The sequence below is a fragment of the Adiantum capillus-veneris genome, chromosome 2 (genome assembly GCF_014529385.1).
Source record: "Adiantum capillus-veneris isolate H3 chromosome 2, ASM1452938v2, whole genome shotgun sequence".
In the NCBI taxonomy this organism is placed as follows: Eukaryota; Viridiplantae; Streptophyta; class Polypodiopsida; order Polypodiales; family Pteridaceae; genus Adiantum; species Adiantum capillus-veneris.
The window spans coordinates 110,912,304-110,984,392 of record NC_140932.1 but is presented as its reverse complement, the minus strand read 5'-3'; the positions used below and the strand labels follow the sequence as shown (position 1 = coordinate 110,984,392).

General features: G+C 42.9%; 1 protein-coding gene across 1 annotated transcript; it reads left to right on the top strand.

Moving 5' to 3' along the window:
• Positions 1-34,189: 34,189 nt before the first annotated feature.
• LOC147463395 (uncharacterized) lies at positions 34,190-65,688 on the top strand. The gene is made up of 5 exons (XM_086528711.1): positions 34,190-35,225; positions 35,410-35,530; positions 35,963-36,462; positions 37,210-37,420; positions 63,794-65,688. The coding sequence occupies exons 1-5, from the start codon at positions 35,158-35,160 to the stop codon at positions 65,279-65,281; spliced, it is 2,388 nt and encodes a 795-aa protein (XP_086384837.1). The 5' UTR covers positions 34,190-35,157; the 3' UTR covers positions 65,282-65,688.
• The last annotated feature ends 6,401 nt before the right edge of the window (positions 65,689-72,089 follow it).

Here is a 72,089-nt window from a genome sequence, read left to right as displayed (position 1 = left end):
GGACTCGACATCGTATCAACCTCCAAGACTTTCCTCTTGGACATGGTATGGCTCCATACAACCTGTTGGAAGACATGAGAGGTAAGGGCCTTGATATCTCATGGCCTCAGTTTCTTGCATTATGTCCACAAGTTAGGCTGGATTTAACAAAGGCAGCTAGCACTAGGAGAAAGGTAAAAGACAGTGTGCATGTTGTAAAAATTGCACAAGCTGAAATGAATGAGGATATTACACCTGTGCTAGATTGTTAATCAAAGGAAGATTGGTTAGGAAAGGTCTAGTGGATGGGGGTGCACAAATTTGCATCATGACAGAGGGAGTCATGCAAAGACTAGGCATGCACATCCATGAGACACCTGAAATTAAAGAGGAAATGGCAAACAATAGCAAGGCTAGGTGCGTAGGCATTTGTAAAAAGTATTCTTGTGGAGGCCTTTGGCATTAAGAAGGTAGTGGATTTCTATGTTATATCTACCAAAGGAAATGGTTACCCATTTATCCTAAAAAGACCATGGCTAATGAAAATGCGAGCTTTGCAGGATTGGGAGAGTGGAAAATTAATTTGAAAGAATGACAATCATAAGAAGGTTGTCTTTGACATGAAGGAGCAACACCAAGAGCAACTCCATAAAGAATCATCTTAAAGTGAGACGGAAGAAGAGTGGACCGATAACACTTCAGAAGAAGAAAGTAGCGGTAGCCTTATTAAAGAGGAGTCTTCCATTGAATTCATGGAGGTAAGGTTTAATCCAACCAACCAGGAGACCTCTTGCCCAGGTTTGGAAGAGGTAGGTTCTCAAGAGAACCAAGGTAGGTTCTCAAGAGAACCAAAATGTGCAAGATGAAGGAATGTTAGAAGGTATGTTGTCTACAACACTTACAAAGGATGAAAGAGAGAAGTTCAAATGTGTGCTAAGGACGTTTCCTAGGCTTTTTGCTAAAGACTACATCGACGTACGTGGAGTAGATGCTGTTCAATCAACACAAGATCGAGTTAAAGCCTGAGGCCATATGTTGAGCTGAAGGACAACACAACCACACTTTTGCAACTATTCATTGTAATAAATGTCTTGTCGACATTATTTTTCATTGAGCCAATCATTTGTAATTAGCGGGACTTGATTGAGTTTCCAGATTGTATTCCATTCAAGTAGGCAAGATAGTTGTGCCCGCATTTGTAAGTAGAGATGATTTCACACCTCCAAGGCTGAGGTATAAAAGCCAACTTTTGTAAACCTAAGGAAGACTTATCATTAATCAAAAGTTGAGTTTTTGAGCGCCGTGACTATGTCTGAGAGAGTGAGAGAGAGAGAGTCTTATCCTCTTGCTACGCGAGCTACAGAGCCGCCATTTGAGAAGCGACACCGCCATTGCGATAGCGACGGCGAGGGCTACGCACCAATACCAAGCGTGCGTGCATTCGGCTTCTACGCGAGGCGAGCTCCCACGAGCTTCTTTGTGAGTTTTCTCTTGATCAGTGTGTCGGAATTCAACGTGCTATATATCGATAGAACCGCAGCGAGTAGAACTACACATTAGAACCATCGAAATCGAGATTCGGTGACCTATAATTTTTGGCCTGTCTTCATACGCGATTACCGCACGGAGTGTTTGCAGGTTGAGATTAGAGTGTAAATTCATAGGGTACTGTGGAGTTTGAGTTTGAGGCTGATTCAATGACTTTTGATCATGTTTCGGATAACGTTTGCTCGTAGGATGGATTTCAGTCATTTGCGTTTTTAGAACTTAGATTTGATTTCCTTGGTAGTGATTGTCTCTAGAAGGTCGAGTAGGTGATTGACACCCATCTATTTGTTTCCATGTGCCTGCGGGTCAAGCTCCGTCCTCGTCTGACATTCTTGTTTGATGGTTGAGTTCTCGCTATTACAGCATTCGCTAGTGGCGTAATCGCCCAACATTTGGCACCGCTGCCGGGGACGAGGGCCCTAATTAGGTGACCTTAGACTAATCCTACGAGGTGATTCGTTCATTTACTTTGTATATTTTAGTTAGAAAGGTCTAGGAGTGGTGGACTCCAAGGATCTTTGAGAGGTACTAGGAAACTCGTGGTATTCCTGGGTCTTTCGTGATAGACAGTTTAGTTTAGATTAGATTGGTTTTGTTGGAGTTTGAGTGGTTGTTGACATAAAAAGCATTTGCTCCTCCGTGTGTGGCAGTAAATATCTTTATATTTTCAATTGCAAAAAAACCCATTTTATGATTAGAAGTAGCTTAGGTAGGATCTGATTTGATCCTAATCTAGAGCTATCAATTGGTGTTCTATTTGCTTGATGCGTTTGATTGCATGTTAGATCACTAAAAACATGATTTGGTAGTGAAATATGCAATAAACAAAGTTCAAAGAAATTTTCTATGAAACTGAGTGTTGCTGAGCACTTAGGAGAGCTCTTGGAAGAGTTCTGTGTTGAAAAACTGGAATTCTACAACTTTAGACATCTTACGCGTATGATGTCTTAGGGGCTAAACATAGACCAAAACAGAAAATTTAACATTACCAGAGTGTTCAGAAGGGGGGTTTTACCCTAAGATCAACATAAAACAAGGGCTTTAACACTTCTAGAAACTCAAAATACCAAGTTAGAGTGCAAAAAACGCAAAGAAAAGGGAAAATTGATTCAGAGCTCATTTTTGAATTCAGACTTGATAAAAACACTTGAAACTCAAAGAGAAACACTTGGAGAAGCTTAAAATTGAAAACTGGCAAAATCTGGGACAAAAGACATCATACGCGTATAATGTCTTTTGGCACTTGCTGAAGTGATTTTTCAAATTTGACTTGACAACATTGTTACAAAACACTTTGAAAAGCTTAAATATTGAATCTTGACCAAAATTGAATCTTGACCAAAATTGAGCAAAAAGACATCATATAGGTATGATGTCTCTAACCTAATTCTGGGCATATTTTGATATTTTGCTAACACAGATCCTTTGTACTAGTTGTCTAGAGCTTGTATTTCAAGTTTCATGTCATTTGGATCACATTTGACCCCAAGTAAGTCAAAAATCGGAAAATTGCCAAGAAAAGACTAATCTGGCCATAACTTGCACAAACAGAGTTCAAATTGAATTTTGTAAGTGGACAGAGGATAAGGGTGATACTGAGAGTAAGCAAAGCAAAAATCTCCAATTTTTGTGAAAAAAGACATCATACACGTATGATGTCTTGAGGGCTAAACAGAGACCCAAACTGAAAATTTGACATTACCAGAGTGTTCGGAAGGGGGGTTTTACCCTAAGAATGACTTGAGATAAGGGCTATAACACACCTTGAAACCTAAAAGACCAAGTCAGAGAGGAGAAAAAACGCTAAGAATACGCGTATGATGACCACTTGAGTATTTGTGAGCAAATTTTGACTTTTGACCTTGCAAGCTGATACAACATACTAAGTAGTTTACTATCGTACTACCAATACTTGCCATGAAGGTGCAGGGGATTTCTCTCTGCAACCATGGGCGGCTTCACTGTTGCGTAATGGAGTTGGTACACTCATGGAGATTCTGCTCATGACTAACTCCAACCTCTTAGAAATGGTGCCAAAAATCTCTAAGGTTTTTCCTTTCTTACCTGTTAGACAGATTGAAATCGAGTCCTTTGGTGTAGACCATCAGCTTTGGGTTCTTCCCAACAAAGCTTTCTTGGCACCCATTCTGAGTGAAACCTGGGTTTACCTTGCCAATCTCCTTGCCTCTACTGTCGAAGACTGTAGACTCAAAATCTTAAAAGGCGGACAATTTCTTGACAAAGGAGAGCTCATCAAAGCACCCTTCAACCTCAATTTCATTGACCATTCTAAATGCGCTTCCAATACTGGCCTCTACATCATTACTAAAGGGAACATGGAGTTTCCTAAAAGTAACCCAGACTTCTACATTGAATCCATCTGGAATGTTTTTTGGCCCTATGTTAAATGTGTCTGCAAGTTTCTTGACCCTAAAGCCTCTTGCAAATCCAGCATCATGTGGTTTGATCATGCCATTTGGTTCATTCTCAACCATCTTGAACTACTCTTCCCGGAAAAACTGGTGGATTTTCACCTCTCACTTATTTGTTCTTGGCTGGGGGGCCAAGCTAAACAAATTGTAAATGCTCAGATTGCCTTTAACATCTTTCATGGTTTAATGCTGGACATCTTGAAAGAGCTAAAATATGATGAGCCAGGAATATACCTAACTACCTATGCTAACTACAAAGGTGTTAAGATCATCACTAGCTTACTTAAACCATGTATTGATGAGGATGATTCCCTTGCTCTGAAAAGACCCAATTCTCTTACTTTTTTCAACTCTTTTACATCTTTTTTAACTCGTAGATCTTCTTCCAGCCGGGGGAAGGTTCGAAGCTACACTAGGGGAAGAGGAGAAAACTCTCCCATCATGAATTTTCTTGAATTATAATCCTTGGTGATTTGCAAGTTATTACATGCCCTTGCGGATGGAGGTCCCTCATCAAAGTTGCTCCTAAACATGACTCTATCTACGTACACTGTCTCTTTCACAATGTACTTCTCGATTGGATACAACCTAAAGCTCTTTTTTGTGAGTGCTTTGACTTAATTTTTGGCAATCACAAATTACTCGATAATGTTCTCATTGGTTGGATATATCAACCACCTGTTAAAAATTGGTGTATAATAATGATTTCCTTAGACATAAATCAGTTCCCAATTGTTCTTGCTATCATTTTACCACATTCTGCAGGACCTTTGATTCATATGGAATACACGTTTGTACTTGTGATCTTAGCATCATTGAGAATATAAAGATACGAAAGGTCTTGACCAATGGGCTCAATCACATACCTAACTCTCCTAAAAACCCTTATCTTTCTCTGTCAGATGTACTATGTTGCCTAACTGATCTTGTCAGTTCTCTCCAACTAGAGAAGACAGTTCTACTGGACTTAACTAAATTAGTGGAAGTATGTTTCATTCAGAAAGTATCACAGATTCCTAGAAAATGGTTATCCACTAATAACTCTTGGCTAACATAAGAGCTTGCTCTTGATTTTCAAAAAATCTCTCACAAATGGTTCATAGTTGGGCTTGATAAAAGCTCTAAATGTCCCACTCTTATTTTTAAAAACCTGGCATGGAATGCTGCCCATGATCGAGTCTCTGGGAAAGAATTCATTAGGATTAACTCCTCATTACAAACAGTTACCAATAGGATCTCTAAACACTTAGGTAATTTGGGCTATTGTATACATGACACTAAATTACCGGTACTATTTTCCACCTATAACTTACATGAGCATAAGTTCAGATGGATTTCTGACGCTTCAAATGGTATCTTTACTGATATCACCAAAGATATCACACTTTGCCTTGGATTAGTTCTAGTTGAGTTTGAACTTATCTGTGCCATTAAACAGAAAACCCGCCATGACTTCCTACAAATTCAGTACAACGCCTTCTGGTTAACAAAAAGTTCCACTGAAGTTTCTCTTAACCTCCCAAAACAAAATTTTCACATTTTTTCAGCAGATATCACACAATGCTATGAAAATATTCTACCTGATGGTGATCTTGGCCTTAAGAATGTCTTAGCCAAAGTGATTAATATGGCCTTCTCTAATGCTAGAAATAATTTCTATTTCTACATTTCACTTTACAATAAACCCAGGTAAATAAAAAAATCTTACCCTGTACACCCCTTACACTTCAATGAAGAGAAGCTTTGTCTTTACATCTCATGGCTGCTTAATAACTATACCATCACCTAAGGTGTGTATGTTTTAACCAATGCTTGGGCATCCCCATGGGGTTCTCATGTTCTCCACTTATGTGTAATATTTACCTTGTGTTTTGACATTGAAGCATGGAGCTCACTACTACTGGCACACAGGTCAACTTCCTTGCCCATGTGTTTTTCCTTGCAGGTTTTTTTATAAAAAAGAAAAGGGGAGCATTGTTTTGAAATAACTGCTGTTGGGGGTGTTTTTTATTAAGCATGTTGCTCTTGATCTAATACTTGGTTGTGATACTCCATGATGGGAGGCATATATGGCTAATCATGCTATGTCATGGCGATTGTGGTAAGTTGCGCGCACTGTAAAAGATGTTGGGCCAATTTTACCATGGCCGCACTAAGGACTATATTGAATTGAGTTTGGATATTTATACTTGAGTTAATGATGCTCCTCTCATAAACTTTGAGTACCAAGGTAAGTATAGACATGGTAAATTACATGAAATATGGGGTATATTTTTTCAGTGAATGAGAAAAGATGGTTATATGGTTACGGTTTTTTCAGAGATCATTCTACCATAATGGACTTCTGACCGGTTTTTTTTAATAAAGTTTGAGAACTTGGAATAATTTTGAGAGAAACTTCTCATTTGTATTACACTTGATTAGGTTTTTAGGAACTATATAACTTCAATATGATGGTGGATTGAGACACTTGCATTAGAAGGGGTGATTGCCTTCTAATCAAAATGATATTAAAAAAAAAAAACTCTGGTTTTTTTGGTTAAAAATGGGGGATAGTAATTAACATTTTTTCTAAAAATCTATGGACTTAGCTTGGTAAGGTTCTAAAAAAAGGTTGTAAGATGGACATGGATAACAACTGGTATGGTCCATTGATACCTGTAAAACACATCCAAGGCTAACTGAATTGTTGTCTTGTTTGGATGGATGCAGGTAAGGACTATATCTTAGCTTGGAAGGGTTTCTTTTAGCTTTGGCAAGCTGTCCTACACTGGATTACACTTTCACTTACTGCTTGGGAATTTCTTCTGTTACTTTGTATAACTGGAATGAGCTTCATTCTTACAAACATTGTCCAAAATAATTCTAAGACTAAATTGCTTTTGTACTTATCATTTCATTTCTTCCAAAGCCAGCTGTCTTTTGAATTTAAAAGTTCAATTATGTCATATTATTTATGGTAAAATAGCTACACACACACACACACACACACACACAAATCATACACACATCCCCCATAGCACACACTTTGCAAAAATTGGGGTTTAGTGTATTTTTATCCAATTTTGAGCTTGCCTTGAAGAAATTGGCAAAATTTTACAAGTTTTAGTGTAAATAATAGCGAATGCTTCAAATATTGACCGATAAACTAGAAGGTTTTTAAGTGTGCCCTTATTTTATTTTCTTGGGTTTGTATAACAAATGAAACACAAGAAATTGCAATGTTGGATAGGGGGAAAGGGGAACACTCCCGGCACACAATCAACAAGCCTCTCTATAGGATACTCACTGCACCCCAATCCAATAGAGTTCACCTTCCAAACTAACATGATTCACATGCAAAACCATCGTTTGCACACAAACAATATTCACCTTGCGCAACAAAACCACCATTGAACCTGAATGTACCACAGCGACTAAACACACCTCTTGCGACTCACACCACACTCCAATTCTGCACTATTTGCACCACACAATGGTCCACGGGCACACATATTCCGAGGCACCAACATGCGCACAAAGAGCAAGAGAAAAGGAAGTGGAAGGGGGGAAACAACACCAAGAAGTGGGGCAATGGCTTAGTATTTCTTGGCAAAGAGATAATACAACAATCAATACGCCAAAATGACGAGCTTCAACACAAAACAACTCCACAATTGGATTCTATAGGTTTCCACAATGCAAAAAAGCCCCAAAACTGGACCATCTTTGGTTATTTATAAGCAAAATCATCTTCATTTAGTAAATTGGTGAGCATCGGATACTTGTACACTTCCTAATTATAATGCTTGCATGGAGGTTTCTTTTCCCTTTGGGAGCTTGGGGGGTACTGCTCCTCTCTACTCTTGAACTTTGAGGGCGGAGGGGGGGCACTAGCGATCTCTCTTGTGCCCTTCTTGGATTTTAATTTAAATTTTATTGTTTTTCCTTACTCTCTACCTTTTTCTTCAACCTTTGGCCGTCCTTTAGCACATCCTGTCTGGCCACTTGGTCTTGGGATGCCCCCTGGATTCCACTTTGTCCGGCTTCTTATCTTCACTTTTGACCTCTGTGTGTGTGTGTGTGTGTGTGTGTGTGTGTGTGTGTGTGTTTGTGTGTGTGTGTGTGTGTGTGTGTGTGTGTGTTTGTGTGTGTGTATGTGTGTGTGTGTGTGTGTGTGTGATGAGAAACCGATGTCGTGATGCTTTGCGTTCATTGGGAGAAAAACACAAAATGAATAGGATTTCTTTTAGTTTTCTTTGGCAAAAGAATTTCAGTTTTTGTGCGGTGTTTTAAAGTACCAGTGATTGTAGCATTGTGCTCAGTGAAGCCATGGCCGATATGTATGTCTCCTGCCGTGCGATTCAAAAGGCACAATAAGTGACTGGGCAAGCTTTGGTCGCAATGTACGCTAAAAGTGATAAATTTAAGAGAGCCTAGTAAGATCTTGCAAAGCTTCTCATTTGGATTGCAATCTCTGATGTGTTCTTAGTAAAGCTTTGACAGATGTTATGCTAAAAGTGATGCTCTTACGGAAAACGTTAAAAGTTTTCAAAGGGAATTCTCTTTGGATGGGAAAGGAGGGTCTTTCTTTGATGCAAATACCTCAGTTTATGTCCAAGAGGTTAAACAGGCATTCAAATGAATCACTTGAGCTTGCGACAAGAGGGCCCAATGTGAATGGACGCATGTTGTTAATAATAGAGAAAGGCAAAGATACTTTAATCAAATTAAATAAGGTGATCCCTGTTTTAAAAGCGTAGCATCGACAACTGCAAATAGGGAGGAGCCGCCGTCAAAAAAAGGCAAGGGGAGCAGCGTCAATGGCAGGTTGATCGTGATCATCAGGGGCCAACACGAGGACGACATGGTTTGGCAAGCGATTGAGATGAGCAAGAAGTAAGCTTTTGGCCATCGAGAAAGTTGGGGAAAAAGGCTCTCAGAGGGGGCGCCATTGGTGAAGGAGAGGGAGGTCGAGAGGTGTAGCTCAAGGGCTTGCATGAGGCACTTAAGAGGAGGATGACTTGTTGTAGATTGAGGAGGCTTCCATATCAAAAGGAGAGCAGTGCTATAGGGTTCCAAAAGCAACCAAAATGGAAGCTAGCTGTGAGTTGAAGTTTGTGAGAGGGTGTTACGTGTTTGGGCGATGCTATCATGAGGTGGAGGTGATGAGCAGTTGAAGGGCCAAAGACAACACAACAGGAGGACTCGCTACATAGGAAAGTAGTAAGCCGAGAGCTATACATTATGTTGGTGGGCGGCCGACAATAGAAAAAAAAGAAGGAATCGTCGTCAGAATAATACAGGGAGAGCAAGAGGCCGATAAAGGGTGGTACAATGTGTCAAGACAAGGGTCCTGTACCCTAAGAACTAGGATAGTCATGGACTACGGCCAAGGGTCGGGCTAGGCAGTGTGGACAGGGGATCCGTCTAGGGCAAGGGGCTAGGAGCCCGCCTATATAAAGGGAGGTTGGGAGGAGGATCTCAAGGTCTAGTTCCCTAGTTCTTACACTGGTATCAGAGCTTAGGATCTAGGCGTGGTCTCTTTAGGTCCCTAAAAGCAAGGTCTTTAGGTGAGAACCGTGGCTTTTTTGGGGCCTTTCCAAAAATAGCCTATTTTCTTGCCAATTCGGGCCGTCTTTCCCGTTTTGGAATGGTGTGTGTGGTGCATGTTTTCGCAAGGAGTTTGGCTTGATTGCAGCGCCATGGGGAGGTAGGAGGGTTGCCAAAAGCTCTCGATCGTAACCGGCCCCAGCAAGCCTTACTCTCCAGTCTTCGACTTCGCGCTACTGTAGCACGCTGCCTGCTCGTTGTTTTGCTTCACAAACTCGTTACTTTCACATTGAGAGGCCTTTTGGCCATTAGCCTTAAGCCTTGGCCATTGGTAGTGACTTTTCCCACAAGCAAGGAGGAAATTCACGACAACACAAGCAAGGCGAAGCAAACACTCGGCTTTCCATAGAATCTCACAAAGTCCGGGTACGCTCAGTAATTGCAGGAAATTCCAGAACCTGCATATGTTTCCGATTGCGACAAAGTCAAGTGGCGTTCAAGCAACAATGTAGCCGAAGCTTTCAATAATTGAGCTTCCTTTCAAAGGTGAAGCTTCAACCATCTACACGGCACGCGTTCAGTCATCTTTTGAACCATGGGCGATAGTGCGGAGTTCGATTTGTACGCCGCCGGTGCAAATTCTTGTTTATTTGATGGTTAAGTGCTACGATGCGCAAAGGGGAGTTAGCTATACTTGGCAAGTGCTACCAAAATGAGGTACTTTTTAATGAGTACTTCTTTCACTACAGTGTGTAGCCATGGACTCGGATATCAACATGACATTCGATTTTGAGCAAAGTACTCCCGATCCGCCAATGACGGCTCGTGGCCGGATCCTCTCAAGGAAAGTACCCGCGACGCTACGGTAGGAGAAGATACTTATGAATTGCTCGATATTCAAGAATTTCGTGCACTTCAGACATGCACGACAGTCATGGATGAAAATTTTAAGGCTTTAAATGAAAATGTTACTAAACTTTCCACATTAGTCATTCAATTGATGCAACAACAGACTAAGAGTACTGCTGACACCCACATGCATGAGCATGTTGGAACACAGGGGCAAGGCCCAATTAATGAATAACTGCATACTCTCACTGCCAAAGAGGTAGATGATTTGTTGAAGAATTTTAAACCACCAGTTTTCAAGGCAAAGACTGGAACCGCAATAAGGATGCAGTGAACATCTTTCTCAGTAAATGGGATGGAATCCACGCCTTACGGCGAACTACGGATGCATTAAGAGCTCTGCAAACGAGCTTAACTCTAGAAGGCAAGGCCTACAAATGGTGGATGTCTCTCAAGGAGAAGAACATCATACCACAAAGTTGGGCAGCCTTTGAATCCATGTTTAGCAAGGAATTTTTGCCTACAAACGAGGCCGATCGGAATTGGACCGCTTGGGACACGTGTTCCATGTGCCAATATCCATCACTCCTTGAATATATCTCTAACTATAGGGACGTCATCCTCAAGTTGGAAGGCTTGGATACCTTTCAACAAGTACGAGGGTTCATACGAGGTTTGACTCTAGAACTTAAGAAGTATGTCAAATCCCAGGACCCTAAAACACTTGAGGAAGCCATAGTGAAAGCACATATTCATGATGACCCTGATGATAAGAAAACACATAATAGTAACGTGCCTGCTAGTACACATAGTAACACACGCACTCAGTATGGGCACGATAAAAGAAAATTTATAGTTGCTAATTTCGATGCATCTAAAAAACCCAAGGGGTCCAGGGGTCCTCTCTCTCCTGAGGATTTTGATAAGGCCAAGAAAGAGATGTTAGGAAATAAGACGTAGCTAAATAGATAATTGAGTAGATTACTTAATGGAGAGAGACAGATTTACATACACGAGATTATAGAGAGAGAGAGAGAGAGAGAGAGAGTGTGTGTGTCCACACGATATACGTGGTTCACCCAATGTGGGCTATGTCCACGGGAAAGCAGCCACTCAATGGCTTTAGTACTTCAAAACAAGAAGTAGTTTACAAAGGGATTATACCCTTAATGGAGCTCCCGCCTTGCTTCACTCTCACCACCTCACACTCACCTTGTTGCATCAACTTCACACTATATGAAATGTGTGTAGAAATGGCCTCCTTTTATAGGCCAAAAGAGCTGCCCTCTCTCATGAGAGGCAGCCATGTGTAGCCGCCCTTGTGTAGATAAGTCCAAATCGGACCCTCCAATCCGCCCATGTGTGGCCGCCCTTGAGAAGACAAGTCCGCTTTTGAATTCGGCCACTGGCCACCGGCCATTGACTTCCGACCACCGGCCACCGGCCATTGACTACCGGCCCCACCTACCAATCGACGGTAGCTTTCCGATCACTTTCCGGCCGCCGTCCGGCCATAATATTCCGGCAAAAAGGAATATTCCGGTGAGGGAAAAAAAGTCTCGAGGGCTTCCGCCCCCGAGGCCCCTAAAGTCGCCCCTGATTTTTGGCCATGAAATTTTTGGTTTCCGGCATGTGATTTTCCTTCACGCACGATGGCTTCTCCTCATAATGGGGGCCTTACAAATGTGCGCTTTTACCACAGAAAATTACAAGGGTAAATCAGGCTCCATACTTAACAAGAGAAGCTATGTTTTCAATGCTTAGGAAGAGGCCATGGCAAAAAGGATTGTCCCAAGGGGAAATCTGCTGCCCAGGGGAAGGAGAAGCAGTGCACACGGTGCAACTACTGCCTCTCGAGTCTTCCTCAAAGTTCTCTACAACGGAAGTAACGCACACTGAGGTGGTGTATGAATGTTGTCTCACAGCTTCCATGTGGCAACAAACCTTTGGACCACATGAGTTAGTACGTATGCACGGATATCTGCAAGGGCACAAGGTGCGCATCTTGGTAGATGATGGTGGTACACACAATTTCATCAATTATGGATTGGTGAAAAAGCTAAAACTGCCTCAAACTCCGCGTACCCACCGCTACAAGGTAGCAATGATGAATGGACATGATAGTGAAATATGGGATACTCAATGCCGAGCTGTTCCATTGGAAGTACAAGGGTACTCTACTTGTTTGGATTTTCAAGTTATGAACATGGAAAGGGATGATGTGGTTCTTGGTAGGGAGTGGTTGCATGTCCTAGGACCATCAATGATGCATAGCTATCAGCACAACAGTTTGATGTTTGATTCCCATGGCACACATGTGTTGTTGTTAGGAGAAAAGGATATACCATCATCACCACTGATTTGTACTGCCGAGCTTATGCAGCTCGTTTCTGATAATGGAATAGAACAGGTTTTCTTGCGTTACTCACTGTCTCATTTTCTTTCTAACATTGAGTCTGTTGAACATTCCTCAACGCCGCATGCTTCTCTCTCCTCTATTCTGCCAATTTTTTAATTCTACACAAGCAAACGTTGCTAATCAGTTACAAAAATTGTTAAAGGAATTTCAAGATGTCTTTCCTAATGATTTGCCATCAGGTTTACCACCGACACGCTCAGTGCAACATGGCATTGACGTGGCTGCAGGCTGTAAACCTGTTAGTAAAGCACCTTACCGTATGAGTTACTTAGAGGCTGCTGAGGTGGAACGTCAACTTGCTGACTACCTTAGCAGAGGGTTTATGCAACCCAGTTCTTCACCATGGGCTTCGCCTATCCTTTTGGTGAAGAAAAAGGACGGTAGTATGCGCATGTGCGTAAACTACCGGGGTTTAAATGCGGTTACAGTTAAGAACAAATACGCATTGCCAAGGGTAGATGAGTTATTTGATAAGCTAACTCATGCTCGCATTTTTACGAAAATCGACTTGCGGTCAGGATATCACCAAGTCCGTATTCGGCTTGCCGATATACCTAAGACTGTATTCCGAACACAGTTTGGACATTTACAAGTTTTTGGTGATGTCCTTTGGGTTAACCAATGCGCCCACAACGTTCATGACACTTATGGATAGTGTAACCATATTTGGGCAAATTTGTCATTGTGTTCCTCGATGACATTCTAGTTTATAGTGCTTCTGAAGAAGAGCACTTACAACATCTCAGGCAGGTGTTTGAGTTGTTACGTGCAAACAAGTTATATGCCAAGGAATCTAAATGTGATTTTCTCAAGGAAGAAATTCATCATTTAGGGCATGTTATTTTAGCTAATGGCCTATACATGGATCAATCCAAAGTGGATACCATCCGGAAATGGAGACCTCCTAAAACTCTGGAAGAATTATAGATCTTTTTAGGCTTTGCAGGTTTTTACCGAAGGTTCGTTAAAAACTATGCTCACCTTGTTGTACCTATGGCGGACCAACTAAAAGGAAAAGGTAAGGCTTTTCAGTGGGGTTCCGCTCAACAACAGAGTTTTGAAACACTCAAAGATGCATTAGCTACAGTTCCTATACTGGCTATTGTAGATCCTTTGAAACCATTCGTTTTGGAAACGGATGCCAGTGAGGACCGTGCTATTGGAGTAGTCCTGTTACAAGACGGACGGCCAATTGCATTTGAAAGTAAGAAGCTGGATGCAGCTCAACAGAATTATTCTGCTTACGAACGCGAACTCTATGCAATAGTGTCTGTCTTAAAGACATGGTGTCACTATCTGTATGGTGCTCAGTTCGAGATTGTGTTTGACCATGAAAGCATCAAATGGTTTATACAACAAACAAATTTAAAGGGTCGAAAAGCCAGGTGGACTGAGATCCTTCAGGAATATGACTCCAAGTAAAGGTATCGCAAAGGCCGATACAATGTAGTGGCAGACGCTCTCAATCGAATACCAAAGATCAATTCGCTCTTGTTCACGGAACTTCGTAGTGAGTTTTTAGAATCTCTCAAGGGCAAATATGAGCAAGATGAAACATATTCCAAAGTGTGGAGCCATGTTCAAAAGAGAGATCCTTCTCACTGCAATGCAGGTAGTGTACATTTAACCTCCACACCTAGTTCTGCTTTATCAAGTGATGAACTACAGCGATGGAAGCATTTTACCATCGACAATGGGTACCTACTCCACAAGGGGAGAGTTTGTGTACCGATGGACACAGACATTCGGCCCCAAATTCTTTATGAATGTCATGATAGTCCAAGTACAGGGCACCCGGGGATTAGGAAAACTTATTCTCTCGTACGACGACAGTTTTATTGGCCAGGTCTACATGGCTTTGTTCAAGCTTATGTCTTGCATTGCCAAAAATGTCAAGTTAACAAAGCAGAGCGCCTGAAAGCGGGAGGACTCTTACATCCTTTAGAAATTCCCAATGGAAAATGGGAAAGTATCTCCATGGATTTCATTGTAGGTTTACCAACCACTATACGAGGTCATGACTCAGTATGGGTGGTCGTAGACAGGTTGACTAAACTATGTAAGTTTATTCTGACCAAATCAATGGTTAAGACACCGGAACTAGAAAGGTTATTTGTGGACAATCTATACAAATTGTATGGGTTGCCAAGTAATATTGTTAGTGATCGTGATCCCAAGTTTAACAGCCACTTTTGGAGAGCTGTATTTAAACGATTGGGTACACAACTCAACCTCAGTACAGCTCATCATCCAGAAACAGATGGTCAAATGGAACGGGTTAACCAGGTGCTAGAGGATATGCTAAGAGCATACGTCAGCAAAAAATAGACAGACTGGGAAGAATACTTACCTATTGCCTACAACAGTTCTAAGCATGTCACAACAGGTTTTAGCCCTTTCATGATCATGTACGGGTTTCAACCTAGGTCACCAGTTACGGTGGGGTTGGCAACCGAAAAACGCCAACAGGTTAAGGATTTTCTCCAAGACCACATGGATATGCTGAAACTTGCTCGTCAGAATGTCCGGTAAGCACATGATCGGTATAAGAAATACGCTGATGAGAAACGTCGGCAAGTTACCTTCGAAGAAGGGGAGGAAGTATTTTTACGTGTGCCAGAACATTCAGAAAGTCTGAAAACTGGACCGACACCTAAATTATCTCCCCGATATTGTGGGCCTTTCAAAATACTCAAGTGAGTTGGTGATCGTGCCTACAAACTACTACTACCATCACATTCTCGCATTCACCCGGTGTTTCATGTAAGCCGTCTACAAAAGCGGTTACATGGGGACGACAACGTCATTGACCACAACAGGTTTTGGTCGATTACATTGAACCTCCTACTTTACCGCATGAACCTGAACGTGTTATGGATTATCATGAGTTGCGTACACGACATCATGTAGGACAACAAGCCTTAATCAAGTGGAAAGACCGACCTGAAGAAGGTGCCACTTGGGAAAACATTAGTGTTCTTAAGAAGAAATTTCCCACTTTTGTTTTCGAGGACGAAAACTCTTCTTTAAGGGGGGAAAACTGTCAGGACAAGGGTCCTGTACCCTAAGAACTAGGATAGTCATGGACTACAGCCAAGGGTCAGGCTAGGCAGTGTGGACAGGGGATCCATCTAGGGCAAGGGGCTAGGAGCCGCCTATATAAAGGGAGGTTGGGAGGAGGATCTTAAGGTCTAGTTCCCTAGTTCTTACACAATGACGCAAAGAAAGGGATCTCTCTCGCTCTTTCTGTCTCTCTCATCAAGATTAGATAGGTAGAGCTTAATTGATTTTTTTTCCTCTTATATTTAAAAGGTCTAAGGGCCTGGTCATGTGAACAGAGTTCGACGAGCTGTTAAAAGCAGAAGGCTAAGTTGGTGCTTACAAAAGTGGTTAAGAGTAGCAAGGGAAGGGCATTGAGGCCATACAGATTTTGCATTCGCACTTTTTCTCATAGTCTCAACGGGTTCAAGAGCACTTGTTGCCTATTGCGATCAAGTTGTTTTTAATTCAAATTTTAGTTAATTTAAGTAATTCAATTCAAGGTGTAGAAGGTGTTCTTTTGTGCTATATTCTCTTATGATGTGCAGCTTTCTCTCACCGTTTCCCACAATGAGCAACCTGGTGCTGACTTTCTGGTGCCGACCCGGCTCAACTCGTGAACATAAAATTCCCCGACATCTTTGGTGAACCCGATGCGAAGCAAGCCAGGGTGGGAAATTTTGGTAGAGAGGATGACGACGACATCTTAAGTAGAGATGATGCAACACATGATGCAACTATATGATGCCAACATCAGCAGGCTACTTCTAAGCAATTTGGTTTGCACCAAACAGATTTATTGCAAGGGTTTGCTCGACTGGATGAAGCCAAGATGAAGCAAGCAAAAGTGGATGAAGCAGTGGAAGAAGCATTGGATAAAGTTTATGCTCAAAGAGGTATGTTTGATGGCTTCGATGGTGATGGATATCTTGCATGCTATAGGTCAGAGATGGAGCTTATGGGTATTCCAACTAAGCATATGATCGAGGAGTTTGACCGGTCAGTAGGTCCAGAATTACATGATCAAATACAAGAGCTCATTGGTATGTATGCAGATAACTGGGTAAAATTTGAAGAAGCAATTGTAAAGTGGGTGATCGGCATATAGCCTTGGAAATAGAGCAGATGACTCAACAAAAGCAGGTTACTTTTAGTAAAGGTGATAGAGATCGATTGCAGACAATCAACTATGATGAATTTTAGAAAGAGATTCATGCAAGAAGTAAAGCTAAAGCAGATGCAACTTTGCAAGTATCGGATTTAGCCCCAGAGGATCATGCTTCAGGTAACCTAACATGGGTAAATAATGAATTCCATCTTAAAACCATTGGTTAAAGTTTTTCAAAGACTACTTGCCTGGAAGCTACTTCCATCATTGATTCTTGCACGGATTTAGATGAAGATAGAGATAATGCTGACATGCCTACCTATGCAAATGTTTGTAAAGAAATCCGAGCTAAGCTTGAAGCTGTTGTAGACAAGTGTCTGCTTGAAAATGACAAGTTATTGTAGATTGAAGATGATCAAGGAATTGCAAAGATGGTTTATGTAAATCTTGGGATTCCATATTCTACAAATCCAGTTATGCCATTGGATAAGAATGATGAGATACAGGGTCTACAAATACATGAGGATTCAGATGGCTTGGATGTGCTAGAGAAGATATCTATTGAAACTGCAGATATACATGGTTTGGCTGTGTGAGAGGATATATTTGATGAAGTTGAAGCTTTGCATGGCTTATCTGTACCAGATGAAGCTCCACATGCAAAGGAGTATAAATGGATCAGTCTAGATCTGCTGCTAGATAAGCTAGGTGAATCTATAGAGGGACGCATACAAGTGCATAATTACGATCATATACATGTGCATATGGATGACCGGATAGATTCACCACTTAATGCATACTGATTTTGTGATCTTGACTTGCAATTGATGGTAAGTGAACTTGAAGCACCCAAGTATACATATTACTCAGTGCTTAGTATCAGTTCAGAGGGGGTGCAGGAAGATGTTGTGCAGTCATACAATGCTCTTATTAACCCAATCTATATTATGATGATGCTCTTAATAGAAATATTAATGACATCTTTGAGATGCATGCCAGATCTTGTGCTGATGCAATTGAATGATATTTGATGGAGAGTAAAAGGGATGCATAGTGTTTTACCAAACCGATGATCTCTATGCATGCTAATACTTATTTACATCAAGGTACAGGGAGTTTACAAGTTTATGTGGACCAAGATATACAAGTTTTTCAAAATTCTTTGCCGATTGAGAAAGATCTAGAGATTATTGTTCTTTTGGATGATGCTTTAAGAGAGTTTACCGTTCCATATGGAAAGGATGTTTGAGGCTTGCGTTTCATAGGGAACTTAGAGCAACGAAAAGAAGAAGATGATAGAGAACTCGTGAAGATACTTGATGAAGCTCTAGAGGATTTCAAGATCACCAGAGATGACATACCTATAGCTTTTCAGGTAATAAACAATGATTTGGATGCCATGAACAGAGATGGTTTCTTGTTGCATACTAATACCTCTCATGCCAAGGGGGTGATGTCGATTCAGTACCAATTATACCAGAGATTAAGGTGACTACTTATTTGCTTCAGTTTGATGATCTTCTACTGATCATTGATACATGTGATTATATGGAATGTTACAAAGGTATGATGAGCATGTTTGTAAAGTATCTTATGCCATTTGATCTAGGAGGACATGGTTATGTATTTGCCCTATGGCAATTGATATATATGCCGTATGATCTCGGTAGAGTTCGAGATGCTTACACATTATGGCAATCGATTTATAGGTTTTACAATGATGCAAAAAGTATATGGGCTTTTTGATGGTTACACTTCATTGACAAGAAGTTTTTGAGTTTTCCTTTCGATCTTGGAGGATATAATACAGGTTGGCATAGACCGGAGGCTGTGGTGCGGGTTCAGAGAGGGTGGATGTCGTGATGCTTTGCGTCATCGGGAGAAAAACAAAAAAAGAATAGGATTTCTTTTAGTTTTTTTTTGGCCAAAGAATGTTAGTTTTTGTGTGGTGTTTTGAAGTGAAAATGATTGCAAGATTGTGCTCAACGAAGCTGTCTCCTTCCGTGCGATTCAAAAGGCTTAGTAAGATCTTGTAGAGCTTCTCGTTTGGATTGCAATCTCTTGAAGCACATGGATTGGCAAATCATTATCTTATTGACAATAGCAATGATGTGTTCTCAGCAAAGCTTTGACGGATGTTATACTAAAAGTGATACTCTTACGAAAAACATTAAAGTTGTCAAAGGGCATTCTCTTTGGATGGGAAAGGAGGGTCTTTCTTTGATGCAAATACCTCAGTTTATGTACGAGAGGTTAAACAGACATTTGAGCTTGTGACAAGAGGGCCCAATGTGAATGGACGCATGTTGTTAATAATAGAGAAAGGCAAAGCTTTTTTAATCAATTTAAATAGGGGGATCTCCATTTTAAAAGCGTAGGGTCGACTGCAAATAGGGAGGAGACGACGTCAAAAAAAGTCAAGGGGAGCAGTGTCGACTACAGGTTGATCGTGAACATCAAGGCCAGCGTGAGGACGATGGCAGTTTGCAGGTTTGGCAAGCGGTTGAGACGAGCAAGAAGTAAGCTTTTGGCCATCGAGAAAGTTGGGGAAAAAGGCTCCCAGAGGGGGCACCAGTGTCAAAGAAGAGGGAGGTCAAGAGGTGTAGCTCAAGGGCTTGCATGAGGCACTTAAAAGGAGGACGACTTGTTGCAGATTGAGGAGGCTGCTATATCAAAAGGAGAGCAGTGCTACAGGGTGCCAAAAGCAACCAAAATGGAAGCTAGCTGTGAGTTGAAGTTTGTGAGAGGGTGTTACGTGTTTGGGCGATGCTATCATGAGGTGGAGGTGATGAGAAGTGGGCCAAAGATAGCATAACAGGAGGACTCGCTACATGGAAAAGTAGTAAGCCAAGAGCTGTAGGTTATGTTGGTGGGCAATGCTACAAGGATTAGAAGGGTGGCCGGCAAGAGAAAAAAAAGGATTCGTCGTCAGAATAATACAGGGAGAGCAAGAGGCCGATAAAGGGTGGTACAATGACGCAAAGAAAGGTATCTCTCTCGCTCTTTCTCTCTCATCGAGATTAATAGGCAGAGTTTTATTGAAGTTTTTTTTCCTCTTATATTTAAAAGTTCTTAAGGGCCTGGTCACGTGAATAGAGTTCAACGAGTTGTTAAAAGCAGAAGGCTAAGTTGGTGCTTATGAAAGCGGTGAAGAATAGCAAGGGAAGGGCATCATGAGGCCATACAAATTTGGCATTTACACTTCCGCTCATAGTCTCGGCGGGTTCAAGAGCACTTGTTGCCTATGCGATCAAGTTTTTCTTAATTCAGATTTTAGTTCATTTAAGTAATTCAATTCAAGGTGTACAAGGTATTCTTTTGTGTTATATTCTCTTGTGATGTGCATCTTTCTCACCGTCTCCCACATCGAGCAGCCTGGTGTTGACTCAGTGCAACTCGTGAGCATAAAATTCCCTTGACATTGAGGGCACCCCTATGCCTCCCATGCAAGATCCTTCCCTTGCCCCGGCACTAGCGATGTCGGCCGGGGGGGGGAGGGGTTTCCTTCTCTTTCTCTCCTTAGAAATCTTGGGCCCTCTCAGGCGTGGGAACAACCTCCCGATCAAAGCTACCATGTCAGAACTGCCGCTAGCATTCATCGACTAACTAATGCATCCCACTACAACCATTGCACAACCTCGGCATGCCAAAAGAGCGCCACTATCCACCGACTGCGCGCGAGCTCACAATGCCCCACCAAGGCCACCATAGACACACGGGAGAGGTCTCCCTCTCTTCCGCTTTGTACACAATGCATAAGGCATGAAACATTATATATACTCCATCTTGAAGCCTCCTTACTATGCATATGGGCTCATTCAAGCACCACGTGGCAGCCTTCCATCATCTCACCCTCCATGGCTTGAAAATCCACCAAAAACCCTTGAAATTTTTCATGTTTTTCTTCCAACTTTGCCATCCGATGCACAAGGGTCTAACAACTAAGCCATTGAATCCCACCAAAAGCTTGTATTCTTGACTGTGGACCCCTCCGTCTTTGCTACACTTCAACTTTTCCATGCCGCTCATCCAAGCTGATCGAAAATTGAAAAAACCATCTGGGACCACCCGCCAACCATCAATTAGCCCAAACTTCAATCCATAATATCTTGGCCTCCGCAACTCTGTCTGAGAAGCTATCACTTCCAAAAATTCCTCATGATTCCCACTATCTTCTAGAACTTGGTCAAAGCAAAAAAATTATCAGATGGCACGACCTCCAATGTGGTAAAGTGGACGCACAATCGACCCCTGACAAAACTTCAAACAACTATATCTTGCTCATTCTCGCTCAAATGATGGATCCGAAAAGATCACCAAGCTCTATAATTCAAGCTCTATGTATCTGTCACTTCAAACTACCTTTGACCACCTGTCCCCATATGCCCTGTCGTCTCAGATCTGCAATGCATTCCAAATTCAAACTTCAATATCTTGCACTCTATAGCTTTATTTGAGCCGTCTGTATCAAGCTCAAATAGGACTAGTCGTTAGAGCCCGAGGGGCCTAAAAAGGGGTTAAGAGTTTTAAATCCTAATATAGTTCCCTCAGCACTTCAAGCTCTACAATATCAAGCAAAAAATCTGCACCTCAAATCGCCTTTCCTTGCCATCCAAATTGACCCTTTTGGAGCCCTTTCTGGCCTACAAAACCACATTAGTCATACAGACCTAGGTCTCATACTTTCCTTAACACTTTGCCAAGAAACTGCTAGCACCCATAGCCCTGTATATATAACTTCCTTGCATAGACCAACTTTGGTTGCACCATCATTTCCCAGTCCTCTTGCTGAACATTTATATTCAATGACAACATCGAATTAACGTTCTACAACTTGAAAAACCTAGCAAACAATATCAAAGAACCAGAAACCTATGTACAATTTTATTCATGGTGAGTATCAATCCTGCTTAGTCTGGTTACCCAACTCCTTCTACCATAATTTGTTGTACTGCAAGCACCAACTCCCTCTCAAAATAAAGCTTGAGACACACTCCATTCACTATGTTCATGAGAAAACGACATTCATTTGCATCAGCAAATAAGTACCATTGGAAAAACTTGATGGACCTTATAAGGCCGTGTCTACTTCTTCTTGAAATTCTTTTGAAAGGTGAAATTGAGATAGCTTTCGTACTTCATCACTAGATCACCCTTCTTGATCAGCTTTTCTGGCAAACGCTGGTTGAATTTTTCCACTCTTTTCTTTTGCTACTTCACATATAAATTTGTTGCCGCTTCATGATCAATCTTCAAAGCTTCAAGAATCATAATCTTATCATGGGAAACATCTTATTGAGACTTATCAACCCGCCACATACCTTTCAATGCACCTAACTGCACATGCACATCAACACTGCCTCCTTGCCATAAACCAACTCATAAGGAGTAAAGTTGGTAGCCACTTTGTAAGAAGTCTTGTACACCGACAAACATTTGTCGAGGTTAGCTTCCCATTCTTCAGTTTGCTTGTATATATACTTGGTGAGCATCTTAACTATTTGCCCATCTGCACTTTCAACTAGACATTGTAGCGTGGATGGTATGGTGTGAGAACTTGTGTTGAATACCTAGCTTTTCCACTAATGCACGCACCAATTTTCATCTAAACCCTTGAACTCGATCAGAAATGAGCACCCTGGGTGCCCCAAAACGACAACGTATGCAATCAAAAACAAATTGAGCAACTATATTTACCTCCTTCATTGATTTAGATTCAACCCACCTGGTAAGATAATCAATAGCCACCACAATGTACTTCTTGGCTGACTTGGGCAACGGAACATTAACATCCAACTCCCACTTTTCAAAGGCATCATGTGCTATGATAGCCTCTTGTGGCTAGGCCACCAGTAGTCTTTCCCTCATTATTTGGCACTGATGGCATGTTTTGCACCAATAGTGCACATCTCGCACAATAGAAGGCCACCAAAAACCACCTCTCAAAATACAAAATAGTACCTGATACTTGCCTTGATGTGTGCTTTCCTCATGACATTCTTCAAACACAATGCCTATCTCCTCTTTGTAGAGTACTTGTCTCGACCATATTTCATCAAATCTTCTCCCACCAGGGTAAACTTACGAGCCTTTTGAACAATTCTTCTCTTTTGCAATTTTGACAATCCTTTTGAGAATTGATTTGTGCTCAAGAAATAATCAATCTCCTTTAGAGTATCCCTGCGTGCATACGTAGTTGGTGCTACATATTATCCTGATACTTGTGTTTACACATGACTACTGGCCAATCGATAAGCCTCTTGATTATGCTCCCTTCAAATATGTTTGAACTGCATCTCATAAAAAAACTTTAACATTTTCTTTATGGAAAAAAAAAATTTCTGAGGGAATCCCTCTTCACTTGTCATTGACCCAAAAGCTGCTTTATAACTAGGAGAGCATCACCTTTAACCACCAACTTGAAATTACCAAACTCCACACATTGCTTGTGTCCCACGTGTAGCGTCAAGTACTCCGCTTCATTATTCGTGTGAACCCCTTTCAAATCATAGGATTTGGAGAAAATTACCATACGTCAAGGATCCTAGATGATCACTCTTCCTCTTGCTTTCTGCACCACTCTCCTATAGGCCCCATCGAACCACATAATGAAAGCTTCCGTGAGATCTGGCTCCTCCGCAGCATCTTCCTTCACCACCCTTGGGTAAGACTCGCAACTCTGCTTCCTTGTTGACCAAGATGTCCGCCAAATGTGACCTACTCATGTGATCAATGTTGAATTCAAATTCATATTTGTGTAATTTGAGCACCCATTTTCTTATCCTCCTTCCTAGCTTGAGATGAAGCACCACTTCAGGCAACAAGTTGCAAGAGGTAAGCACACAAAACTTTCAAATGATCAGATGCACTTTGAACTTGCGATAGGAAAAACCAAGGTCATCACCATTGTTCAGCCTCTGTATATGCTCTCTCCCATGGACTAGTCACCATGCTATCAAACTATAATGGCTTGTAGCACTTACCTACCTTCTGCCTCAACACACCCCCAATGGAAATCATGCCCACCGTCATGGCCACATAAAAAGTATCCTCACTGTTAGGAGGACACATTGTTGGCAATTGGCATAAGATCTCCTTCACCCTGTCAAAGGCTACCTGTGTGTCTTCTATCCACTAGAAATTGTGAACCTGTTGACTTAACTTGTGAAGGGGATATACATAATACAAAAGCATCCAAAAAAACTTAGCCAAATACTTGAGCTTGTGCAGAAAAGAGGCCAAACCTGTCGCACTAGTAGGGGGTTCCATCAAAACTAAAGGTTTCATCTTCTCTGGATCTGCTTCAATGCCATTTTGGGAGACCACATGGTCCAAAACATGAGCCTGCAAATGAGCGAGCTTGCACTTTTTTGGATTTAATTTCCCTCCTTCCTCGTCTAGTTTTTTTCAAAAAAATCTTCAATTTGCACAAGTCTCCGCTCTGGAACTATAACAACCAATATCATCCATGAAAACTTTGATGAACTTACCCAAGTATGGCCCAAACACTTTGTTCATATAGTCTTGAAATGTCGCATAATCATTCACCAATCCAAAGGGCATCCTGTGGTAGCCAAAGCACCGTCATGGCAAGATGAAGGTAGTCTTCAACTGATCCTCCAAGGCAACACCAATTTGGAAATAATCTAAAAAGCCGTCCATGATAGAAGACCGCTGATGGCCTACAACCTGGTTCAAAATCTCATCCTGAAAGGGCAAGGGGTAGTGGTTCCATTTGGTAGCAGTATTTAATGGCTTATAATCTACACATACCCTCCACTTCTCGTTCTTATTCGATGTAATAACAACATGTGAAACTCACTCAGCTTTTGGATTAATAATACCTACCTCAGGAAACTTGTTGATTTCTTACCAAAGAGCCTTCTTTTGAATATAAACCAACCGTCGCAGCTTCTGTGCCCTTGGCTTGCATCCGTCCTTGAGTAGAATTTGATGCTCCACTCCTCTAGCTCCTCTCAAATCTTTATCCTTTGTCATGAAAAAATTGGGAAAGGATGCACATAATTCCACATAGCCTTCATTCTCTTGCTTAGTTAGATCTCCACCCAACATATCTTCAATGTATTTCACCTCTAGACTACAAATTGGAGCCTGCATACTTGGCTTGGCAGGATCTATTATGATGCCAAATAAATCTGTGTACACCTTTAAAAAATCTTCATCACTCTCTTCTTCCTCCGCATTGGTTGATTATCATAAGTTGGCTCTCTCTCATATTCGTAGCTAGTGCTTGAATCTTCCTTATCACCTTTAGCCTCTCGATGAAAGGGGCTCTCTTTGGTCGTCAAGTCGAGCACTATTTGTCTGCCATTTTCTTGATTTGGCAAGGCAAAAATCCCCTTTTCGCAATCCTATCTGGCCTCAATTGCCAACAACCACGTCCTCCCCAAGATGACTGAGTAAGTATTCTCACCTGCTTTCATAACAAAGAAATCAATGAGCATTCAATTCCCATAACATTTACCTTCACGTCTTAAGCCACCCCCAAACAACGGGCTTTGGCACTATTGGCCATCCTCATTCGCACATTGGACCTGACTACGACTGTCGATATCTCTCATGGGAGACTTGATGAGTACACAAACTTGGGCACCACCATCAATATAAGCTTGTACCTACGTCTTCCTCTCAATCAAAACTTTCCACCACTAAAAGCACATCAATCGGATTTCCTACCCTTAAGGTTGTATTCTATACCGCATGCATCGTACCCTTAGCACAGGAAGTCTCGTACTAATAGTGGTATACCACTGCCTCCTCAATCTGGGATTCCAATGCTAATAGCTGCCCAAAAGTGATATTAGTATTTTGATTTCGAACATCACTCACCAGGTATTCAGGATGACCGCGTCCCAATTGAAGCCTAATCTTCCACTGTCGTCCTCTTTTGCTTGACTGTGGCTACTCCTTGCCTTCCTAGCTTTACCTTTCCTAGTTCTTGTTTCTTGTTCCATCTCTGTTTCCCTCTTGCCCCTTGCTCTTTTGTTGTCCATAACTTCGACCTCCTGCTTATCAACTCCAATAATGTTAACCCTTTGTACTTCATCATTACCTGGTGGATCATTTGGTGCTCGATTTTTGATTGCTTGTTGCTCCCTTTGACCATTTAAATGTGCTTGTCCCGTGCCTTTACCAAATAGAGGATACATGCTGCCTCTTTCCCTCGACGGATGGGGGAAATCTAGAGCCTCTTCTCTGTAATTATAACACCTATCGGTGGGCAGTTGCCCAACCATGCCTCTTCTAGCCCTTGGCTGAATTCTATCCATGACAAACACAACTCTTGCATTTTCTCAATTAAATCTTGAACAATACATACCCATCATTGAGGAATGCCTGCCACACCCCGATTTGTTGGATTTTTTGCTTGAACTTCTTCCCTTGGACTTGAAACAGAGTGGGTTACGAGACATTGACTCATATCCCAGTGCACATGGATCAATCATCTTTTTTAGTTTCATGCTCTTTTCCCATGCAATAGAAACCGACCAGTTGTAATTATTTGGGCTCTCAAAATCCATCTTCTTTCAACCTTTGGGATGCAAACATGTCATGATTTTTTCTAGTTTAAAGTACTCACCGCCATTATTGCATGGATACTGCAAAATCCCTCAAGCATTCTTCAAAACGGTTGAGGAAAACGCCAAATTACTTGTTCAGAAAGCGCCTTAGATTTTTTAATCGTGTATCCAAATCAACAAGAGATACCTCTTTGTGGAAGTTGTGCAGAAAGCGGGCCCGCAAAGTTGGCCACATGACTCTAGGTTCTCCTTCAAAGGGTAACACCATGTCTTCGCTCTACCTTGCATCAATAGTGGGATCGTTTGCATCTTTTTATCTTCATTTGGCATATGCAAAAACATCATATACAACTCAAAGTCGGCCATCCACTCCTCCGGGTCTTCTTCTTCGATGAAAGTCAGTAGCCCGTAGCCTCTTGCTGCCATCTCTTCCTTATGAAAAAATCGCTTCTTAGATCAAAATTGATGAGCAATTAGATTCTCCTATGTGGGGGGGACTAGAAGATGGATAGGGGGAAAGGGGAACACACCTACACACAATCAACACGCCTCTCTATAGCCCAAGATACTCACTACATACCAATCCACTAGAGTTCACCTTCAAAAATCACACGATTCATAGACAAACCATCGTTTGCACACAAAACAATATTCACCCGCTTGACTAAACCACCATTCAACCTGAATGTACCACAAAAACTCAACACACCTCTTCCAACTCACACCACGCTCCAATTTTTCCCTCTTTGCACCACACAACGATCCGTGGGGCACACACCTCCGCAGGCACCAACATACACAAAGCGCAAGAGAAAAGGTGGAAAACAACACCAAGAAGTGGGGAAATGGCTTAGTATTGCTTAGCAGAGAGATATTACAACCATCATAACCCCAAAATGGAGAGTTTCAACACAAAACAACTTCACAATTGCCTTCTGTAGGTTTCCAAAGTGCAAAATGCCCCAAAAATGGACAATCTTTGGTTATTTATAAGCAAATCATCTTCATGAGGGGGGATCCATCCCTTCCTCTCCCTCTCTCCCTTTTTCCTTAAAAAACTTGGGTGCTCTCGGGTGTGGGAAGAACCTCATGATCCGAGTTGCCATGTCAGTACTCCCGCTAGTGGCCATCGATCGACTAACACCGCCCACTAAAACCATTGCGCTGGCCCGACATGCCAAAACAGTGCCATTGTCCATCAACTGCGTGCGAACTCACAACCGTTGAATCCCATCGAAAGCTTGCATTCTCGACTGTGGACCCCTCCATCTTTGTCACACTTCAACTTTGTTGGTCCTCTCAACCAAGTCGATCCAAAATTAAAAAAACCACCTGGGACCACCCAGTCGTCAATTAGCTCAAACTTTAACCCATAATATCTTGGCCTCTGCAACTTTGTTTGACAAGCCATCACTTCCAGCTAATTCCTCACGATTCCCACTACCTTCTAGAATGTAGTCGAAGCCAAAAATCATTGGATGGCACGATCTCCAATGTGTTCAAGTGGACGCACACCTGACACTTGGCAATACCTTGCTCATTTCCGCTCAGATGGTCGATCCAAAAAACCAACATGCTCCATAATTCAAGCTCTATGTGTCTCTCACTTCAAGCTGCCTTTGACCACATGTCCCTGTTTGCAATGTTCGTCTCAGATCTGCAATGCATTATAGATTCAAACTTCAATTTCTTGCACTCTACAGCTTCGTTTGATGAGTTGTCTGGGCCAGTTTGCTCAGCACTTCAAGCTTTACAATCTCAAGCTAAAAAATTGCACCTCCAATTTTATTTGCCTACCATCCAAATTGCCCCTTTTGGAGCCCTTTGTGGCTACAAAACCACATTAGTCATACATTTTTGTTGGTGTCTCTTTGTCTCGGTCTTTTGCACTTTCCTTGACACTTTGCCAGGCACCTGCTAGCACTTATAGCCCTGTATAGATCACTTCCCTGCATAGACCAACTCTAGATACACCAACATGTAAAGCAAGCCCACTCTCTCTTTCACTCTCCCTCTCTCTCAAAACACGTAAAGAGAAACACAAACACACACAATGTTGGAAAAATGTTATCAATTTGAACCCCTAATAACCCACCAAATTAATTGATCATAACGCTACTTCTCAACACTCATATATAAGAGAACCACTTCCAACCTTTGTGAGAGAGAGAGAGAGAGAGAGAGAGAGAGAGAGAGAGAGAGAGAGAGAGAGAGAGAGAGAGAGAGAGAGAGATTTTTGTACCCCGTTCAAGAAAATTCATGTCACCTTAGGAATGAGCATTCTTTTTGGACACATGTTTGCCGAAAGAAACAATGTGAAAGCTCACTATGGCTAGTACATAAGGCTATTGAGAGGAATTTGATAATAAGATGTTTCTTTGTGTGAGAGAAAAAGAGAAAGTTACATAGCATTGTAAGAAATTTCTTATCACAATAAAATATCATGTTTCTTGAAAATAAGTGTAGCAATGAACTATTGTGTTGGCAACTGAGGGAGGTGCACCAAATTTGGTAGGATCATGGCAAAAAAGGAATGACATGGCTTGTTGAGAAATTTGTGCTTCATGATCGACCTTGGCGGATGCTTGTAGCAGCCAATACCTCTTCTCTCCCTACATTTTTTTGTATCTCACTACCTACACACTTTTCTCCTCATCCTTTCACATTCCCAAACACTTTATTTTAGTTATGGGTAGCCAATGGCCATTGCTTCCTTGGGCGGCCATTGACCAAGCCCCTCTTATGAGCGACCAATAACTCAAGTAAACCAATCAAAGGTCACCACATTTGGCTTACATATTGACCAAATCATTGCTAAGTGCAACCTTTTTACTATGATGACCAATGCTCAAACAAAAACATTTCTATTGCCATGTTGGAAATATGATATAATCTTGCACCAAGATCAACACAATCCGAACAAGACTCCCTCCTCAATGAAGTGGTCCACATTTGGCATGCATATCAACCAAAGCATTCTAAAGAACACCACATTTGGTATAAACAATGAATGCATTGCTAAAATGATAATCAAAAGCTGCTCCTCATTGCTATGTTGGGCATATTTTGCTACCAATTTTCTTCAAAAGCCAACCTTTCAAACATGAAACTCTTCAATAACTTTTTGTGCTTTCTAAAGAGGTAGACGACATTTGGCTTACATATCAACCAAGGTAGTGAAAACTTGGCATATTTAACCAAAGCGTTGTCAAACACATTCCCCACAATCACTGTATTTAAGAGAGAGCATCCCAAAATGGAAGCTCCTCAAGCAGTTTTTGTGTTGTATGCACATTTAGCATAATTGTAGACTAGAGCATTTCCAAACTCAACACTTGGCCCACATACTGACCAAAGCAATGTCGAACACAAAATTAACTCCATTCACATCAATTTTCCCTACTCATAGAAGCCCAAAAGCATAGAGTGAGCTGAACTAGCCATAATTTGAGTAATCATTGCCCAATTTTGAACACTGTAAAGCACATACTCTAGCCCATGAAATCCTAAAACCATACAGTGAGCTGAATCGGCCATAAGTTGAGTAGTTAATGCCCGATTTGAACACTGTAAAGCATATTCTCTAGCCCATGGCCAGACACTATCATCCGAATCCTATCAAGTTGAAGTTGATCACTCGAGCACGCACCTTAATTGCGGTCCAAAGATAGCACATGCAGTCCTCAAAAAAATACCAAAATGCCCATAAATTCTCCATCCAACTTTGATCAGCGAAAAAGGGGTAAAAGAAGGGAAAAAGGGGATAAAAGAAGGGTTTTTAAGAGGGGAAAATGGGGATTATGGGAAAACGCAAGCAGGAGAAGAGCAAGGTGAATGAAAGAAGATGAGGGGAGAACTGAATGAGGAGAAAAAATCTCTCTCCCTCTAAGCTCACTCTCGTTCTCATTGGAGAGCAATTCTCTCTAGACTATGGGGGGCTAGACAGAAGTCGGCCCTGAAGCAAAAAAGATTCAGCAACCCTTGGTGCTCCATTCGATACCAGTTGCAGTGAATTTGGTGGTGCTCCAATCATTGCCTACCATGTCATCATGCCCTGTTATATGCCACATCAGTCATGGCATTGTGACTGATGGGCAAGAGGGGGTGAAGGGGATTTGAAGTATGGTAGATGAGAATGGAGGTGACAAAGTGGAGATGATACGAAGTGGGAGATAGGGAGAAATACAAAGGAATCTTGATATCTCTCTCTCTTGACTAACTCGTTCTCTCTCTATCTCTCTCTCTCTCTCTCTCTCTCTCTCTCTCTCTCTCTCTCTCTCTCTCTCTCTCTCTCTCTCTCTCTCTCTCTCTCTTATAGAAGAGCATTAGCCCTCACCTTCGATAAAGAAGGTCTCCCTCACCTTCGATTAAGGAAGGATCTCTCTCGGGGTTCTGTGGCGTACGATGGTGGCTAGAGGTTGTTCTATGCCCGTAAGGGTCCGATCACACGGGGAGCTCCCCCCTTTTTATTGGAAGCAAGAGGAGGCTCACACTTGCCCCCCCCCCCCCCCCCGATAGCGATATTGCTATCGCTCATAGGAGGGGTGGGGGTGCGGTCCCGTAGTAAGTCAAGTGAGAGAGAGGGATTGAGGAAAAAAACTGAAGTGTCTGCAAAAGAGGTACAACCCGTCCAAGATGTGATTTCCATGCAATGATACTAAAAAAATTTGCACAAGTGTCCGGCTAGTAACTATTTGCTAAAAGTGGAAGACCCCCCCCCCCCCCCCCCCCCTATAAGAGGTAATTTTTAAATATTATTTAGGGCCTTTTTAGGAGCCGATGAAGTCTATAGGGGGTTTTTATTAGGTGTGCAAAGATTGTGTGTTTTTTTTTTCCACGATTCCTCTAATGTCTATCCCCCACCCCCTCTTCTCCTCTACTACTCTTTGGTGTGACAGTGTCGGTGTGGGACTATGTTCCCCGGATCATGTTGTGCAAAGGGGGAGAGAGTGAGAGAGGTATTGTGTGTGGTCATGGCTTATGCGATAGAAGCAGTGCAAGCAGTGCATGGTTGTTGATTCTCAAGGGTGTGTTTGTGTTTGTCGATGCACAATCGCGTTTGCACTTTTGATTAAGTGTATCGTTTTGAAGGTGATTTTGAGAGGAGTGAGGCGCAATGAATGCCTTGGGATATAGAGAGGATGTTAGGCATGTTTTTGGGTGTGTTCCCATTCCCCCTCTCCATCTTCATGTGTCCCCACTAAGGAGCAGTATGATTGCTCATGGTTGAAGGTAAAAGCAGGGTTTGAGGTGATTCTCGATTGTCAGATTTGGAGAGCAAGCTCTGTTAAAAGGAGTGGTTGGGTTTACCAATTTTCATTGGGGTTGAAGATGCGGAAACATGGCTACGTGATTATAAATTGTTTATACTAGAGAGCAAATTGACGAGAGGGGAAGGTGCAGCCCAAGGTTTTTTGCTCCTGGTTCGTGGAAAAGCAAAGAAGTGGTACGATGGGTTACACGATGAAGAAAAGCTGAAATGGGAGGCTTTGGAAGTGGCCTTTTGATGCAAATATGTGCTGAATATGTAGCTAGATGATGTAAAGAAAAAACTGGAAGGTCTAAAACAAAGCTTGGGTGGCAACTTCCAAGAATTTCAGTGTGACTTTGAAGCCCTTTGGGAACATCTTATCATGGTAACTACTACAAAAAATGTTGACTTTTTAAAGCTAGAGCGAGTTTATGGATTGCCTGCATGAGGATGTTCATGATAAAGTCATAGTGGATGGACCTGTGATGTATGTACAAGCGGTGGATTTTGCAAAGGTTGGACTAAGAAGATTTTGAAGAGATGTCAAATGAAGCTGGAATTGTTAAGTATGATGGTGCCAAGGCCATTGGATGTGCTGGAAGGAAAGGCAAAACCGATGCAAGAGGTCGGACTAAGAAGAAGTTGAAGAAATGTCAAATGAAGCTGGAAGTGTTAAGTCTGATGGTGCCAAGGCCAGTAGATGTGGTGGAAGGAAAGGCAAAGCCGATGCAAATGAATCTAACTTTGGAAGACGGGCCAAGGGTTCTTTGGTTGCAGAGAGATGGAGTTGTACCTACCTATACCCATGATGCCAATTAGAGAGATCCCAGCCATGTCCGCCTCATGTATGGTTAATAAGGTTCCTTTGGTTTGTGCTAGAGATCAGAAAGTAAGGCTTGTAGACAAGGTCGAAACGGTAGAGATGGATGAAATCTCAAATCTCGAGATAGAAAGGGAGGATGAGACAAGCTATAGCAGCTCTCTAGATGCAAATACGACCCAAGAGATGGATTCTTCCTGTTAGAGGTAGAGGGTATGAGGAGTACGATCTCATGCATGTTGATAAAGATATGGAAGATATGTGTGAGGAGTAGGAAAAAGTGCCAGCGGCGGTTATACTGGATATAGACCAATTGGAAGTATCCAGGCCTACAAGTGAAGACATGTAGGTGAAAGTGGTGTGTGGTACCATGTTAATGGCTATGCTTGTGAAAATAGCGGTAGAGTATGCTACAATGGTGCAGTAGGTGCAGAGTTTTTCCAAAAGGACAAGGTTGCGTGTGTTATAGAAGAAGAACAAATGGGTGAAACGATGCAAAGCAAGTATGCAGGCTCTTCCAACAAGGGAGGCTCCATCGATGCTTTGCTTCTCGATGATACAATACGAGATGAACTTTCTTTTTTATCTAAGGGTGTAGTAGAAGGATATGTGCTTGAAGGACAGGATGATGGAGTCGGCATGCAAGAGGTGATGACTGCTCCCCATGAGCCAGTTTTAATGAAAGGGCTTGATGATGTTGGGATTGAGGGTACTACATGTACGGAGATAAGCGAGAATTGAATACTGGCAAAGGAGTCTATGGTGGTGGAAGATTTTCTAATGTAGTAGCGGTGTTCTATGGTACATGGAGGGGGGTCCTAGGTTGTGGACTTGACCAAGCTATCAAACGAGGTATGTGCTTCATGGTTGAAGGGTATGCTTGTGAGTGCAGCTGTATTGTGGAGTAAGCCTTGAGTAGAAAGTGTCAACTACATAGTCACAATGGTCCACATAAAATACGGCTCAGTTAATGACACTCTTCAAAAAAATGAAGGAAGAAAGGTTGCCATCCATTAACTTTTCCACATGGCACTATTCAACTTGCTTTATCCAATGGTCCACAATGGCTTCCCATGAGTTCAACACTTTACTAATGCCTTCTGTAGGCCAAAATGTATGTTGCACCAAATGGAGACTATGGTGGCACAAAATGTAGCCTTGTGTGTCATTTTTGAAGAAGGTGGGATTTGTTGCGGGGATGAAAGACTTTCAAAGTCACTATTGCTAACAAGCATGTAAACAAAAATAGAACAAGCTAGTCGTGAGGCATGCAAGAAAATCATTATGTAACACGATAACATAAACCACCTAAATAGGTCCACTTTGAATACACACTTGTATGTACATATTATGCCTCCAGTTATTGGAGACGGTTTGTATATAGCGGTTTTTGCTCTGCAAACCACTACCAAAGGTGGAGCGATTGTGGTCTTGACCACATGTATATATAACTTTTTTAAAAAAAGAAGAGGTATAACTGAAATTTCAAAGACGCCGCTAATAACCAATATAGGTTATGTCACCATATTGAAGTTGTATATTTGCACCCTGGTGTTACAATGCGCATGTGGACACTGGTGGGTGTGAAAGGGTGCGCAATTAGAAAACTTTGGGTGTCGGTGAGTCTTAAGAGGAGGCGAGGAGCCATGAAGCACGTTATAGACGCATGAGCTTATTGACATGCAAGCCTCAAGGCTTGAGAATTGAACATTCCCTGTGCTAGCTTGCTTTCTTGTTTGTCCGGAAATGGGTGGGCCACATACACTGACCGCCGGACATTCTGGGCCGGCCACTCGCCAACACACAAGTTACAAAACTGCAAAAAAAGTCTATTCTATGGCTCAGCTTCTGTGTATTTTAGCGACTCTTGTGTTCCTTTGACTGCTTAGCATCATTTTAAACTTGTGGGCAAGAACTCTAAAATACAAATATATTTATTTGTGTTTTTTAACTTATTTGGGTATTGTTTATATGCATTGTTTTCTCATTTATTTGGGCTCATTTGTGGCATACATTTTCATACATCTGTGACATCGTTTTTGGGTTCATTTTTGGCATACATTTGTGACATATTTGCACCATAGTTAATCACCCACATGTGGCTTTTTGTGTATTGCTAATTACTTTTGTTTAGTGCTTTCGCAATTGTCATGTGTCCATGTATGCTTGTATAATGCATTGCAATCATATACTTACAAACAAACCATTTCTATCAGGAGCAAAGCTTCAATACTTGTCTTCTCCTCTCTTTCTGTTTAATGCATCCTGCCTGCATTTGAATCATGGCCACCAACAATCACATATTGCATTGTCTCACCCATCTACAAATGAGCATGTCAGACATACTTGTTGGCAATGTATTTGCGTGAGATGACCCCCAGCCTATTTAGCTTTCTGTTATCATGCATGTAAGCTCTCCTGAATCAATACAATCCGTGTCAGTACATGCATTCCTAAGACACATTACCTGGATCCCGTTTTTTTGCAAAGCACATGCATTTTGAAGCATAACTCTTGAGTACCCAAGAACAGATGCAATTTTCTTATCATGCATTTTGAAGCATATTGTATGATCCATCTATGCTGCACAATTGAAAGGATGGCTTATCTACTAGAGCAATACAAGCACTAGGCAGATATGGGGGATGATGATCCTTCTTCACAGGTGCAATCTCCCTCCTTCCAAAGGGATGCTTCCATGGAAAGGTACATTCTTTCAATTTCTACTACTTTATAAATTCATAATAATGAAGTGCCTTTAGCCTTTGATTGTAGGCATAGAGAAGTCTTTATGATATAACTGTGTTTTTCTTTTGGCAATTAACTTAAGCAATGCAATACTGTTGTGACTCTTTAATCTTAGTATCACCTCTTTTCATTTAATGTACAGGATATCTTCACAACCTGAGGATCAATCAGCTATGACAATTGAATTCTTGCGGGCGCGTCTACTTGCGGAGCGTTCCGCCTCAAAAACAGCACGCCAAAGAGCACGGCATCTAGCATTGAAGGTGTATATCTTTCATCCGAGAGCTTTAACTTTAAATGAAACCAAGTGCAGCTTTTGTGCTTTATATAGAATTACTGTATGTTACAAGCATAGCTTGCTCCTATTTGGATTCTCCTTCTTAACAATGTCACGTGAGTGTTTTTCTTCTTCACATCTCAGATATTGGTAGGTTTTTCGCCCAAAAATACTGGTTAAATGCATATTCTGTAGTGAACAAAATGCTCTTGTAGATGGATAGATCCCAGCCTGTGTATACAATCTATCAATATGCCAAGGGAATGCATCTATATACATACATGCATTTATGTCTCACATCTAAAGCAGTGGATTTGACTATCATGGGTATGACTGGCAATGATGTCCATTAGTTAAATTTCTGTGCAAGCTTTTGTTTTCGCTGGAAAGCCTCTTAATAGATAGTCGGCCATTTTAGGTGTCTGAGCTCGAGCAACGTGTAGCATCAGAGACTAGCATGCGCCGGAAGTTGGAGGAGATCAGAAAGGAAGTCCTCTCTAAACACAAGGGAGAGTTAATGGAGGACTATGGGTATCTCTTTGCAGATAGAGACGACCATGAAAACTCCCAACAAGAGAGCCTTGCACATTCTGATTGTAAATCTGATAATCCAGAAGGCCTGCCATCATCAACAGAGATAGTGAATCCTTCTGAAGAGCACATGAGCAGCTTACATTTGCAAGGCAAACATGGGAATGAAGAAGACCAAAATGATATTGATCAACTTGCAAGCGAGAAGGGAATTTTAGCCTGGGCAAGCCGAAAAAGTAATCAAAGGCTTCTAGTCAAGGAGTGGGCTCTAAGCCCCATTCATCTGAAGAGAAGCTTTTCACCTAGGTCACTTGGCTCAGTGTCTCCTGATAGTGATTCTCCTCGCAAACGATGGATTGGCAAGTCAGTTCGGCAGATTCCGAGCAGGTAAAAGTCTATTTAGTTTCTGATTGTGGGAATTGAGTTCCAAGGGCATCCTAATGTTCTGACGTTTTCACACACCGTCAGATATCCCTAAGACAGCCATCAACAAGCGATATGGCCATTTTGAATTTATTTTTTATTAAAGAGTTTTCCTTGTATACATGGCATTTGTAGTCTACGTATTTAAAAATTGAAAGGCAGATCAACCTCTATCGGTATTTATGACATGTTCTAACTCTGAATACTAGGGATAAGCGTGCTTGTAAGGCTTGTTTACAGCAACAGGAAAAGAGTGTGCAAAGCATTCTTGTTTTGTGTGTTTGTAACCCGGGGTATTAAGGGTTACTGTATGGTATCACATGAGTGTACAATAGGGGGGGCAAAAAGATAGATTTTACAGAGGCCCTGAATATAGGGGTGAAAAAGGCAATTTTGGTGCACGCAGGTGACGTCTCCCTAGTACTACTAGTGAATCCCTTGGAGTCTGTAATGTATAAGGATGAGGTTCCTTTTCAAAACATCTATTGTAGGCCGTTGTCTATGTTGTCTTCAAGTGCATGTGCTTACTAGGTGTTACTTGTATGCATGAGAGGGTAGGGATAGATATTTGACAAGTATACCTCAGTTGATGTTTGTGTGTTTGAGAGGGATTGTAATAAGGATATTTGTAACGTATATCTGGCTATGCCATTACAATATTGTGTGTCTGTGATGTATTCATACGACCAAATGCTTGTTCATTTTGTGTAGAACTTTCAAATTGAGTTTAGACCATGGAGAGGGTAAGCATGATCAAGCAAAAGATTCCCTTCACTCTGATCATGATAAAGATGTGGAGAAAATGCTTGTGCACCAGACTGAGCTCAATGAGAAATGCCAAGCAGAAGAGAGCACACAAAGGTTTTCTGAGGAGGAGTTTCAAGAACACTCTTGCTTGAAGGATGATCTTAGGAGGCATAAGGTATTTCTAATACTTTCCCTTGATTGAATGGGGTCAGTTTGTTGTTTTGCTGTCACAGCATAATTAGCCTAGAAGCTAAATTCAAGTGCAACCATGTCTATATGTATCATGAATGGAAAAGAAAGTGTAAGAAAATATTGTGTATTTGATATAGTATGTGCTTTAGAAAGTCCCATGACCGTGCATGTCTACCCTAAAATGCTATCAGATGTGAAGGCATGCGCATCTAAGAGTCTTTATCACTATGCTTATCTTGAAAATATTTGAGAGCGAAGAATGAAATCCATCAGCAGTCGAGATATAGCCTCTCTTAAACTGGTCTAATGACATGATTTGACATACCATCTCTGTCACAAAAATTATGACTTGGCATGCCATAAGTGGTTCCAACTTATGGGCACCTGCCGCCGACAGGGCCCTAAGGGCCACTAGGAATTTAATAGAGAACGGCAGGCAGGCTGTACGGATCCACCGGAAAACGCACTGGCTGGTTGTACGGACGCCCGGGCAGCGTACGGATTTCCGTAAATTGCGCTGGCTGAAAACCAGTGCCAGCTTTTGGGGAGATTGCTGTTGAGTTTGAAGGCTTTTCATGTAATTGCTTTTCCATGGCCAAGGGCCTTATAATAAGACCCCCGGGCCACTCTCTGACTCAGTTTTGTTCTCTGATGAGCCTTCGAGCAGAGAGGATCCACGGGCAATTGTACTTTGCTCAAGCAGTAATATAAAAAGAAATACCGAAAGGGGCGCCAGTCTTTGGGGCCAATCTCTTGGGCATGGAACTACGCCGGGCAGTGTTGACTCAAATAAATTGTGATTAAGTGTTCAAAGTATTTTAAGTGATTCTCTCTCGTGTTTGTGCCCAAATTCTCGACTTGGGCTGTCCAAGTCTGTTACAGTGGTATTAGAGCTCAGCCGATTTCTGTTCTACCGGGAAATCCGATCCCTTTTTACGCAGTGCACATGGATTCTGGTGATGATTCTCGCAAGAATCAGACGAACCCTCCTGACACTTCTAGAACGGGAGGCAGCACGGGAAATTCGAATGGATCAGCAGATAAAGAATATGGGCCACCTCGGCCTACAGAGTATCAACTAATGGAGATGCAACGTCAGCAGCAGGTTGATGATTTCACAAAGTTCAGATGCTCCAGTTTGTGAAGGATCCACAATATGCCAAATTTTTGACCCGACACCCGATCGATGAAGTGCATACTCATAGCAGAAAGCCACTGATTCCTCACTAAAGTCAGCCCTCAAGAAACCTCGTGTCCCAAGGATGTTTATTGAAGATGAACTGGATGACGTTGTCGAAATACGAGTCAACCAACTTTTGGGGGCAAAGAGGCAACCGAAGAAACGCAACAAGGGAACTGATTACCCTCGTTATTTGAACCGTCAATCTTCTTTTGCGAATGCAAGAAAATAGAAGAAGCATGTATGCTTCAAAGGATTGTTCAGTTCGTCCTCATCTTCTTCTCACGGTTCGGATAGCTCTTCCTCTTCTGATTCGAGTGATGAGGATAGAAAAGGCAAGAAACGAAGAAAGAACCATAAATCTGGAAAGAACAAGAAGAAGGCCAAGAAAAGCAGACCCTACCGCAAATCTTGACATTTTTCTGACAGTTTTGACGAGGATTCATCCTCTTCTGAGAGTTCTGACTCCGATGACCATATGTTTTATTCAAAGAGGAAGCACTTTCACAAAGCCAACCAATGTGATTTTCTCAAGAATAAGGGCAAGAAGACCAAGGAATTCAAGGAGGGTGGACAAGCAGTAAAGTTTGAAACCTTTTCAGGGTTTCGAGATGCTCCTAAGACTTTAGCCTTTATTCAACAATTTGACATAGCTTTCTCTGGAGGGCGCCACTCATAGCACTTGTAACAGACTTGGACACTCCAAGTCAAGAATCAATCGCGATAGCACCAAAGAACCACTTCAAAACAGTTCACAGATCACAATAGATTTGCACTGGCCCGACGGAGTTCCGTGCCTAGAGATGTTGGCCCCCAAGACTGGCAACCCTTTTGGTATTTCTTTTTCTATTAATCAATGTCAAAGTACAAGAGAGCGGTTAGGGTTTCACTCTCAGACTCTGCGTCCAGATGCTCTGAGAAGTGAGCCCTAAACCGCGTATATAAAGATTACAAGGGATGCCCAAAAGCAGAGCCCCAAAAGATTTCAAAATCAAAAGCAGTTTCTCTCTCTCTATCTCAAGAGAGGGCAGAATAAAAGCAATTTATCTCTCTCTCTCTCTCTTTCTCTCTCTCTCTCTCTCTCTCTCTCTCTCTCTCTCTCTCTCTCTCTCTCTCTCTCTCTCTCTCTCTCTCTCTCTCTCTCTCAATTTCACGTTCGTAGCCAAAAGCAGGCCAGAATTGCGACGCTTGCTTTTTTTTGGCCAATCCCGCAAATTCCGGAAGTTCCGTACACTGCTGCCACATGGCACTGGCGCCAGGTTTTAGGGTTTCCAGCCACTTAGGGTTAGGATTTCCAAAAATTAGGGTTTTGCTGAAAATTAGGGTTTTTGGCAGAAATTAGGGTTTTTGCTGTCGACAGCCACGTCATCACTTTGTGACATACCCCCCTCTTGAAAGCATTGTAATCGACCGCGATTACGCCTGCAAAACTGACAGAAGCCATAAACCGTCTTAGCAGACACTGACTGTTAGTACCTATGTACTAGGAACACACATCTAGCACATGATGTACCAAATCGACAGTCACATCACACGACATCACTAGACATCACAGGACATCACATGACATTCAACAATCATTCGGATCTTAGACCATGATTTATCGACAATGTAGCTAGCAATCGTATCTAGGTCCAATCGGGACCTCATTGATGTCCGATTGACTAACCCCTATTGCAACCATATCTATTCGAGATCAATCAGACCAAAATGCTGCAGTCATTTTGTCTATCAGTTTCTGCACTCAAAAGAAGTCAAGAACAAATCAGTATCATAATCGGGAATTCCATTTCATAAAGTCATCCAGCAGAATACTGTCAGCTCTCAGTATCCTCGAAGCTCAAAGAGACATCAGTGACTTTAGTATCAAAATCAAGGCATCTGTTGACAAAGGAGTGGAGTGACTCCTCTCTTGTGCATCCCACTGCACCAGATCTCCGGCCAAGCTGAATTCTGGGTTCCATTTGGAGTAGACTATGCTAAACCAAAAGCATCGAGGTAAAGTTTCACAATCTGAGAAGTATCTGCTAGGTCCTCCTCCTCCATCCACTTCTCATCCAATGCAGGATAATTCTTGAACTTAACCAAGAATCGCCTTCGGACTTTACCTTTATTCTTCGTATCTTTATGTGCCAATATCTGTTCAGGAAGAAGGATCTCCTCGTTTTCTTCCACTTCGGGTTGCTCATCGGGCTCCCCATTATCAGACACATCACCTTTAAAAGGTTTCAAGAGACTCACATGAAATGCATTGTGAATCCTCCAAGTATCTGGCAGTTTCAATTGGAAGGAGACATCATTTATCTTTTTGGTGATCTGGAAAGGGCCGTAGTATTGCATACTAAGTTTTGGAAAAGCCTCTCCTTTCCCTTTTTCTTTCTTAGGCATGCCTTCTCAAAACGTAAGAGCACCCAATCATCCTCCTTCAATTTCAAGTCGCGATGATGGCTATCCACTGCCTTTTTCTGTCGTTCTTGAGACTTTTGCAAAGTCTCGCGAACCTTGGCAAAAGCCGTATCCAAATCTCGCGTATATTCATCCGCTTCAAAGATCTTATCTTTCGTGCTCAGGAAGGGTGGAACCTTCGTAGCACCTTCAACAATCTCAAATGGCGCCTTCCCCGTCGAAGAGTGTATCGTGTTATTGTAGGCAAATTCCACCAAAGGTAAGTATATTTCCCATTGAGTCTTCTGATCTAAGATATAAGACTTCAATAAATCTAGAATCACTGAATTGGCAATCTCGGATTGCCCGTCAGTCTGCGGGTGGTCTACGGGTGGAACGATGACGAGAACTGCAACCGCGTGCCAATGTTCTCCCAAATTGCCTTCCAAAACAAACTCGTAAATCTGGGGTCTTTGTCGGAGACAATTGTCTCAGGCATGCCATGTAATCTGAATATCTGGGCCATAAATAGTCTCGCTAGATGATCTCGCTTGACTGTTTTCTTCACTGGAATGAAATGAGCCTGTTTGCTAAATCTGTCAATAACAGTCCAGATACCATCGTGACCACTCTGTGTTCTCGGGAGATCAAAAATGAAATCCATTGCAATACTTTCCCAGGGGTGGGTGGGTATGGGTAAAGGTTGTAACAATCCCTGTGTCTTATGCCTGTCAAACTTGACCTTCTGGCATATTAAGCAACTGCGCACAAACTCTTCCACATCCTTTTTGAGTCTCGGCCAAAAGAAGTATCTCTCTACCCCTTTCATGGTGGTAGCAATGCCGCGGTGACCCGTAAAAGGTGGACAATGGCATTCAGTCATAACCTTTTCCCTCAACGGCTGTGTAACGCACAACATGGTTTTTCTCATCAAGTAGCCTTCTCGAATGGAGTATCCTGCTACTGTCTCCGCATCCCGTATCCGTGTGAAAACGTCTGCAAAATCTGTATCTGTGGCATACCGATCGACCATATCCTCGAAGCTCCTATGATGTATCGCGGAAATAACCAGAACCAACGGCTTCTGAGACAAAGCATCTGCCACCACTTCTGTCCCTGAACATGGACAATCTGGAAGTGAAATTGTGACAAGATGTTCGCCCACCGCATCTGCTTTTCCGAAAGCTGCTTCTGTGACAAGAAGTAGCGCAAACTCTGATGGTCTGTAAAGACAGTAAAGTCTGCTCCGAGTAGGTAATGCCGCCACTAAGTAAGAGCATGGATAACTGCCAAAAGCTCTTTCTCATAAATCTGTGCTGTCATCTCCAGCCTAGAGAACAATCGGCTCTTGTAAGCTATGACACGGCCTTCTTGCATCAAGACCGCACCCAGACTACGACCACAAGCATCACAATATACGTCAAATGACTTCTGCAAGTCCGGCAAAGTCAAAACAGGTCCAGTAGTCAATTTCTCTTTCAATGTCTGAAAGGCAATCACCTCTATGGGTCCCCACGAGAAAGGGACTCCTTTCTGTGTCAAGATATGCAAAGGAGAAGCAACCTCTGCAAACTTTCGTATGAACCGCCTATAGTACGAACATAGTCCCAAGAAGCTTCTAACTTCATGGACATTCTTCAAATCAGGCCAATCACGGATAGTCTCTATCTTGGCCGGATCCATTTGCACTCCTGCTACTGAGACAATGCGTCCCAAAAAGTGTATTTCTGGTGAAAAAAATTCACTTTTCTTTGCATTATCACTAACTTGTGATCTCGTAATGCCTGAAAGACTTGAAGCAGATGGTCTCTGTGTTCTGCCTCATTCTTGGAGAAAACAATGATGTCGTCAAAGAAAGTGCCAACAAATAGCCTGTGCTCTCAAAAATCCTGTCCATCATCCGGTTAAATGTCGCAGGAGCATTGGTTAAGCCAAAAGGCATCACCAAAAACTCAAATAACCCAAAAGTCGTCCGAAAAGCTGTCTTGTAGACGTCTCTCGGCGCTATCCTGATCTGATGATATCCACTCTTCAGATCAATCCTGCTAAAGCATAAGGATCCCTGTAATCTGTCGAGTATATCATCGATCCTAGGAATCGAAAATCTGTTCTTGATGGTGATTTTGTTGAGAGCTCTATAATCGATGCACATTCTCCAAGATCCGTCTTTCTTCAAAACCAACAACATTGGAGAGCAACACGGTGAAGTACTAGGCTGGACAAGACCCTTTTCCAAGAGGTCTTTCACTTGGTTCATAATCTCTTCATTCTGTACTTGGCTCACACGGTAAGGTGGCCGGTTTGGTGGCGTGCTTCTAGGTATCAGATCAATGGTTTGATCTTCAGGCCCTCTAAAAAGCAATCGGCATGAGTGTGGAGAAAAATCGTGGCGTTCTTTTGTTCAGGTCAAAACATATTTAACCTTTCTCCATCGTTCAGTTCTCTCCCAAAAGAATGAGTAACGAAACTGAAGTTCATCAAGTACAATCTCTGAGCCCTTCATTTGTCAAAGTCGCTTTCTTGGCCCGGTAGTCAACCACGGCGTAGTTCTTGTGGTACCAAGGGATTCCGAGTAGAACGTCACTCGCGTGCCCTGAACACCCTTGCAAACGAAGTTTGCCAATGCTCGGTGTAATGGCAACATCCCGTGCGGATGCCAGTCGAACTACCTCCACCTTGTCGTCAGTCTGTCGGTCATAATTTCAAATCGAGCCGCCAATTCCGAGTGAAAAGAAGTTAGCCTTGGCTCCTTCAAAAGAGCTTCCCGATCCTTCATTTTGCCCCAAAAAGCGGCAAAGTTTGTACTTTCATTCATTCGATTTGGTGCAGGTCCCACGCCATGTGGTACCAGTTCTGCTTTTCTATCGGCCTTTTTTGCCACGTTCCTCAGCTGCTCTCAAACTCTCAGGCCTGTCGTTGTCCTTATCATTCTGTTCTTTTGGTGCCTTTTTAGGGCACTTCGCGGAGATATGTCCATGTTCCCCGCATCCAAAGCACTTCCCCTCTCTGATAAAGCAAGCTCTCTCCTCAGGAGTAAGCTTGGGTCGTGCATCCTTTTTCTCTGGGTTGCTCTTTTTCTTTCTACTTTCATTCCCAGAAGTCTGTTCGGTTCGTTGTGTCATGGCCTCATCTGTGGGGTAGGTCAAACTGCCAGAGTGAATGGCAAAGCCCCGTTTCGCATGACTCATCAACTTCTGAATAGAAGGCGACTTTTGTTCCAAGCAGTGATCTCGGATCTCTGTATGTAGACCTAAGGTGAACCGCTCAATCTGTTCTCTGAACGAGATCTTCTTGAATGAAGAGGCGGGTAGAAAAGAGCTCCAGAATCTTTCACAGTAAGTATTCACTGTATCTCTCTCGGTCATCCGAAGATGGTTCCAAGCAGCTCGTATATCTCGTTAATACTCTTGCGTCAACCAAGAAGAAATAAAAAGCCTCTTGAATTTCAGCCATGTAACTCGCACAGTCTTGCTTAATAGAAGCGTGGACCACCAGGTGCGAGCATTCCTCTTAAAGTAAGAGGTAGCTCTCCGAATCTTGGAGTGCTCAGAATAGCGTCCTCCCGCGAAAGCGATGTCAAACTGCTGTATAAAAGACAAAGCCTTCGAAGCATCTGAGTATCCTGAAAAAGTATAAAACTTGAGCGCGTGGCCACCTTCCTTAAACTCTCGGACTTTCTCGCTTTTATCTTCGAGAAAGTCATACTGGTTGGCTTTGTAAAAATTCTTCTTGTTCGCATAAAAGTTGCCATTGTCGGAGTCTGAACTTTCTGTAGACGAGTCCTCTGTAGAACTGTCACTCACTGGGCGAGATTTAGACTTCTTTGCCTTTTTCTTGCCCTTTCCGAAGCGTTGTTTCTTGCTTCGCTTTTTGCTTTTTCTGTCTTCTTCGCTCGAATCTGAAGAGCTAGAAGAACTGTCAGAAAAAGAAGAAGAAGAACTGGGTACTCCTTCAAATCGGACACGCTTCTTCTGTTTCTTTGCATTGTCGAATGTCGACTGACGACCCAAATATCTAGGGAAGTCAGTGCCTTTCTTCTGCTTTTTGCCGTGCTTTTTAGCGTTATTCTGCGTGTCAAAAATCTGAGCAATCCATGCATCAATGTAATAGACTTGGACACTCCAAGTCAAGAATCAACCGCGACAGCACCAAATAACCACTTCAAAACAATTCACAGATCACAATAGATTTGCACTGGCCTGGCGGAGTTCCTTGCCTAGAAATATTGGCCCCAAAGACTGGTGCCCCTTTCGGTATTTCTTTTTATATTAATCAGTTCAAAGTACAAGAGAGTGGGCCAGGATTCACGCTCAGACTCTGCGTCCAGATGCTCTGAGAAGTGAGGCCCTCACCAGTAATTTAAAGGTTACAAGGGATGCTGTCACAAGGCAGGCACCACGTGCCAATAGAAAAGAACAGACTGAACAGACTTTTAGCACTTCAATAACAACTGTTCAATAACAACTGAACTGTGAGAGAGAGAGAGAGAGAGAGAGAGAGAGAGAGAGAGAGAGAGAGAGAGAGAGAGAGAGAGAGAGAGAGAGAGAGAGAGAGAGAGAGAGAGAGAGAGAGAGAGAGAGAGAGAGAGAGAGACGACACGCGACACGCGACACGGAGTGGCGAAATTCCACCCCAGAGAGTATTGGCCCCAAACCTTGGTGCCCCTTTCGGTATTTCTTTATATTACTGCTGATTCGCAAAGTATAACAGCCGGGGAGCACCTCCTCTGCAATCTGCGCGCTAAAGAGTGCCAGAGAGGGCCCCCAAGGCTCATATTTAAAGGCCCAAAGCCTAAAAGCATCAAATATGAAAAGCTGACCCCAAAAATTCACTTTCCTAAAATTTCGGGATTTCCCTAAAAATCCGCCGCGAATTCCGGGACGTCCGTACATGTGCCACATCATCATATTTTGATGTGCAAAGTCTTTTGAGTGTGTTCTGCTTTATTTTTTAATGTATTTATGCCACTTGGGACCCCATTGGACGGGATCCCCATAAGTTGGTAGGACTTCTTCTTCTGTTGCTTGTTCTTCTTAGGGTTTCTAGAATTAGGGTTTGCAGGTTTTAGGGTTAGGGTTTCAACAGTTAGGGTTTTTGGCAAAAATTAGGGTTAGGGTTTCTGCTCTCATCTGTAAGTTGGCTCCATTCTTTAGGCTTTGACACGTCAGCAGTTTGTTACAGATGCCCAAAAGCAGAGCCCCAAAAGCTTCAAATCAAAAGCAATTGGTCTCTCTCTCTCTCTCTCTCTCTCTCTCTCTCTCTCTCTCACAGAGAGTCAAAACTTGAAAGCAAAAGCATTCTCTCTCTCTTTCTCATTGCGTAGAGAAAAAGCAAAATTTGCGTCGCTCATCATTTTTTTTCCAGCCTCCGCGATTTCCGGAAATTAGGGTTTGTGGCAGAAATTAGGGTTTCTGTTGTCCGCCACGTCATCACTTTGTGACATACCCCCCTCTTGAAAGCATTGTAATCGACCGCGATTACGCTTGCAAAACCGACAAAAGCCATAAACCGTCTTAGCAGACACTAACTGTTAGTACCTACGTACTAGGAACACACATCTAGCACATGTACAAAATCGACAGTCACATCACACGACATCACAGGACATCCCTAGACATCACAGGACATCACATGACATTCAGCATTCATTCGGATCTTAGACCATGATTTATCGGCAATGTAGCTAGCAATCACATCTAGGTCCAATCGGGACCTCATCGATGTCCGATTGACTAACCCCTATTGCAACCATGTCTATCAGACCAAAATGTTGCAGTCATTTCATCTATCGGTTCCTGCACTCAAAAGAAGTCAAGAACAAATCAGTATCATTATCAGGAATTCCATTTCATAAAGTCATCCAGCAGAATACTGTTAGCTCTCAGTATCCTTGAAGCTCAAAGAGACATCAGTGACTTTAGTATCAAAATCAAGGCATCTGTTGACAGAGTAGCGGAGTAACTCCCCTCTTGTGCATCCCACTGCACCAGATCTACGGCCAAGCTGAATTTCTAGGTTCCGTTTGGAGTAGACTATGCTAAACCAAAACATCGAGGTAAAGTTTCACAATCTGAGGAGTATCTGCTAGGTCCTCCTCCTCCATCCACTTCGAATCAAATGCAGGAAAGTTCTTGAACTTAACCAAGAACCGCCTTCGGACTTTACCTTTCTTCGTATCCGTATGTGCCAAAATCTATTCAGGAACAAGGGTCTCCTCGTTTTCTTCCACTGCGGGTTGCTCATCAGGCTCCCCATCATCAGGCACCCCATCATCAGGCACATCACCCTTAACAGGTTTCAAGAGACTCACATGCAATGCATTGTGAATCCTCCAAGTATCTGGCAGTTTCAATCGGAAGGAGACATCATTTATCTTTTCAGTAATCCGGAAAGGTCCGTAGTATCGCATACTAAGCTTTGGAAAAAAGCCTCTCCTTTCCCTTTTTCTTTCTTAGGCGTGCCTTCTCAAAGCGTAAGAGCACCCAATCAGCCTCCTTCAGTTTCAAGTCGCGACGATGGCGATTCGCAGCCTTTTTCTGTCGTTCTTGAGACTTCTGCAAAGTCTCACGAACGTTGGCAAAAGCCGTATCCAAATCTCGCGAATATTCATCCACTTCAAATATCTAATCTTTCGTGCTCAGGAAGGATGGAACCTTCGCAGCACTTTCAACAATCTCAAATGGCGTCTTCCCCGTCGAAGAGTGTATCTTGTTATTGTAGGCAAATTCCACCAAAGGTAAATTGTTTTCCCATTGAGTCTTCTGATCTGAGATACAAGACTTCAATAAATCTAAAACCATTGAATTGGCAATCTCAGATTGCCCGTCAGTCTGCAAGTGGAACGATGACGAGAACTGCAACCGCGTGCCAATGTTCTCCCAAATTGCCTTCCAAAACAAACTCATAAATCTGGGGTTTCTGTCGGAGACAATCGTCTTAGACGTGTCATGTAATCGGAAAATCATCGTGATCATTCAGTGTTCTCGGGAGATCAAAAAAAGAAATCCATTTCAATATTTTCCCAGGGGCGGGTGGGTACGGGTAAAGGTTGTAACAATTCCTATGCCTTATGCCTGTCAAACTTGACCTTTTGGCATACTGCGCACAAACTCTTCCATGTCCTTTCTGAGTCTGGACAAGACCCTTTTCCAAGAGGTCTTTCACTTGGTTCATAACATTTTCATTCTGTACTCGGCTCACACGGTAAGGTGGTCGGTTCGGTGGCGTGCTTCCAGGTATCAGATCAATGGTTTGATCTTCAGGCCCTCTAAAAAGTAATCGGCATGAGTGTGGAGAAAAATCTTAGCGTTATTTTAATCAGGTCAAAACATATTCAACCTTTATCCATCGTTCAGTTCTCTCCCAAAAGAATGAGTAAGAAACTGAAGTTCATCAAGTACAATCTCTAAGCCCTTCATTTATCAAAGTCGCTTTCTCGGCCCGGTAGTCAACCACGGTGTAGTTCTTGTGGTACCAAGGGATCTTGAGTAGAACATCACTCGCGTGCCCAACACCCCTGTCATTGCAAACGAAGTTTGCCAATGCTCGGTGTAATGGCAACATCCCATCCGAGTGCCAGTCGAACTACCTCCGCCTGTGGCGTCAGTCTTTCGGACGTAATTCCAAATCGAGCCGCCAATTCCAAGTGAAAGAAGTTGGTCTCCTTCATTTTGCCCCAAAAGCGGCAAAGTTTGTACTTTCATTCATTAGATTCGGTGCAGGTCCCACGCCATGTGGTACTAGTTCTGCTTTTCTATCTGCCTTTTCTGCCACGTTCCTCAGCTGCTCTCGAACTCTCAGGCCTGTCGTCGTCTTTATCACTCTGTTCTTTCTGTGCCTTTTTAGGGCACTTCGTGGAGATATGTCCATGTTCCTCGCTTTCAAAGCACTTCCCCTCTCTGATGAAGTGAGCTCTCTCCTCAAGAGTAAGCTTGGGTCGTGCATCCTTTTTCTCTGTGTTGCTCTTTTTCTTTCTACTTTCATTCCCAGAAGTCTGTTCAGCTCGTTGTGTCATGGCCTCATCTGTGGGGTAGGTCAGACTGCCAGAGTGAATGGCAAAGCCCCGCTTCGCATGACTCATCAACTTCTGAATAGAGGCTGACTTCTGTTCCAAGCAGTGATCTCGGATCTCTGTAGGTAGACTCAAGTTGAACCGCTCAATCTGTTCTCTGAACGAGATCTTCTTGAATGAAGAGGCGGGTAGAAAAGAGCTTTAGAATCTTTCACAATAAGCATTGATTGTATCTTTCTTGGTCATCCGAAGATGGTTCCAAGCAGCTCGTATATCTCGTTCATATTCTTGCGTCAACCAAGAAGAAATAAAAAGCTTTTTAAATTTCAGCCATTTAATTGGCACAGTCCTGTTTAAAAGAAGCGTGGACCACCAAGTACGAGCATTCCCCTTAAGGTAAGAGGTAGCTCTCCGAATCTTGGAGTGCTCTGAATAGTGTCCTCCCGCGAAAGCGATGTCAAACTGTTGTATAAAAGACAAAGCCTTCGAAGCATCTGAGAATCCTGAAAAAGTATCAAACTTGATCGAGTGGCCACCTTCCTTAAACTCTCTGACTTTCTTGCTTTTATCTTCGAGAAAGTCATACTGGTTGGCTTTGTAAAAATTCTTCTTGTTCGCATAGAAGTTTCCATCATCAGAATCTGAGCTGTCTGTAGACGAGTCCTCAGTAGAACTGTCAGGCTCTGGGCGAGATTTAGCCTTCTTTGCCTTTTTCTCGCCCTTTCCGAAGCTTTGTTTCTTGCTTCGCTTTTTACCTTTTCTGTCTTCTTCGCTCGAATCTGAAGAGCTAGAAGAACTGTCAGAAGAAGAAGAAGAAGAAGAACTGGGTACTCCTTCAAATCAAACACGCTTCTTCTGTTTCTTTGCCTTATCAAAAGTTGACTGACGACCCAAATATCTCGGGAAGTCAGTGCTTTTCTTCTGCTTTTTGCCGTGCTTTTTGGCTTTCTTTTGCGCGTCAAAAAGCTGAGCAATCCGTGCATCAACTACCTCTTCTAATTCCTTCTCTGAATATTTCTTGTGAGCAGAAGGTTTCTTGAGAGTGGGTGTAGTGGTTTTCTGCCATTGCTCATGCACTTCTTGAAAAGAAGTATCGCTCATATACATTGCAAATTTTAGGTCCTTCGCAAAATTGAGCATCATCTTCGTTGCATCGCCGATCAATTGACGACGCGTCATCTCTCTTTGCTCTGCCTGAGTAGGCCGAGGCGGGCCATACTCTCTGTCTGAATCTTCGTTGTGATCCCTGCCCGCATCTCCAGATGCAAAGGGAGTCAACTGATCCTTGCGTGAAGCCATAGGTGCCGCGGAAAAAAAAATTTGGGGATCGGATTTCCCGTAGAAGAGAAATCGGCCGTGCTGTGATACCACTGTAACAAACTTGGACACTCCAAGTCAAGAATCAACCGCGACAGCACTAAATAACCACTTCAAAACAATTCACAGATCACAATAGATTTGCACTGGCTCGGCGGAGTTCCGTGCCTAACGGATGTGGAAAGTATTCAGGTGGTCATAATAGACAAGTATGGCCGAAAGTACTCTCCAATGGATCGTAAGGAATTAGAGAGATATACATATTTTGGAGGACCACTCCACCAATACTATGTAAATCCGGAAGAGGTGAAAACCACGACTACTCACACCAGACCTGAGACTGTACGTGTGAGCCCCTTGAGAACCAGGGTGGAGGATTCTCATGGACATGAACGAGTCCCAAAAACAGGACCTTTAGGATCGACGGCGTCTAGTGCTTCCATGAACACACATAGGGGCAGTACTGTTCCTGACATCACTTACACCACTAGAATCCCTCCGACTATTACACGGGATTGACTTGACGAACGTATAGCGGATAGGATATCACTGGTAGTACCAAGAGGCGATTACGAACCTAGAGAAGACACACCAGGCGGACCGGGTGTTGTTAGAATGGTTGCAGAGGCCAGACGTATGCGACCATCTCAGGTGGCAAAATGCGTAACCAAAAAGTATAATGGATCCGGAGATCCATATGTCCATGTTTCAATCTTCAAACAAGTGTTGAGGACGGAACAGGTAACTGATTTCCATACTCAATATGAAGGATTTTGGTTGACTTTGGAAGGGACTGCTTTGACTTGGTTCCAACCACTTAACAGCTTGGAATCCCCAAGTATTGAGCAACTTCTCTGAGAATTCGCTGAGGAATTCTCAAAGAGGGGGATCAAGCATAACACTGTTTCCCCTATCTATGCGTTTAGGCAAAAGGAGAAAGAAAGAAAGAAAGAAAGATTTTTAACGTCTATGTCAGGCCGAAATCGGCCTATGAGACAAATCAACTGTACATGGTGTGTATGTCATCCGTCTATCGGAAAGACAAATGAAACAAAACTGATACAAAACTGAACTGAATGTAGGTAGTGGAGTATCTGAGGAGGGATGGAGCTCTATCTCTAGGGGTATATGCATGTCTATATGCTCAAGGTAGTACAATCATGAGAATGCATCAAGCTATCTAGCTCCATCCTGTACTAATGGGGGGATGTAAGATGTGGTACATGGGCGGGGCTGGTGCCAAGGCTACCCGGAGAAAGAGAAAGTGAAGGAAGCATCGCTTCGTTTCAAGCAGTACATAGAAAGATGCCCTGCTTGAGAACTACCCCAGGATGAAAGACTATCAGTCCTTTTCATAGAAGGATTGCGAAATGACACGCTCAAAAAGGACTTGCACTTGAAGGCATGTGTAACTTTTGAGCAAGTCACGAAAGAGGCATTGTATCTGGTAGATAACTGCAAGGCAAGGCGTATGGGAAGGTGGCTGAAGACACAGATCAGGGAACGAGTAGCACCTCTTCAACCACTAGTGAGTCCACGACGAAACTGGGAGGGCAAAATCCAACTATGCCGGACATTGATCAAATGATCGAGGAAGTGATCAGAGGGATAAACCAAGGAAACAGTACGAACCCAAACACACGACAACTGCCCACCCGAAAATACGACACTTGTGTAGGAGATCATCCTACCCAATGGTGCAACCTTTAACAAAGGCCAGGAGTAAATGCACAGCGAATATTGAAGTAGTGTGCTACCAAACAAAAATGGAGAAACCATGAAACTCACGAATATTTCTATAATCGAAACTATGTTAGACAGAGACAATACGGACCACATGGAGGACAACAATTTCCACCCCCTTTAAGATACCAAGTAGGGCCAAATAATGCAATCTTAGGGCAGGAAAAACTTCAACCTGTGTTGGGACATCAACCACCCTTACACCAGGAAAATCGGGCTATGGTAAGGATTTCTCAACCCATAGAACCACCTTCTGATCAAAGTATGGTCCAAGTACTCTCATATCGGGAAGATTCGGACAATACTTTCGAGAGGGGATTTGATGGGAATGCATATGCTCCAGAGGGACGCAATCCATGAATTATTCTTGAAGAGGTGCCCGAACCCTCATATATCGCACAGCCAACTAAAAATCATTACTTGGTCGATAAGAATATGTGTTTGTTCATGGAAAATCAAGGCTATAAACCTAGGGGGTATCCTCCTAGAGCAAGACAACTGATGGGGGCTCCACAAGCTTCTCCACCACGTGGAGGACCATGCTATGAATGTGGCGGTGATCATTGGGCGAGAGTTTGTCCAAACAAAGGAGAACGGGTGAAACTTTTTGGATTCTGTGATGGATGTACGACCGATCATCTCATTCCACACTGTCCAAGAAACCCTGACAACAAAGGGAAAGCAACCATGAATAAAATGGGGATCGTGCCAAGCTCAAGCGGATCAGAAACAGAACCGAACATTCCAATAAACGCAGTCACTCGAGCTCAAGCACATGAGGCAGCACGGAACGTACCTGCCAACCAGACAGAGATAGAAAATTTGTCTGTCCGAACCCCTAGGAAATCCTGGAAGGCAAAATGAGACAAGATGAAAGCCAAAAGAGAAAAGAAGAAAACAGCATTGGAAACCAAATTACTGAAAACAGAGGAACAACTGCAAAGAGAAGGACCTTAAGGGAAACAACGAGATAAAAAAACCATCGGAGATACCATATGGAGGATCTGTCTTAGTAGACAAGGTGTTCGAACCTTTGGACGCAATTTTAAAAGCTTACGAGGCCAGGCTAAAGCGTAATCAAATCCAGGAGGATAGATGGTTAACGTACCCTCATCCGGGCTATGAGAAAGAGAGGCTAAAGATGTACAAGGAACTCATCCAAGCCGCTCAAGCGCTTGTGGAACCATCAATTCCTACTGCTCCAAAAACTGAGGTATTAATCCGAGAAAAGATTCAAGAGTTAAGAGGTGCGGGGAATTGAAAAGAAAGACTGACTAGATTCTGTACACGAAACACTGTTGGATACGAGGGTGGCAGTCAATACAACAGATGGAATGCATTCTCAAGCACCACTGTCAATTCTGGAAGTGGAAGAACAATGGCCTCAGGAGCTATTGTCACCAGCGTGTGACTACTATCTATCCTTTTTGTTGATTTCTTTCTTATTATCTATTTACTTTCACTTTTTGGAAACACCCCTCGGGAAATCTAACTGCCCTGCATTGCATAGCTAGTGTGGAACTGTCCAAGAGGGAGTCCAGGCCTGAGGGCAAAAGAACACTAAGGTTGGACAAGGACTATGGTTAGCCAAGTGGGGTCATTGACTAGCCAAAGTGGAATCCTTTGCTACAGAGGCTACATTTCAGTTCTGGATGTGGCCGCAGTGTACAAAGAGGGTCGGATGACCTAGAAAGATACAATGGCAGCATCTCCTAAAATTTAGGGAACTGCTATTTTGGGACCTGAAAATGTGTTGACGTCATTACCTCCGGAATGACAAAGGGAACATTTTCTTACTCTGCCGTGAAGTCAACTGGGCAGCCGGTTGGGAGATTTTTAGGCGGCAACCCCGAAACGGGAAAATGCTTGTAAATGTGCCAAGTGGCACCTTCTGGTGCACTTGCCTCATGCAACAAGAGTTGGCGCTGAATTTAGGAGGGGGAGAGCCTCATTTTCAGTTTTGTCACAGGTTAAGAGCTATGGAGTGCTTGCTTTCCCTCTTATGCACAGTGCGGTGCCAGGAGTGATGCCCTGCACGCTACGCACTGCCCTCTCTCTCCCCTTTGGCAGTATGTTATGCCCCTCTAGTGGGCTCTTCATTTGACCAATGTACAGTTGTGTGGGTTCATGCACGATTGCCGAGGCAAGAGCCTCTTGCACAGGTACTGGATTAGCTAGCGGCTAATCCCCCCGCAAGTACAGGTGAATTCGGAGAGGTTTCACACCAGAAATCTCGTCCGATTCAAAGGGCAAGTAGCCCTACAGGTGCGGGAGCTCGAGGACTTGCTAAGGATGCGACCGGCACGCGAAACGGAGCCCGAAACAGCGAATTACAGCCTGCTGTGTATTTTTGCAGGTTTAGGGTTTTGGCTTTAAATGGACCCTAATACCCCCAGGAGGTTCGGGGACGCAAGGGGACCGCTGTACAGGCGATCTGGCGCATTTTCAGGGCTGAAAACAGAGAATTCAGCGTGGTGCAGATTCTCGCCAGGTTTTGCAAAGTGCCCGTATGCGTCGGGAAAGTCAGTCAATGCGTGGGAATACTGACTGTGTAATGTGTCCTAGTACAGTTATGTTGCCGAAATCGGGCTGGAACAGTGGAAATTCAGCCGAGTTTGTGCGGGGCAGCTTGTAGGGATTCACAACGTTTATTCCCTCTTTTGAAGAATAAAGAAATACCGAAAGGGGCGCCTAAGTTAGGGGCCAATCTCGTGTCGGTCTACTCATACAGGTGCAATCTAGCAGCCTGTATCCCTTTCCCCCGTGTTGTGTCTTGAAAGTACAGGTAAAATAGACGACTAATAATGGGTGAAAGCTAAATCAAGGTTTGAAGTAAAGTCTACCGCCCTTTTTGGATTGAACAGGCCGGTTTCATGGTTCCATCGACGGGATTAAATCAGTTTTTCCCATAGAAGTGAGCCTTGGTCAGTTTTGGGCTTGAAGACACAGGGGATCATAGACCAGACACAGGGAATTGCAATTATGGCTGACAGACCAGATGATGTGACTGAAGAGGTTTCCTCTTCACAGGGTCAACAGACATGTGAAGTGGGTGAGTCTTCAAGACCTCCACAGACAGATGATGATATATTCAGGACCCAGTTGGCTATTGCTGTGGCTATGTTCACACAAGTAATGCAGAACCCGAGGTTTTTAGCCTTTCTGCAACCTCCTGTTCCGTCTCAGCAAGTTGGGTCACTGGATCATATTCAAAAGCCTGTTAAGGCTCGAGCACAGGTGATTCATACCGCACAGTCAATGGAAACACCTGTACACTTGACGGAGAACATGCAGTCTCCACAACCTATGCCTAAGGTGCAAGAACAGGTGGCTGAGATGCCAGTCTTTCAAGCTGTACCAGTTCAGCCCGCCACCTTTCAGCAGTCTATAGCTGGTTCTAATGGGCAGGGAAGCAACCTACAAGCTATGCAACAGGTCTTCCCACCACCTTCAGTACACCTTGGCTATTTTGGAGGTGGATCCGTATTCTAGAGCATGGCTGGTCATGCACCTGGAAATCAGTTTTACACGCCAGGAACAGTGTTCGGGGGTGCTCAAACGATGATGCCCAACCCCATGTATGGTGTCACGGGCATGCTACCAGGGTTTCAGAGCACTCAGGGCCAATTTGGGATGCCACAAGCAAATTTTGGTATGGCTGGAATTACAAATCAGCAGCCAAATATGGCATTTCCAAGTCAAGTTAATAGCGGCCAAGGAACACAGATGAACCCTAATAGTGTTCCCATGTTTCAGTCACTTCCATATGACAATTTGACGCCGCTGGAGAGGCCAACTCCGTACAAAGAAGGTGGCAAAGGTGTGACTTTCACGACCTTTACAGGGTTTGATGATAGGAAGAAGGCTCTCTCATTCCTCCAGCAGTTTGACAAGGCCTATGTAGGGGGAAACTTTACAGAGCCTTCAAAGGTCCGCAAGCCAGCCACTTTCTTGACAGGGAATGCGGGACAATGGTGGACAACTTTATTGCTTCAAGGGCAAGCTCCGTCCACATGGATTTACTTCAAGCAGATTTTTGCAGCAGCATGGTTATCTGATGACTTTGAAGCAGATGTCATGACAGAATGGCACCAGCTTAATGCTGCCACTTGCAGAAATCTGGATGATTACAATCGGAAGTTTTGGAAAGCTCTACTTCCAGTAACTTCCTATAGGTTTGTGCCATTGACAGAACAGATTGAAAAATACTGTTGTGGCCTACCTAAAGGATTGAGAAAGTACTGTACAAAGACAAAAGTCACTACTTTGACGCAGCTCATCGAGGTAGCAAACACTGGCAATGGTTTGCTCAAGGGAGAAGATTGTGAATTTAACACTTGCGTCAAGGCAGGATCAGGCAAGAAAAATTCAGCCAAGAAGCACGTTCCCAATGAGGCTCCTAAAGGGACTCAGGAGTCAGCCAACGCAGGGAAAGATAAAGCTACGGCTGAATCAGAAAAGGGACCAGCAAAGAAATGGAAAAGACGTTTTCCTCGCAAGTCAGAAGAGCAAAAGAAGGTCCTGAGGACAGAGAACAAATGCTTTATATGTGAGCAGCCTGACCACATTGCTTACAACTGTCCTACAAAGAAAAGGCCAGCTGATTCTGAAGACAAGGAGGATAGGAAAGGAAAGAAGCCCATGGCTGGTCTAGTGCCAGATATGGTGGGCGATAAGCCAAATTCAGATGCAAGTGAGCTTTGGAGAGCATGGGGAAAGGTCAGGGATCAAACAGTGCTTATCTTCTTTGATCCAGGTGCCAAAGCCAACTTCATTTCCCCAGAATTGGCTTCAAAGTTGGGAATCAGACCTGAAGAGATGGGGTATACAGCAGAGGCAGGTTTGGCATGTCCTGGCCATTCAGAGGCTGTGACACCCATCATTGGAAAGTTGCGTCTACATATCCAGTTCTATGTAGATGCTGAAGAATTTTACATCATGCCACTGGACGGATGTGATGTGTTGTTAGGTATTCCTTGGTTGTTTCGTGTACAGGGAATCATGGATGCCTACAACAAAAAGATCACTGTACAGAGTAGGGGAAAGACTCACATTCTGGATGTAAATCTTAAAGGGGAGTCTATTCCTACTGTATTAGCTTCTGCTATTACTTCTGTAATGAAAAAGCATCTTTCTGCGTACTTGGTTTTTGCACGTGAAGTGTCAGATTGTGATGAATCAAATTTATCTATGCTAGATAAAGAAAGGTCAATGTTTTTACAACAGTATAGTGACTGTTTTTCCGATTCATTATCGTCTCAATTACCGCCAGAGAGACCCGAGGACCATGCGATAGATTTGGTGCCAGGCAGTAGCCCACCAAATAAGCCTCCGTACAGGGTTAGTGCGGCTCAGCAGAAAGAGATAATGGGCCAAGTACAGGAGCTGTTAGAAAAGGGGCTGATTCAGCCCAGTTCATCTCCATTCTGTTCTCCAGTGTTGTTAGTGCAGAAAAAGGATGGCTCATGGCGTATGTGCATCGACTACCGTGCACTGAACAAGAATACCATCAAGAATAGGTTCCCTATACCTAGAATTGATGATATTATGGACAAATTAGAAGGAGCAGCTATGTTTAGTAGGATAGATCTAAAGAGTGGGTACCATCAGATCCGCATTAGATCAGAGGATGTGCATAAGACTGCTTTTAGAACGACGTTTGGCCTTTACAAATTTTTAGTGATGCCCTTTGGTCTCACAAATGCTCCTGCTACGTTCAATAGGATGATGGACAGAATTTTCCGTCCACACCAGCAGTTTGTTGGTACATTCTTTGATGACATGATAGTCTACTCAAAGAATGAAGAGGAGCATAGGCATCACTTGGCCATTGTATTCGAAGAGCTACGCAGTCATAGGTTGCTCATCAATGCAAAGAAAAGTGAATTTTTTCTGGAAGAGATTCACTTTCTGGGACACATTGTCTCAAAGGATGGTGTCAGAATGGATCCTGCAAAAGTTGAAGCGATCAAGTCATGGCCAAATTTGAAGATGGTGCATGATGTCCGAAGCTTCTTGGGACTATGCTCCTATTACAGAAGGTTTATCCGAAATTTCGCTGAGATTGCTTCACCTTTACATGCTCTTCAAAAGAAGGCAGTCACCTTTAGATGGACACAAAAAGAGATTTCAGCTTTTAATCTCTTAAAGGAAAAGATGACTTAGAATCCAATCATTGTCTTGCCAGATCTTAGGAAGTCATTTGTGGTCCAGTGTGATGCCTGCGGTAGTAGCATTGGTGCAGTGCTAATGCAAGATGGCAGGGTAGTAGCCTATGAGAGCAGAATTTTGCAAGGGCCAGAGATGACCATGCAGGTCTATGAGAAAGAGTTACTGGCTGTGATTCATGCGCTCTTAAGTTGGAAACACTACCTGCTAGGTGCAGATTTCGTTGTCCAAACGGAACATCAGACATTGCGATACTTCTTGACACAGACAAAGTTATCTGAGAAGCATATGTGATGGGCAAATATCTTGTCCATGTTTCATTTTCAGATCGTTGTGGCTGATGCCTTGTCAAGGAAGCCACAAATTTCAGCTGTGTCGATTCCTTATCATCATGAACTTGATGATATGAGAGAACAGTATGCAAATGATGAAGATTTTGCAAGGGTCTTCGAGCAACTAATGGATGGACAACGTCATGAACACTATCTTCTTAAAGATGGGTTCATGATGATGCATGGCAGATTGTGTGTCACAAAGCCATTGCGACGCAAAGTTATGGAAGAGAGTCATGTCCCACCGTATGTAGGGCATCGTGGTATCGATGCTACAGTTAAAGCGGTTGAGACATTCTTCTATTGGCCTACATTGAGAAGGGATGTGGATGCCTTTGTGCGAGAATGCCTAATATGCCAAAAGGTCAAGTTTGACAGGCAAAAGGCACCAGGGTTATTGCAACCACTACTTATTCCAGATAAACCATGGGAAAGTATTGCTATGGATTTTATCTTTGATCTTCCGAGAACGCAGACAGGAAACGATGGTATTTGGACCATTATTTGTAGATTCAGCAAACAGGCTCATTTTATTCCTGTCAGGAAGAAGATAAAGCCAGATCAGATGGCATGCTTGTTTATGAGCAATATTTTCAAGTATCATGGCATGCCACAGTCGATTGTTAGCGACCGTGATCCACGCATGACAAGTTTGTTCTGGAGAGGCTTGTTTGAGAATATGGGCACCACGCTCAAATTCTCTTCGTCATTTCATCCTCAAACAGATGGGCAGTCAGAAGAGGCAAATTCTACTATCCTAGATCTGCTGAAGTGCTATGTGTCAGAGCATAAAGGAAAGTGGGAGCAGTATTTGCCATTGGTGGAGTATGCATACAATAATACAGTGCATTCATCAACTGGCAAGGCACCTTTTGAGATAGTTGAAGGTGGCAAGAAAGTTCCTCCCATACTGCATACAAAGGACAAGATATTTGAAGCAGATAAGTATGTTTAGGACATGGATGGAATCTACAAGAAGGTCAAAGTGGCCTTGGAAAAGACTCAGGCAAAGCAAAAGAAAGCAGCTGATCGTCACCGTCGTGAAGTGGTATATTCACTTGGTGATTGGGTGCTTTTACGCTTTGAAAAGGCAAGGTTAAAGAAGATGAAGGGCAAGGAAAGACTGTTTCCAAAGCTCAGCATGCGTTACTATGGGCCTTTTCAAGTATGCGACATAATCAGTGATGTTGCATATAGGCTGAAATTGCCTGACAGTTGGAAGATTCACAATGCGTTTCATGTGAGTCTTCTCAGACCCTATGTGGGTGATGTGCCAAAGAATATGCCAGCTGAAGATCAGCCGGAAGTCGAGGAACTTGACGAGATCTTGGTCCGGGAACAGATTTTGGCACATAAAGAGAGAAAAGTGAAAGGCAAGGTTGCTAGGCATTACTTGGTAAAGTTCAGAAACTATCCACCAATGGATGCTAAGTGGATGGAAGAAGGTGAACTTGCAGAGTCACCAACTGTGTTATCACTTTACCTTGAAGCCTTCAATTTGCAACCTACCTTGACCCCTTGAGTTTCAAAGCTACATAGATTGTCAGTGTGACAATGCCTTCTGAAAGAAATGATGTACATGGTATTTAAAGTGAGCAAAAAATCTACCGCCCTTTTTGGATTGTCAGTTTGACAATGGCCTTTGAAACAAATGATGTGCATGGTATTTAAAGTGAGCTCAAATGAAATACCTGTTACATGAATGTTAGAGCTGTACAGATTGTCAGTTTGGCAATTGCTCTTATGGAATGTCCAAAAATGTGCTTAGTGCTATAGAAGTGAGTATCTCTTGTCAGTTTGTCAAGAATACAGCAATTGCTTCTATTAAAGAGTACATGTGTAACTGCATTCCTAAACTGTCGGTTTGGGTATGCTCGAAAGTGTTACGGGATCCAACGTGTACTATAAGACAGTGGCAAAATGTGCAGCTACCATTTTGTCATTGGAAAGTTAGTGACTCAAAGCAATGGCACAGTGCGAAGCTACCACTATGTCATTGGGATAGGGTTCACACGCAGGCAATACATGAGTCGACGAGGTGTTGAATACACCACGGTTGACAATGAGCATGTATGTGTCGTACATGTGTCCACAGGTGTTGAATACATCAGTGTTGATTAGGAGCATGAACGACATAGATGCAAACGAGGACGTTTGAGATTTCAAGAGGGGGGTATGTCACTAGCGTGTGACTACTATCTATCCTTTTTGTTGATTTCTTTCTTATTATCTATTTACTTTCACTTTTTGGAAACACCCCTCGGGAAATCTAACTGCCCTGCATTGCATAGCTAGTGTGGAACTGTCCAGAGGGAGTCCAGGCCTGAGGGCAAAAGAGCACTAAGGTTGGACAAGGACTATGGTTAGCCAAGTGGGGTCATTGACTAGCCAAAGTGGAATCCTTTGCTACAGAGGCTACATTTCAGTTCTGGATGTGGCCGCAGTGTACAAAGAGGGTCGGATGACCTAGAAAGATACAATGGCAGCATCTCCTAAAATTTAGGGAACTGCTATTTTGGGACCTGAAAATGTGTTGACGTCATTACCTCCGGAATGACAAAGGGAACATTTTCTTACTCTGCCGTGAAGTCAACTGGGCAGCCGGTTGGGAGATTTTTAGGCGGCAACCCCGAAACGGGAAAATGCTTGTAAATGTGCCAAGTGGCACCTTCTGGTGCACTTGCCTCATGCAACAAGAGTTGGCGCTGAATTTAGGAGGGGGAGAGCCTCATTTTCAGTTTTGTCACAGGTTAAGAGCTATGGAGTGCTTGCTTTCCCTCTTATGCACAGTGCGGTGCCAGGAGTGATGCCCTGCACGCTACGCACTGCCCTCTCTCTCCCCTTTGGCAGTATGTTATGCCCCTCTAGTGGGCTCTTCATTTGACCAATGTACAGTTGTGTGGGTTCATGTGCGATTGCCGAGGCAAGAGCCTCTTGCACAGGTACTGGATTAGCTAGCGGCTAATCCCCCTGCAGGTACAGGTGAATCCGGAGAGGTTTCACGCCAAAAATCTCGTCCGATTCAAAGGGCAAGTAGCCCTACAGGTGCGGGAGCTCGAGGACTTGCTAAGGATGCGACCGGCACGCGAAACGGAGCCCGAAACAGCGAATTACAGCCTGCTGTGTATTTTTGCAGGTTTAGGGTTTTGGCCCTAAACGGACCCTAATACCCCCAGGAGGTTCGGGGACGCAAGGGGACCGCTGTACAGGCGATCTGGCGCATTTTCAGGGCTGAAAACAGAGAATTCAGCGTGCTGCAGATTCTCGCCAGGTTTTGCAAAGTGCCCGTATGCGTCGGGAAAGTCAGTCAATGCGTGGGAATACTGACTGTGAAGTGTCCTAGTACAGTTATGTTGCCGAAATCGGGCTGGAACAGTGGAAATTCAGCCGAGTTTGTGCGGGGCAGCTTGTAGGGATTCACAACGTTTATTCCCTCTTTTGAAGAATAAAGAAATACCGAAAGGGGCGCCTAAGTTAGGGGCCAATCTCGTGTCGGTCTACTCGTACAGGTGCAATCTAGCAGCCTGTATCCCTTTCCCCCGTGTTGTGTCTTGAAAGTACAGGTAAAATAGACGACTAATAATGGGTGAAAGCTAAATCAAGGTTTGAAGTAAAGTCTACCGCCCTTTATGGATTGAACAGGCCGGTTTCAGCTATGGGAACAGATCAGAAATAGAAAAGATGGAAGTGCTACACTTCTGTCAGCTTCCGTCCCAGAGATTCACTTGGAGCATGAGCTCTACCCAAATTGACATCAGATCACTGTATGGCGATGCCGGAATAGCGATATCGGAGGACAGTAAACCTCATTTGTTGAAGACTTTACCTTCATTTATTGGGACCCATGAAACTCGATCGGAGATGAAGAAAGTACCATCTCAATGGAAAGCCAATCCTAAGATGATGGATATTGAAACTCTTCGTGAGCTAATGCCATCTCCCATCCGTTGTACATTGACTTTGTCAGAGTTCCTGCATATCAGACCGTATCTTTGGGATGAGGTCGAGAGAAATTTGGAAAAAATAGGGTTGGTAATTCGTCGATGTCGATCCGTCACCTTCTTGTGCCATGCTTGAGACTTCTCTAGAGCCTCGCGAACCTTGGCAAAAGTAGTGTCCAAATCCCTGGTGTACTGATCGGCTTCAAAAATCTTGTGTTTAGTGCTTAGAAAGGGAGGGACTTTCTTAGCACCTTCAATTGCCTCAAATGGCGCCTTCCTCGCCAAGGAGTGAACCGTGTTATTGTAGGCAAATTTCACCAAAGGCAAATGTTTTTCCCATTGAGTCTTCTGATCAGAGATGTAAGACTTGAATAGCTCCAAAACCACTGAATTGGCTATCTCAGATTGCCCATCTGTCTCTGCGGGTGGAAAGATGACGAAAGCTGGCAACCGCGTGCCAATGTTCTCCCAAGTAGCTTTCCAAAACAAACTCGTAAATCCGGGATCTCTGTCAGAGACTATGGTCTCAGGCATGCCATGTAACCGAAATATCTGAGCAATGAACAATCTCGCTAAATGGTCCGGCTTGACTAATTTCTTTACTGGAATGAAGTGAGCTTGCTTGCTAAATCTGTCAATGACAGTCCAAATGCCATTGTGCCCACTTTGTCTTCGGGAGATCAAAGATGAAACCCATAGCAATGCTTTCCTCCCAGGGTCGGGTGGGTATGCAAGTTGATGAAGTTCTCTTATTGGTGATACCAATTTGGTTCTGCAGTATCCTCTCCTTAAGATTGTCAAAGACCTTCCCTCCTTGATTCTGATATAGACTGTTTTGTATTGGAGATACACTTTGTGTGTTGGATTGGTCTTCGAGCTTGGATTCTAATGAAGGAGATTCTTTAGTGGAGTTTACAGCATCTCAGATGCAACCAATGGTGGCCTGATTCCTTCTTCCTCTACTCACTTTGGCCATTCAGTTCTTTGATTGTATATCCCTAGGTTGTACCTCTGCATCTCTGGTGCTTTTTACCCCATGGTTTGCATGTTATATCCCAGGGGTTTTTTCGCTGCCAATTTATCTGCACTGCCCACAGGATTTTTGTGATGGCTTCGGGATTCTCATGTATTTTTTCTATGTAATATAAAGGGTCAAGCCCTCCTTTTTTGCTTTTTTGGGGTTGTTTGTTTGCTACGAGGTTTTAGCATCTAGTATAATTTTATTTTATTTATTTTTTAATCAGTGGTGGTATCTTTCTTTGCCTAACTCTTGGAACAGACAAATTTACCTTCAGGTGCAAGGCATGAAGAAGACGACATTGTTCATATCGCATCAGATGAGAGAGTCACTGAGGATGAGTCTAGAGATAGGAAAATGGAATCCGCTAATGTGGGCGACGTCATAAAGGATCATGGAGCAGAAGTCAATGAATCTAGGAACGGTTCTTATAATGATGCCATTTGTTCAGCGTTTGAATTGGCAGAGGCAAATTCTGAAGACAACACCATTGTACTAGATGTTGTAATCATCAACAACCACATGTCTGAAGACCTGTCCCCTGAGGATGTTGAAATTGAAAAGAAAGAGAGTACCATTGTAACTTCTGTAAGTATCAAAAAGGAAGACGGCTACAACATGTCATGTGGAGATAGAAGAGAAGAACAGGGTGAGGGTGATGTTACTATTACATCCATTTCCCCAAAGTCAGCCAGGAATGAGCTTGCTGATGGACCCTCAAATGTAGAAACACCAATTTTTCATCTACTGGAAGAAAACCATCTAATTTTTGAAGGTCAGCTTGACACCGACAAAGCACGACAGAGCTGCAGCCAAATCTCTCCGGGCTTAAATTTCTATGCCTCCTCTCTTTCTTCAAGCCAAGGATCCAGTTCTGCTTTGGATACATTACCCTATCAAAAGAAGGACCCATTCTCAGGTTATGTAAATAATCATCAAGAATTTTCTGAAGGCATGCCTAGGGACTCAAAGGAGAAAGCATTCAATGACCAGAGCTACAACTTTTTGAAGTCACCATCTCTGACAATGGATAGTGATAAACCTTCCAAGTCAGGCAGCTATCAAGAGAATCGCAGAAGATCCTCATGCAACGCATTGCTGAATGAAACCTCCAGCTGTGGTTCTTCAAAAGGCTTGAAGAACTCTTCCTGGGATGAAATATTTAAGAGACGAATAAGAGCCCAAGAAGCAGGCAATGTCAAAGAACAGACCAATGATGCACATAGTCGTTTGCCACCATCTTTTGATGATGATCAAAGAGCTTCTCCACTGGTTCATCATTTCCTTGAGAGGAATCAGAAAGCTGCAGAAATTTTTCGAGACTCTTCACGGACTGCGAATTATGCCCATTATTCTTCACCTCACACGTCTAATGCTCATGAACAGAAGAGCCACAGGAGCATTCATCGCAAGTCGGTAGACGCTGGTCTCGATAGGGTAATGGAAGTGCTAAGGGCCCTTCAAATAGCAAAGCAACATGTGGAATGCTCGAATGAGCACATGAGGAATGAGTTTAGATATCCGCTTCATGGTCTGCCCTATGGAAATGGGGATTACCCTGGATACTCACCTGCAAGGAGGACAGAGCCTTTCATGTATGAGATGGAAGACAGCCATGGAGGTGCTTATGTGCAAAGGGCACCCTTCGGCAGCATGCAATATGGCTGGATGAGAAGTGAACCAATGACAGGGGAAGCCAATTGGAGAGGAAGCCATGGGTATCCTCCATACACTGGGCCATATAAATAAACCCACCAATTACACTAGCTTCAACCAATACATCACCATGATATGGCGCGCCGCAGTCATCCTCTGTTTATATGCTGGTGCCCCACATTGGGAGCTGTTGGGTCAGGTGTGATGAATAAACGCTCTACTTGGATGTGAGCGTGGCTATTCATACTCTGTATCAATAAAAAGTTCTTCTAATCACCATGGCCATCCCACTAAAGAGCACCTGCCAATTCAAGCTTTTTGTTTAATGTTGTGCTTGTATGCTTATAGGGTTATGCAATATGAGTGCTTTGAAGGGAATTCAACATTGTAGGAACACTCCCAAGAACACTCATATGTCTTGGTTAGTAACGTAGATTTGAAGAAATCTCTGTTTTTTCAATCATAATTTCAAGCATAAAGGACGTTGTAATCTTTCCCAATAGTTGAGCCAATTTGCCCTGCAAAAAGAAAGAAAGAGTAAATTAACGTCTCTAAAAGTCCAATTTGGCCTGTGAGATTAAAACAATATATAACAATATAAACAATGCAAGAAATCTCTCATGTGAGAGAAACGGAAAAGTAAGCCTAAAGCTGAAGACTGAAAAGAACTACCTATCTAAAAATGACATCCATAGTCCAAACATACAAGGTATCCTCTCCCTATGAAGTGTCTCAAGATGTAGGTTTGTGCGATTGAGATGTCGTGGCATCCACCTACGATGGCGCTTAATGATAGCTCTGATCTATCTAGCTGGATGTGGGCGTCTGTCTGATGTTCCTCTAGGATGGACGTGGGTCATCTCGCTCAGGCAGGGTACTCTTCTTCTAATCTAATTCTTATGGAGGGATCACTTGAATGTGAAGCAAGGAAGTTGACACATGGGGACAGGAGGCACTTGACACATGTATAGCACAAATTTTATTCATCACATCTCTGTCGCAGTGTGCAACAAGGTTTGATCGTGGTGAGGGGTTGCTGAAGAATTTCTGCTGCATTTGAGGTAGCCTTGATGATGTGCACATGAAGGCTCATTGTGTGGCTCAGTGCATGCACGATGAGGCTGTAATTCAGTTAAATAACAATTCAATTGTTCGAATGGCAGCGGTGGCAGTACTCAAGAGATTAAACAAAGGTGCTAGGCAGCCGTATGTATGAGGTCTGAAGATGACGCTCCGGCGCAGGGTGACCTTCACGGCAGACAATAACTTCAATAGGACAGGTTGAGTGACAAGTTAGGCTAAAATGCGAGTTGGTTGCCTGTGCTTCGGAGGATAGGCTGCAAAAGAATCGAAAGGATAGAGTAGCCTCAACCTGGCCGCTTCCTCTTTGAACTGCACAGATTCCCCTTGCAAGGCGTGGTTTTTTAGCAATACGACCCTTCCCAAATTCGGTGGCATGTTGCTCTTCCATATTAAACTCTGAAACCAACTTGTCAGGGTGGTACTGGAGCAGATCTGCGAGCGCCTTCCCAGAGTGAGCCAGCTTCTGGACAACAGAATCTTCCGGCTCCAAGTTTGAGCCGATCACGTAGCCATAAATTTCCACAGTTTCCTCCCAGAAGAGTCTTTTCTTATCCATTAAGAGCTTGAGAGCTTACCCGACTGGAGCTGCAAATCTTGATGCGGGGAGGAAGGCAAACCGAATGACCAGCAAGAGGATGCCACCTAATACATGGGCGTCTCATTTTGATTCACACACAAGATGAAACAGTGCGAGCTGGCATCCCCGTCACGCCCGTCGTCGGACTTTTTATGGGCGACCCCCCCACCCCGCCCCCCAATTATAGCCATGGCAGCTTTTTAACAAAAGTTTCGGGCAGGAGATTTGATCTCAGGACGACATGATCGTGCGCCCAAGGTTGTACGAGCTGAGCCAATAGCTTCTCACGTAGCGAGTCCACGAAAAAGCAGTTATGTCCATTGTTAAATGCTCGAATGTCCGTCAAACCGAGTAGGGTACTTTTTGGGCTCTCCATTGGCATGAAGTGCCAGGATGGATGGTGCCCGTTTGTGGAGCCACCCTTAATGTGAAAGGGCTCACGAACGGGCATCCAATGTTTCTTTGCCTCATGGGCAAGCATTTGCTCGCTTGTGAAACCGCCCTTACTCCTTTACACGAGTTGCGAGCTGAGAGAGGGATGAGAGAGACTAATGTGACTTCAATGCTATGAGGTTATGAGACCCGTCTTCAATGGGTCTTGCTCGTTCTTACCACAGGAAATTACAACCAATCCGCAAGAAATTACAGCCACCTTCAACAGCCAATGTAACTTCTCAGCATATGGTTCCATCAAGAGCTATGGCATGTAACTTCCCTGCACATGAGCTTCCTGCAGGTAATGGCTCCTCCTAAGTTTTATTCACCGGTTGATGAGCCTCCTTGAAGAATTGGGGCAATGGCTTATTGAGTTTGATGAGTTCATTGTAAAGCACATGGGATGCAATTCTTAAAGAATTGCCATATGTGGCCTGCTCTAAACACTTTGCAATTCATCATGTAGACTTTTGTTTTCCACAATTAGCTCCCCTGGGGCTTCTTTTCCTATCTAAGTGGGTGTACTTTGTTTGTTGAATGCAAGCACCAATTCTCCTTTCTCATGTGTCTGCAGTTCGTTTATCAGATCCCTATTTTCTTCTTGAAGCCTCATGTTGTCCTTTTGTGTGCCTAGCATGAGTTTCAAACTATCATGATTCTCTGAAAGCTTAGTTAGTGCTTCATCCCTTAGGTTCGACAACCACATCTCTTCTTGTTCCATAGCCATATCATCAATAGTGGCGCAGCTCATGAGGGTTTTGTTGTACCCGAGGATTTGTCGGACATGTTCGAAATGTTTTTCTAATGTTTTAATGTATTCCTTCATTTATTCCTCATCATGTTCTCCTTAAACCTTTTTGCTTCTTCCTGATTTTCCTTCAATTTTTATGTTCCCAGACCAAGGCTAAGCACTCCCTATGTAGGTGCACATCCCTTTGTAGTATCCTTGAGCTTCTGGTTCTCCTCTCTAGCAGTGACCAGCTAACACTTTCAATATTCTGGCTCATTCATTTGATACTTGCTCATTTCTTGGCCTAGTTCTGCAGCTTGGTATCTCACCTCCTTCCTTGTTTAGAGAGAGAGAGAGAGAGAGAGAGAGAGAGAGAGAGAGAGAGAGAGATTATATTAGCCTCTGCTAGAGTCTTAGGTTCACTTCGACATGCTTTTGCGATGGTGCTTCACACTTTTAATGTGTGAATGCCATGTAAGGTGCTATGGTCATCTCATGCACACGTGGTTCAACGATGACATTCGTATTTGTATGTGTACTCTCAATGGTGCAAATGAAAGAATTTGTATGTTCTATGTGTAGAATCTCTATAAATATCATTTGTGGTGGCCTTACCATGAGCTTCCCCAGGTCTTTCAAATAGTTAAACCACTTACAAGGTATTGCATGCATATCAAATATGTGGTGATGGTATAGTTTGAGAATGATTCTTGTTTGTGTGAGAATACATGCCATTTGCAAAGGTCTTATCATACGAGTCTATAGCTACCATGTCATCAATTTTGATGCAAGGTTGATTTTGTGAGTGCATGTGTGTCCTTTACTTTAGGCCCCATCAAACAGGGTACCATAAATTGTTGGGGTTAGGATTTTAATCATAACTCTTTCTTTAATAAATGGGACACTCGTCTAGGATCTGGAAGTTGGTGGGAACTTCTTTTCTTCTTCTGCTGCTTCTCTAAGGGTTTTAGGCCGCTCGATTGGGATCTGCAGATTGGCTAGGGTTAAGCTCTGGGAGACCTAACCTTTTTTGTCTTCAATGGCTTAGCACATTAGCAATTTGCGACATTGAGCATCTTTTTTCGATCAATCTCTTGGTGGAAAATGGGATCCACGTCTCTATGTTATTTTTCTCTTGCTAAAATAAAGAGAAAGAACTTTTTAGGTTGTAGGAACAATCTCAAGAGACCTTGAAGATCTTTATAATGAGTTCTTAACACACACACACACACACACACACACACACACACACACACACACACACACACACACACACACAAACTAAGGCTTGTGTCACACACGGGCGTCGATCATAGTAGACGTGGCACCCATTAGAGAGGCGCCCAATTTGGAAGGAATTGTGTGTGTGTGTGTGTGTGTGTGTGTGTGTGAGAGAGAGAGAGAGAGAGAGAGAGAGAGAGAGAGAGACGGTGTATGAATAGAGGCAAAGCTTACATGCATCAAATATGGAAAAGGTGGAACGTATTTCTTGCAGAGCTCATTAGTTTGAATTTTATTTTGCCCTCACAGGATGTTCGGATATCACAATAAGTAGTAGCATTGGTATATGCATCGATATCACAATCGATATTTGAGACACACATATCGACAGAAATATTGACAGTAGTATCAATGTTGGACAAATTTCCAAAAAGCGTCACTCTATTGCCTCGATAATCTGAGTTGCTAATAGTGTAGGTGAGGTACTTCCACAACAACAGAATGATGAATTAGCAATGAAAGCTCAAAGGATTGCATGAGAGGAGAAGACTAACACCACGTGCAATGAAATGCTATATTTGGGGGTTAAAGTTTCCAAACTACGTGCATTGCTAGCTCTCATGGACTTACAAAGTATGTATGGATGGTCATATACAAGTGCTTGTACATTGTTTAACCTCTTACACAAACTATTTCTTGTTGGAAACAATATACCTACATCAAGGAGGGTTCCAAGAAAGTTTTGTTTATGATTAGGCTTAATTACGAATTCATCCATGCATGCCCTTATGATCATGTATTGTATTGTGGATGGTAGAGGATGCGGTGAAATGTCCAAAAGTATGGGATAAATCGATATGGAGATCTGTTGGTTCCTTTGTAGCCCACAATTCAAGCACACCACCCATCTAGTAAGTAGGAGTGACTCACATGTACATGAGCTTGATGCAGGAAACGGGCCAACACCAGCACTAGCTACATCTCTTCAATGATCATGGATGGTCGGTAGGGGGCTTGCAAGCATCAGACACATTTTCAAAAAGAAACCTTGCATCAAAGTTGTATGCAAAAAATACCACTTTAACATAAGAAACCATGGCTTATTGATGCACACCACCCATTTATAGTAAGCAAGAGTGGCTCACATGTAATGGTGAGCTCAAGTACATGAGTAGAGTCTAGCAATCAATGCAGGAAAAGGACCTACCCCTGCACTAGCTGCACCTTTATGTTGTTGCCAAAAGCTACACACATTTTGTTGGTCTTGTGATAGGCCGCTTGACTGACAGGGATGCCCCTCTTTTGACAATGCTATAGCAACTCAACTGGAAGCTAAGGACCTCATGCTTGAACTGTGAATCACCTAAAAGGCGAGCTTGTTGTCTTTTTGAGACAAAGAAACTTAATGTACATTTTTTACGTATCATCACTTGACAAGAAATTATGGTGGAATTTTAATAAAGAAGAGTTTCTATCCTATTAAAATACACTTCAGAAGTTTTGTTCAAAGGAGCTACCTTGGTTGGTTGAGGCACTACTGTGACCTGGGTCCTGGGTTCGAGTGCAGCTAAGTAACCGTAGTACCCATGGGATTCACCATGGAAAACTTACCGCACCACGTAAGTGCAGGGAAGGGGGGTGTTTTTACAAGTTACATAAGCATATAAGTTAGAAGCAGGCCCCCAATAATTTATCTCCCAAGCTTAAAAATAAGGGAGAGGGTATCATATTTATGGGGGGGAGAAGTGAAAAAAGGTGAAAATGAGAGGAAGTTTTTGTGTTTCAAAATTATGGCTTCCCAAAAGAGTCTGCTCTTGAACTTGTGAGTCAATAGCTACAAAGATACACGCAAGAACTAACACTACTTTGTATCAACTGCTTGTTTTGTAATTATAGTTCATTTGTTGAGGGATGAAAGCTGTAAAGAGTTTGTATAGATGCAAATTTACATGAAGAACCTAACACAACTTTATAACCATGTTTTTTGAGTAATTTAGATGGGTCAAAATTGAGAGTAGCTAGAGTGCAGGCTGAACAGGCACATAGTTTGAAACTCAAACTAAGACACATTGATGGTACATCTAGTTATCAACAGAAGCGGTTCCTTAGTACAGTGCCAGTCTCTATGCTACACGATCATGTGAGACCTAAATTTTATATGTAAGATAGGGGTATGATAGTTTTCTACATTGATTGTCATATAAGTGTAGAAAGGGGGGTCCGTATTCCCTAATATGAGTCGTATATAGGGGTTTTATCAAAGTTGTCCGCTCGCAGGTGGCATCCCGTTTTGTATATAGAGTGAATCTCCCGGGCTTTGGTAGGGCTCATGAACGTTGTATCGCCTCACACATGATATGTGCAATTTTTTACCAAAAAAAAAAAGAAAATTCAGTAGTCTCATCCATTAATATATTTACCAGTCTACCACACAAACTTGCTACATTTGCAGATTGAAAAATTTGGAGTCCTTTCCCACAAAACATGGTCGCTTCTGATCCTGGGGAAGACATGCTACCTATTCACAACCCTCTTATATATCTTATACCTTAGCTAATAAGTTAAGCATGGTTGGAAAAGGTATATCTCATTTACCTGTCTCTCCAAACTTTTCAAATGTAGGTGATCTTGATTCTCAGGTTGGAAACCCTACACTTTCTTGTCCAATTATGTGTTGCCTTGGTAAATGAGAGGGTCAATTTCACTTCTCATATCCCCTTTATGAGCCTTTTTGATGAGAGAAGTTTCCTTTTTGTACAAATTTGGTTCCCTTCTACAAAAGGGAAAAGAAAAATAACATCTTAGGAGCAATTTCTAGAGACCTAAAATATCTATCCGGTGAGCCTTGAACTCAA

What these genes read in the sequence shown, in the direction of transcription:
- LOC147463395 (XM_086528711.1), top strand. Translation starts at nt 35,158, where the DNA reads ATGGGGGATGATGATCCTTCTTCACAGGTGCAATCTCCCTCCTTCCAA. An exon ending in AGGGATGCTTCCATGGAAAG is followed by an intron (nt 35,226 to 35,409) that starts GTACATTCTTTC and finishes TTTAATGTACAG; the next exon opens with GATATCTTCACAACCTGAGG. An exon ending in ATGATCTTAGGAGGCATAAG is followed by an intron (nt 37,421 to 63,793) that starts GTATTTCTAATA and finishes CTCTTGGAACAG; the next exon opens with ACAAATTTACCTTCAGGTGC.